This window comes from Vigna unguiculata, chromosome 4 (genome assembly GCF_004118075.2).
Source record: "Vigna unguiculata cultivar IT97K-499-35 chromosome 4, ASM411807v1, whole genome shotgun sequence".
Taxonomy (NCBI): domain Eukaryota; kingdom Viridiplantae; phylum Streptophyta; class Magnoliopsida; order Fabales; family Fabaceae; genus Vigna; species Vigna unguiculata.
Genome location: NC_040282.1, coordinates 6,425,875 through 6,477,951, shown reverse-complemented (window position 1 = coordinate 6,477,951; position 52,077 = coordinate 6,425,875). Strand labels below are relative to the sequence as shown.

Below are 52,077 nucleotides of genomic sequence, written 5' to 3'. Positions count from 1 at the left end.
TGTATTTGGGGTCCCTTTTTACTCGAATTTGTAAAAAAGGATCCCTCAATTTTTTTTTTGCGAAACTAGGTTAAGTCGCTAGGATGGAGGACGACTTTGAGGGTGAAGTCATCCTCCATCATGACGATTTCATTTGTTTTTTTTTTTTAAAAAAAACAAAGTCGTCAGGTAGGAGGCTAGTTTCTGGTGTTGTGCTGGTGAAGTCGTCTTTGCAAATGACGACTTCATTTTAAGTTTTTTTTTGAACAATAAGTGATAATAAATTGAAATAAAAATAAAAATAAACATTAATATATTTTTAAATTGCTTAAAAAATAAAATACAATAATTTAGTTACTTGAAAATAATAAAACAGTTATCTATGTCCTCTAGTTCCACATGTTGGTCTTCTTCTGGGTCTGTTGGGACGTCTTTGTGGTTGTTGTTGTTGTGGTTCATCATCATCATCATCATCATCTTCATCTTCATCTTGATGACTTTGGACATTTTGCGGAATTTATGGTGATTGGGAAGACATTGGCGGAGGATAGAATGGCATTGATGATGAAGATCCTAGATAATAGGCAGATGGTGGTGTCATGGTTGTGGTGCCAAACATATGTGATGGACCAGCACCATAACTTGACTGATGCGGGAAGAAACCATATGAGGAAGGGATGTGTTGGAATAAGTTTTTTGATGGGTTGCCAAATTGAGGATGTGAATGTCCAAACATTTGACCCTGACCCATAGACGACTGTCCGAAAAAGGGTTGGGGATGATGTATGAAATCTGGAGAAGACCCAACATGACCAGTGTAGGGTTGTGAAGCAAGTTGGGAAGGTTCTTGTGACATATCGTACTGTAAAATAAATAACATGGTTATTGCCATGAATAAGTATGTATGATAAACAGATGTACAACATTGTAGTATAAATAACCTCATCGTCGAAAGATTCTGTTGATGAAGATATATAGCGGATAGTGTGGTTTATGTACCAATGCATATACGGTGTTTCATCATGCAAATGGTCGTTTCTGTTGAACGGTGTACCTTGAATGATCCAATTTTGTCGATCATTCCAAATTGCAATCCACTGGTGATGATGTGCTACCCAATCTTTGTCGTTTCTCCCCCTCAAGTCATCCCTGTGAACTTGATCCAGGTTAATCGGCTCAAGCGGAATGTTTTATCTTAAACCAAATTGATGCATCACCCTATCCGCTTGATGGATTTCTACTGTCGTGAAGCAAATTATTGGGATTGTTGCTCTGGACATCGAAGGGATGTCAACCACAATCAATCGACTAACTCTGTGTTGAATGTAAGGCCTCCACAAGAACTGAAACAAAATGGTAGACATTAGTTTGAAATGTAAAAAAACAAAAAGCTTTGAATTACCTTAAGTATTACCTATCTTGTACGTATTTGATCAAATCTCAATAGAAATTCAGTAACTGAAATTGAAGCTGGATTTATCCGATGCGTTACATTCATCCACCTAAAAAAAATGTAGCAATTTCAAGTTAGTTAAATGACAAGAAATAAAAATAATTTAAAACTTAGCTTTTTACCTTCTACAGATAGGGAAACCATCCCCATCAGCCACCTCTTGATCACTTAAAGGTTGAAGTTGTGGGGCTATAGAAGTAATCCTCTCCCAAGCCCAACATTGTAAAAGGATCATGCATCCACCAATATTTTATTGGTGTAGGTGAATGCCATGATCTAGGCAACGATATAAGCAAGCCAAAATTGCAGACCCCCAACTATAATTCCTGACTACATTCAAGTCAGCTAGCCTAAGTAGATACATGACATGTACCCTAGCTGCAGACGTGTCTGGCATTAAAATACTTCCAATCAATGTGAGAATGTACACTCTTGCATATTAAGCAATAACCTCATTGTTTGCATTCGGTGGAAGTTGTTGGAAAGTAGTGTTTAACCAAGATACTCTAATTGAGTTCCCTCTTATCACCGTCGGTGGTGGAATGACACCTAGATGTTCATGGAAGGTTGAGAATATGTCTTGAACCGTAGTGGGGCCAATGACCACATCTCCGTCTATTGGTAGGCCAAGGAGGACGGCTACATCCTCTAGTGTCACAGTGGTCTCTCTATGGGGGAAGTGAAATGTGTGAGTTTCTGATCTCCACCTTTCTAATAAAGAATTGATGAGGAAGTGGTTGACATCCATGTTTGGGATATACAAGGTGTGTCTGAATCCAGCCCGTTGCATTAAATTTATGACATGGGGATCAAGTATGTCTTGGTTTTTTAGTATCCAAACTCCAGCTCTTCTCGGTCTAAGAACTCTTTCTCGTTTTTCCCATAAGTCGTGAGTGATATGCTCGTGTTGAAGTCGGAGTAGTGACATATCTCGAGGTAGGCGTCCATTTTGTAATGCTAAACATGTTTAGAAATGGTAAATGAACTCTGTAAAGGAAAATCCTTGCATACCTATCAAAAGTTTGGTAGCTAAAGGTTAAAAATCGTTTTGGATATTCAGTTTCATATGACAAAGCTTGGAATGGTAAGCAAAACGCGCTTGCTAAGGAGTTTGGAGATTGGGAAGAGTCTTACAATGAACTTCCTAGGTGGTATCAAGCTGTACAAGAAAGCAATCCCGGCATAATAATTCAATGCACTGGACCTTCTGTACAAGTAAGTGCCCAACCTGACTCTTCTTGCTATATTATGGAACGTGTATTTTGGTCTTTTGGACCATGCATCCAAGGGTTTAACTATTGCAAGCCAGTTGTCCAAGTAGATGACACATTTCTGACAGGAAGATATCAAGGGACATTGCTAATAGCACTAGCTCAAGATGGGTCACGTAATATATTCCCTTTGGCCTTCACGATAATGGAAGGAGAAACAAATGAGGCCTTAATATGGTTTTTTCAACTCTTAAGGGAGCACGTTACACCACAATCAAACCTCTACTTGATAACAGACAGGGGGAAAGGCATATTGGCAGCCCTACAATCTGAAGAAGTACAATGGGAAGCAGATGGATTGCAATCAGTATACTGCATACGTCATATGGTTTCAAATTTCAACAAAAAATTCAAGAATCACGAATTGAAAAACCGGTTAAATAATATGGGTAATAAAATTTTTCTTTCATTCACCATATTCAATAATTAAACTAACTAATATAATTGCATTTTTACAGCTTACGAGGTGAAACAACCCATATTGGATGCTAAATTAGCGGCTTTGAGATCCCATTCACCAGAAGTGGCATCTTGGATTGACAGGATACCACTACAAAAATGGACTCAGGCCTACGATGGGGGTAGTAGATTTGGGCACATGACAACAAACCTGGTAGAATGTATGAATTCTGTTTTAAAAAGAGCTCGTTCATTACCAATTTGTGCTCTAATTAAGGCAACATTTGAAAGGATCGCAACATGGTTTGTTGAGAGAGGGGTTAAGGCAGACTCCATGTTATGAGCAGGCCACCAATATCCCGAGGAAATTAATTATATTATTAGAAAAAATCAACAACAAGCGGGAATGTGTCAAGTTCGTCGATATTCAAGAGAAAATAATGAATTTCAAGTTCAAGAGATGTTTTCTCCCCATGATTACCGCCTACCAATGTCTTTTACAGTTAAATTAAATGATTGGTGGTGTGATTGTGGTCATTTTCAAGTTCTTCGACTGCCTTGTCATCACATAATAGATGTTTGCTCTTTCTTGCATATAGACCTAACCTCATACATCCATCCAGTTTATAGCCTCTACAACATCAACAAAACATATGAAATACAATATCATCCGGTTAGGAATAAAGAATATTGGTCAATATACACCGGACCAAATTTCATTCCACACCCAAACATGCGCCGTAGGATAAGGGGAAGACCACCAACTAATAGAATCCATAATGAGATGGATGAACCAAATCCAAACAGACGAAGCAAATGTTCATATTGTAGAAATGAAGGACATCATAGGGACAACTGTCCCTATCGTTAGTAATTTATTGCTTTATCCAATTTTGTAGTTCATTTTTATTATGTAATTTTTATTGTGTTATTTTTATTATGTATTTTTAGTATGTGAATTTTAATTATGTTATTTCTATTAAGTAATGTATTTTTTAAAACTAATTTATTGTACCAATAAAAAAATTAATTCCCAACAAATTAAATATAATAACGACTCTTAAGAAAAATTTGTGTAAAATAAATTTATCAAAGGTTAAAAAAAATGAAAACTGAAAATTTTTAAAAGATAAAAAAAAACTGAAATCGGCCTTTTGTCTAACGACTTCAGAAATCGGCCTCCTGCCTAGCGACTTCTATTTTTTTTTTTAAAGTAAAAGAAAAAGGAAACTGGCTTTGGAGATAACGACTTCACCTTTAATATCGTCCTCCTCTGACGATATGACCTAGTTTTACAAATAAATTTTCAACCGACCCATATTTACAAATTCTTGGTCAAAATGACCCAGAATTAAAAAAAAAACATATAATTATTGCTTGTTTTCAGGTATATCATGTTAATAATTTTTTGTCTGATATGTTTTTAGTGGATCAATCTAATATAATACTTATATTATTTTATTTTCTAAAACTTTTTTTTAAAAAAAATATATTTGATCTCTATTTTTATTTATTTATATCAATTTAGTTATAATATTTTTTTTATTCAATTATATATTAATTTTTGTTAATTTTATTCAATTGTGTGATTAAAAGAATTGTGCTAAAAGCTAACTCCTCTAGTGTGATTTGAGCTCCTAATCACTCTTCCCCTTTTAACAAGTTACTCATGTTCAACCAAATATTCTTTAACAAACCGGTCTTAGATTAACTTAAATATACTTTCACCTCTCAACCACTCCTTTAAATATAACTAACCTAACAAAATATGCAGAAGAGTTTATGCATAATTATTTTGCATTTATATGCATCTTTATTAAAAAAAAATCCAAATATATATAAAAATATCACCCATGTTGTAATGTGGGCGTTGAATATAAACTCTCTGATAGGTCTTACTCGCAAGCCTTTGACAAAGGCGTACACAAAATTATCTCGTTTGAATATGTCACTTGAACAGTTACATCATATAATCATTTAAGGTAATCTTTCAAAGATTTTGACCACTACTGTTTTCAACTCATCCACCATTCGCATAATATGATACAAAGTTGAGGAGTCTCACTCATTGGGATGTGAAAATCTCAGTATTTCTATTAATTAACTCTTACATTTTTCTTTATCAAATACAATAAGGTTAAATCATTTTATATTTTAAACAAAAAATATTAAGCTACTAGTGTTAAATGGATATTTACTACAAATTGAATGTATAAGCACATTAGACAAGGTGTTCATATATGAAGATTGAGAGTTGTTACTTTACTCATCGCAACTTTCTTTCAAGTTTCGCTCTCAAATACAACGAACATTCATGTCTTCTTCGCTGCTTCGTATTGACTACTACAAGCTTGTATTGTAGTCAACGAGAACATTCACACTACGACTTCACCCACGCGTAATCTCTCAGGTTCACGGTAGTTAACAATGAGGTTCAGCAGTATCACTCCCATAAAATTCTTCTTCCTCTACCTCCAAGCGTGCACCCCTGTGAACAATTTCACAAACACTTGCTGCACCGCTGGAGCATCCTACAACAGTGAAAGAACATGGACAGGGTACTCGTCTCGGTCTCGTGTGCTGGTTTCGTCCTTCCTCAGTGGGCAAGATCCAAGTTCAATCCACGCTCACAAAACCTGTCAATCAACACGCTTATCTGTCAGCGATTTTCCATCGCCGAGATCAAATCCGCCACAAACAACTTCGACGACGCTTCCGTCGTCGGCGTCGGGGGATTCGGCAATGTTTACAGGGGCTTAATCCGCAGAATTTTCATCCCGGGATCTCAGAAACACTTCAATCCAGGTTCGAATGGCGCTAAAAAGTTCCCGGGCAAGATGGAGGTGGCTATCAAGCGCCACAAACCGGGTTCAAAGCAGGGCGCTGAAGAGTTTCTGAACGAGATCGAAATGCTCTCGCAGCTCCGGCATCGCAATCTCGTTCTACTCATTGGTTACTGCAACAGCAAGAAGGAGATGATCCTGGTCTATAATTTCATGGCGCGTGGCAACCTCCGTGACCATCTCTACAACAGCAACAAACCTTCCATGCCATGGAAGCGACGCTTGCAAATCTGTATAGACGTTGCTCACGCGCTTCATTATCTTCACAGTTGCGCCAATAAATACACGATAATCCACAGTGATGTGAAAACCACGAACATCTTGTTGGACGAGGAGTGGGTGGCCAAGGTATCAGACTTCGGGCTTTCAAGAATTGGGCCCAGGGAATCCAAGGCCCATGTCTGCGTCACCGCTATGAAGGGTAGCTTCGGGTATATAGATCCAGAATATTATAAACGACAACATTTGACGGAAAAGTCTGACGTGTACTCTTTTGGAATTGTTTTATTTGAGGTACTGTGCGCTCGCCCGCCTCTGATTCACACCACAGATCCGAGACAAGAGTCGCTCGGTAATTGGGTTAGGTACTGTTACCAAAATGGAACCATGGCAGAAATAATGGACCCCACGTTGAATGGGAAGATTGCGCCTAAATGCTTTAGAATGTTTTGCGAGATTGGGGTGAGTTGTTTATCAGAAATTGGGACGCAGAGACCGTCTATGCACGACGTCGTTTGGGTGCTAGGGAACGCCCTGCAACTACAAGAAAAGGCAGAAATTAGTGTGGCGCATTCTAGTAGCAAACATTTATTGTCTAGTTAGGCAAATTGAATTATTGAAGGGTTGAATATGCATTATTGAATTTATTGAATTGAATTACTTCATTTCTAGGATCAACTGTTCATGGGTCGTTTCAAAGGACTCGTTTGGGGTGCAAATAAAAATCTTGCATATGGGGTCCATAATGTGAATAGAAGGGCTGGAGTATCATCTTGTTTTGTGGGTTATCTTATTTTTCTATGGAAAAGGCGTGTACAAATATATTAAAATGCCTTCTAATAGGATTTGCATCCCTAACAAGTTCAAGTATGATATACGTTACTTATGCTTAAAGCAGTAAAAGTATCTTTTTTTAATTCACTTTCAAGTGTAAAAGACTACTAAATTGTATAAATAATTTGAAAATAAATGGAATATTTAGTTATCAAATTAAAGTGAGAAAAAAACTTTTATGCAAGAATTTTGTATCGTCATGGGGTCCTGCCTAATTCTTATAATAGGATTCAAAGAAAGAATAATGCACCTATGGTTTGATGTGAAACTTGAAGTAAGGTATAACACCCAAAAATTAATTTAAAGTTTATTGTTTCATAAATTGGATCTAAGTTAATCTTTTGACTAGTTTTGATTTAATTAACATATTTTATAGTATAGGAGATATTTAGAAGAACTTAAGGGGTTTATATTTTGTTATTCTCTTTGTATTTTGTAACTGGCATATTATTTCTTGTTTGGAAGATAAATGATTTGTCACCATTTTATTTATGAATAGAAAGACACACAAGGCGAATGTATTGTGATTTTCTGACATGAAACATTAATTTTGTGTTAGATTGTTCAATCTCTATACTTGTCTCTGATTTAGGGCATTCAATATTTTATATGAACAATTTGGCATCCACCGTAAGTATCAATAAAACTTGATTGAACCCCACTTATCGTTAATATGACCAAATGGAGAAATTCATCATAACATTGAGATTAAAAAAAAAAAAAAGCTTATTTAACCTAAATGAAAATGTTCCAGTAAAGGAATAGAATTTCTAGACCAAAAGCAAAAAAGAAAAAAAAGTATTTCAACCTCAACAAATAACACACTTTAAGTCAAAATAGTTTTACCCCTTGATCGTGGGAGTTGTTGTTTTATTTATAGTCAAATCAGTTACAATTTAAAAATCTAATCATCTTTCGGTATATCTTTTAAAATATATCTTTCCAGAATACCTTCTAAAATAATAACCACCAAGAAATAATAATTACTCTAAGAAATAATAACTCTCATAACGACTTATAATAATTACCGAATTTGGGTTACAATAACAATTGAATATCGTAAACAATCAATCTGACCCACATCTAACCATCCGCTTTACTCTTTCATAGGTCGACCCATCGGAGATCTCACAAAAGATTACAAAGATAATAACTACATATAAGATCTATTTTTTGATAATAAAATTTAAACTAAATATAAGACGAATTTAGACTTAATTCCTGGGCCCGGCTTTTGGACGTTTAATATTCATCTTTGAGTATCAGGTTGGGCCCTAATCGACTGGGACAATACACAACCCTCCAACCTTGAGTCCTCATCTTGTTGGGATGATCAAGGTTGTCATAAACCATCCACTATCTTCTAGTATAGGGTTGAGCCTTTACATTTTCTCACACCATCTTTAGGTAAGTTTCTCCGTTTTTGTTAAATTTAGCATTCGTCTCTACTTGCCTCATAATTTTATGGTTGATTAAATTTAAAATTTATGGTTGATTTACTTTACCTGAAAACAACAACATTTTGGTTTTGTCTTAGCTAACCAATAACAACCCCTAGTCATGTCGAGTTAGTTGCTTTAAACGAGTGTTCCTACCCCCCAGTCAAGCTGGGAATTTCTTTTGTCTTGTGCGTCAAATTGGTAATTCATTTGGAAATTATCTTGCAACCCAATAACAACAATTACAACTTTCAAAAGTGTAAGGGGAAACAAAATTCTCTCCCTGACAAATACCACAACTTATTTACTAAGAACATGTGAATCTCACATAGAAACACATCATGTTCATACCTACAAAGGTCATAACTTAGTCAAATAATACGACTTTTAAACTTCCTTCTAACATATAAAGAGTTCTAACAATTAAACATTTCAAAAAAGTTTCCAACTAACTAAGCAACTTCCTCCTACCATAACTCGCAAATGGAGTTCGAATAGCACGACTTTTGTAGTGTCTGCATGATTGATGCTTCATTCGCGCATATATATATATATATATATATATATATATATATATATATATATATATAGCTTTCCTCCAATTGCTCACTGTCTTCATTTCTTTTTCGACCTTCTTCATCTTCATGAATGAAATAGACACCGAAATGATATGAATTACTAATTGTCTGCATACAAATGCCTAATGTTTAGTCACAATGGTATACCATTTATATATTTCAATTTTAGCCCGTACTTATTAAGCAAATATAGTGGGTTTCTATGACGTACCTCATGTTAATATTCTTATTATTGAATCTCGCCTACCTAATGTGCAGGATGCCAATCTTTTTTAGATTTCAAGCGATTAGTAAATGATGGAGTACTTAATACTTTAGATTTTGTTGATTTTGAAACTTGTGTAGATTGCATTAAGTGTAATTAAAATAGCAAGTCCAAAATAGAAGCTAAAAGGAGTTCAAATTTACAAGAAATTATTCATACAGATATTTGTTCAGATATGGATGCGAGTAATCTGAGATAATTCATCACCTTTACAGATGATTACTCACGATACATGTACCTTTACTTACTTCGTTCTAAGGATGAAACTTTAGATGCCTTTAAAGTTTTTAAGGCTGAAGTAGAGTTACAATGCAGAAAACAAATTAAGATTGTGAGATCAAACAGAGGTGGAGAGTACTATGGTAGATACACTATGAGTGGAAATTATTTGGATTTTGTTTAACTCTTAAAAACGACCTATGAAAGGACGAGTTAACAAAGGGGGGAAATTTTTTACACTGTTTCTATAGTTACTTGATTACTACTATAGAATTGCGTAGTTTATATTGAGTTCTATGATTGAAGCCTTGACTTCCCATTGAAAGGCTGAATAGAAGCGAACTTGCCTTTTTTCGCTAATGGCTTGAAAGGATGCAGGTGATGAGGTTTCTATGAACATGGAATTGGGTATGAAGAAAATTGATAGATTAGTAGAAAGTCAATGAACAATGGAACAGGTGAAGATAATCAAAGGGTTAAGGAGTTCCGTTGAGCTTTTAAGTGTAGTTGCTACTTTGAATTCTAAAAATTCCACAAATGCTTCAACTTATGGTGTGCCAAATTCACATCTCTTAGTTTGTGCTCAACTATACCTGGCAGTAGCTTACAAACTGCAGAAAAATGACAAGGTTTCCTCCAAGCATTTACTGCAAGTGTGTTTGTGACTCTCTGAGGTTTTGTGATTGCTTTGATGCAATTTGGTAAGCCAGTAAATTATATCAAATGATGAATTACATATGGCTTTGTATTTGTCCTATGATGCACCGATACTTCAACTTGGTTCACGTATCCGTGTCTGACACGTGTTTGTATCTGATACTTTAAAATACTTTATCGATATTTATCAATGAAATATCTAATTTATAAAGTCGTAGTACAATACAAGAAAATCTTTGAATAATGATCAATTTTAGTGACAAAAAATAATTAGTCATTATATAGTGACCAATTTAAAAACTAAAAATTATTGGCAACTAAAATAGTTCCAAAAATTTATAATTGGTCTCTAAATTGATAATTAAAATTGTTTTCATTATGAATTGGTTTCTAAATTGGTCACCAACATTAACTACCAAGGTTTTGACTACCAAAATAATTTGTCTCTAATTAGGAAATTGGTCTCTAACATATATTTTGTTACTGAAATTGGTCATTATTTGAGAGTTTTGTTATAGTAGTACTTTTACCATGACAACAATTTATATATATTTTTATGTTGACAACTTTAGTACATATAGTTTTAATTTGGATTCACATAATAACAATCATATATTTTATTATGTTTTTAAGAATTAATGTACAATTTCCAATATTCATATATCGTGTATCTATCACGTATCATATCCTATTATTTTCAAAATAAATGTATCAACGTGTCAGATACGTGTCGTATTCGATACACGTATCATATTCGTGCATCACAGGTGTTGTATGATAAATCATGAATTGGTATGATTTGGTATCATAGAGAATGCTATAAGGTTTAGAGTAGCAAAAAATGATTAGATTACTTAGTAGTCATAGTTGCTAGTATAACTTCTAATTTATTCTTTTATAGTTTCTTGAACTGCATCAATTATTGAGGGGCAACATTAATTGAAGGTATTAGGAGAAGGATACTAAGCCTAACAATTTTAGAATTTAATGACACACTAGCAATAAAAAATTAGATTCAACATAACTATTATCATGAAAATCTAAAAAAAGTAAGTAAAAAGTGAACTAAAACTACCTAAGCAAGTGTAAAAAGGTATAAGGACTCTAAAAATCTATTTACTTCTCAAAATTGAACCTTAAAACAGAATTTCACTACCTAGACCAAGACTAATAACTAAAACAGCTAGGCTAAGTAAAAATCTAAACTATACTAACCTACTATCGTTGCAATCTGAATTATCGATGAAACTAAACTTGGTTCTTTTCAAAATAGTTAATACATTAGAAAACTTCATTCTCCAAACCAACTTTGAAGAAGGTGAACGAGAAATGATAGAGGCCGAGATAATTAACCTGATTTAGGATCCGAACTCGACGTCGTTGAAACCGCTTCAAGTTCTCTTCCAAGCTTCTCGACACTGTCTCCACGCTGAAATGAAAACCCTAATGTTCGCACTTCTTCACTGTACAAACTTTGACAGCCTTCGATGCCTTCAGTGCGAGCTTCTCGTGCTTGCTAGTCTATGACTGTTCAACCAAAAGGCGAAGTGATTCGAAGGCAAAGGGTTTTATTCAAACTTAGAAGGTGTTCGAACAATAACAGGAATGCCTCTGACAACCGTTTAAAGTTTCATAGAATTAGGATTAAGTTTTAAGTTTTATGCTTTTAATTTGTTGACTTTCATTTTATATTTTGTATAATTTTCTTTTATTTATAGTATTTATATATATATATATATATATATATATATATATATATATTTATATATATATATATATATATAAAATTATATACTAATATCAATGATTATTTAAAAAAAATTCTTTTAATATCAATATTTAAATATTAAATGAATTTTAAGTGTTTAATTAAATTAAGTTAAATATTTATATTTTATAAATAAAATACATACATACAATTTATTTTTATTTGTAATGTATCATAAATAATTTATTTCATATTTAAAATTTTAAAAAATAAAACAAATTGTACCATAAATATAATAATATATAATAATATCTAACAATATAAATTAATTAACAATATTTATAATTCTTTTATTTGAATAAATTAATATAAAATATAAAAAATAGGGTAAAAGATAATAAATAATTATCAAAATAACTAATCATTTCATTTTGATTTAATTAGTCGGATGGTATCCACTTTCGTTCATTTGTGTCAATTTGGTACCCACTTTAAAAAATGTGTCAATTTCACTACTACATAAACTCATATTTCCTACCAATTTTGTTTTGAAATTTTTTTCGTAAGAAATACTTACAAATTTTGTTGAGAAAAAAAATTTGCAAGAAATTGCTACGAATTTTCTTGCAAAATATTTTGTATAAAACACTTTTCGCAACAAATTTTGCAGGAAATACTTGCAAATTTTATAATTTTGTAGGAAATAATTACCTATGAAGGAATTACTTGCCAATTAAAATTCTTAGAAGAAATGGTAGAAAAAAGTCTTTTCTTGCAACATAATTTACAAATAAGGGATTAATTTATATAATAATAAAATATATTTTTGATAATATGTTAATACATTGATAGTTTTTAAAAGTTTCTTTAATAAATTCATTTTTATAGAATAATTTGTATATTATTTTTTTAATTAGAAATTCTATTTATTAGGTTTGGATTAGCAACAAAATCATTTTATAGTTAAAACCATAATTAATTAGCTTCAACTTAACTATCATATTATGTTGTATCTAATTCCTAACTAATTAGCTACAAGTTAACTACCATATTATGTTGTGTCTAATCCCTAACTAATTATCTTTAAATTAGCTACCATATTATGTTGTATCTAATTCCTAACTAATTAGTTACAACTTAGCTACAATATTTATGTCGTGTATAATTTCTAACTAATTAGCTACAACTTAGCTACTATATTTATGTTGTGTTTAAACCTTAACTAATTAGCTACAACTTAGTTACCATATTTATGTTGTATTTAATCCCTAACTAATTAGCTACAACTTAGTTACCATATCTATGTTATGTCTAATCCCTAACTAATTAGCTACAACTTAGCTACCATATTTATGTTGTGTTTAATCCCTAACTAATTAGCTACAACTTAGCTACCATATTATGTTGTGTCTAGTCCCTCACTAATCAGCTACAACATATACGCCTTTGGGAATGTCCATCTGAATTGACATTTTAGAACCCACAAGAGAAGAAACTAGTCAGTATTTCATTGGATATGCTGAAAAAGTCCAAAGGTAGTTATAATGTTTTATTGTCCATCTCCTAACACTACAATCGTGGAATCAAGAAATGTAAAGTTTTCTGTAAATGACTTCATTAGATATTTAATTCAAAATAATCATAATAAAGTTCAACCCTCTAAATCAAATGATAAACTGGTAGTCATTCATGTTCCTTTGGTTCAATAGCGTATTAGACAACTAGTTATTCGATTTCCACAAACTGTTGGAGTCAAGTTGCTGAGGAACCAGTTGAACAATAAGTTTCTCATCAAGGTAATAAAGCAACATTAAGAAGATTTACAAAGATCAAAAGATCAATCAACAATTTCTAGTGATTATAAAGTGTATTTACAATAATCAGATTATAACATTGAAGTCAAAAATGAAGTCAAAAATGATCTTGAACGAGAACATATGAAAAATGTTTCATATGCTTCAGTTGTTGAAAGTTTAATGTATGCTTAAGTTCGTACCAAACCAAACATTTCACAGTTAGAGTTTTGAGAGATATCAGAGTAATCCAGGTGTTGACCACTAGAAAGTTGCAAAGAAGGTAAACAAATATCTTCAAGGATAAAAATATTTCATGCTCATACACAGACAAACTGATAGTTTGGAGGTGGTAGGCTACTTCTATTTAGATTTTTTTGGTTGCATTAATACTAGAAAATCAACTTTTGGTTATATTTTTATTCTAACTAGTGGAGCTATATTTTGGAGCAGCAAAAAGCATACTTTGACTACTACTTCTACTATTGAGGTTGAGTTTGTTTCAAATTTTAAAGCTACCTCAGATGGTGTATGGTTGAAGAGTTTTTATATATGGGTTTAGAGTTATGAATTCAATTACTGGCTAGGTCATTAACATTAAATATCTAGCTATAAGAGAATGTGTTAAGTGGTCATTGAACATGTTAGCACTGAGTTGATGATTGTCGATCCTTTGACTAAAGGCATGCCATTAAAGAATTTTAAGGTTCATTTAGTGCAAATGGGACTTGGTTCAGCATTGTGACAATCATTAATTTTACTTTGATAAAACTCTTATTCATTTTTTTCTCATTTTGGCTTGCACATATTTGTTTATTTTGAGAAATTTCGTTTGACCCAAAATAAACATATGGTTTATTCATTAGTTAAGAGCTTTTGATAAGAGACTTGATATATTGTGCTACATGGGAGATAATACTCATTTTGAAGGATCAATCACCATGATCCTTGTATTTAGTTTCTTGTATTGTTGTATTGATTTATAATTAGATAAATGTGGAGAATGTTGGAAATTTTCCATACATGTGATATGTGGATAATATGAGATACTCACATGGTCAATTATTTTCATAGATGTAGTCCATTTGTCAATTAATTTTATAAGTGTTGCAAAAGTTTTGATATAGTAATCTTATATAATTGACAATAATTTATTATGACAATTTTTATGTGATGGACAATGAGCTCTGTAAATTTTACAATCTACTATGTGATTTGGGTCATCAAATATGCTATTTTCTACTGTATACTATATTATCAAAGTTTAGGAAGTGAGGGTAACATTAAATGATTTTCGTGACAATTGCAATGGCTAAAATTGGTCCTTATTCCTTTTTACGCATTAATTTCACAAATCTGAGTTGAGTTTCATAATGTGTATGAAGTGTTCAGGATTGTGTTGCGAAAGTGATCATGATTAAGATACTTTTAAAAGTGTTCTTATGGAACCGAGGTCTGTAGTCCACAAATCAGTCAAGGGTCTCGAACGTCTTGCTTCGGGTCGGTCTTCTTTTACTTCAAAGGGGGGCCTGAGGGCGGTGCATGGGACCTGCAAAAGACACTCTGAATTCTAAGTCAGCACTGGTGATGTCAGGGTTTCAGAGAATAATTTAATGCGTAATCAATGCATATAATAGTGTGCTATTTATACTTTTGTACCTGTGGGTCCTACCTGTAATGGGCCTTTGGGCCCAATATCTCTTTTCTAGCTTATTTTACGATCCAGTGTTAAGGGTGGAATTTACCAAGGGGTCCTTCGAATATTGGCGGTACCCGGTACTCAGTACTCGGCCATGAGATGCGTCGAGGGTGGTTTTTCCTTTGGAAGGGTGCCTTTCGCAGGGTAGGCGGCCACGGGGTTCTGGTTGTAGGCCGTGTTGTTTAGAAGGAGCGTCTTCGTGAAGGGGTGTGTAAGGCTAGGTGGGGGCCGTGTTCTCCATGTGGAGGTGTTCCTGCGTGGTAGGCGGCCATCGTGCTCTTTGGGGGCCGTGTAGTTCTGTGCGAAGGGGTCTTTGCGTGGTATGCAACCGTTGTGCTCTTTGGGGGTCGTGTACTCGGGTACGGTTGGGACATCAATATGTGGCCATTGTGCTTTTTGGGGGCCGTGTACTCGGGTACAGTTGGGACAAAAAGGTTTTCTATATTAGTTTGATCCTTAATACTTTCACCAATCCACTTACAAAATTACACCTAGTTTTGAGTTTCATAATATGTATGAAGTGTTCAGGATTGTGTTGCGAAAGTGATCATGGTTAAGATACTTTTAAAAGGTTTTTTATATTAGTTTGATCCCTAATACTTTCACCAATCCACTTATGAAATTACACCTAGTTGAAGAGGTATGTGATTGATCACCTCTATAAGGCTCTCAATGTGAAATTGAATTGGCTTTTTCTCCAAAAATAATAGTGAATGTTGGATACATGATGATGTTTTTTGTTCTTGAAACATAATCTTATATTTTTCATTTTGTCTCTATTCTAGAGATCATTTTTCTCTAAATTTATTTTGCCATAATATCTTTAATTTCATGTGAATTTTAGTTTGTGAACCTGACTTTTATGAGCTATATATCTTCATTATTCAAACCATCATTCTCAATAAAATTTGTGCGATCAAATTTTAAGCCACATGTAAAATAAGAATGTTAAACTAGTGTTATGCTAAAAGTGACTTAATTATTATAATATTAATAGTATTTCCTTGTCTCATTTTCTTATTTCGTAAAGTGAATGGTAAAGGTTAAATATGTTCCAATTGTGTAGGTTGAAACTAATTTTCCCTTCACTTAAAACAAAAACCAGTACTTTATTTTTTAAATGAAGAAAAATTTTAATGGTTAACCTAGTTTAGGTGAGAAACAAAAAACTGAACCAAGTTTCAATAACATGAATGCAACAATCTATATTATAAGGTGAAACACGTTAACTACATCACGCATGCTTCACTAAGAAATTAGTGTTTATAAATATATCCAGAAATAATCAACCGGAGCTATGTACTCTTCTGTGTCCACGAAAGAGTTTGATGCTCTCATAGGTTATGCCCACAAAGACAACTCAGCACACTTTTAAAAATGTAAGCAACTACAGTTTGAAGACATCAACCAACACATCATCTGAGTGCACTTCTTCCTTAACATAGCAATCCAAGACCCAGATACAAATAAATCCTTAAAACTATAAAATTGTGTACATCAAATAATAGGGACCGGAAACAGGGGTTGCCAAAAACGGTTACAAAAACCCAAATCTAAAAACCACTTAACACGACTTTGAAAATAAAAAAAATGCAAGAAAAACGAAAGTTGACCATTTGATGTAAAAGTGAGGACGAAAACTCGAGATAGAGAACAATGCACCAGACCCTAAAAATAGAAGCAATACGTGAGAGGCTGAGACATAGTGAAAGAAAGCCCGAGAAGAAGCAACGATGCAATGAAACAGATGAAGGAAAGCACGAGAGACTAAAAATGGAGAAGGACCGAGATAGACGTAGAAAGAAGGAAGAGCGCGAGACACAAAGAAAGGAGAAAAAGCACGAAAGGAAAAATAATTGAAAACCGGAATAGCTCTCTCTTTGAAGTCAACATGGAAAATTTTATGAAAATTAAAAAATAAAAGTAAAAAATGAAACATAGGAACCAACTCAGTCAAACGTTTGTCAAAATTTATGTTTTAATATATATCTTGGATAAAAAAATATATAAAAGTATACCACGTTAAGTTCGTTAAAAAATAACTTTGTCAAAAGATAGTTTTAAAGTAGTCTACTAAACAAAATATTTCAAACTCGCCTTTGCTTTTAAATAATAAACAAGACACATTGTCAAATGAACGTTTTTGTTTTGGAAAATGATAAAGTGACTCCATATTTTGACTCCATATTTTGACTCCATACTTGACTCCATGAGGTGGCCTGCACATGTGGATTTTAATGCTTAAATTAAAATTAATTTTATTAAAGCATCTTACTTGAGACGTGGCACATTTTGGAGAGTGGGTGTGGACGTGAAAATTGAGAGGGTCAGAAACACGTTTTGGAGAGTGGGTTTGGGCGTGAAAATTGAAAGGGTGGGAAATTAGGTTTTCTTTGAAGAGTGGGTTGCGTAGAGAAAGCAAAAACGAAAAAAGGGAAAAGAAAGAAAGAAAGGGAAAACCCACTCGAAAGGAGAAAGGAAGAAAGGAGAATACGTGTGTCGTAGTGACTCGAAGAAGACGAAGGGAGAAGACTAAGGGAGAAGACGAAGAGAGAAGACGAAGGGAGAAGACGAAGAGAGAAGACGAAGGGAGAAGACGATCCTCCCAGGGTTAGGATTTTTGTTCGTCTCCATTGTTGGATTCAGCATCGTGGTTCGTAGGTATGTTTTCTTTTTTTTTTTGTGTTTCTCCACTACGCCAACAAGTTTGTGGTATTTTTTTTCGAAGTTGTCGTTGTGGGTTTTTTGGTTAAGGAACTGAGATTTTGTTTTGGTTTTCACCTGCATAATCGAGTGAGTTATTCTTTAAAGGCAAATTTAACATCTATCTTGTACAAGTGAATGACCACAACACTGTAATCGAACACAAAGCTTACGAAGTTAGGGTTTTTGGTGCTTTCAGTTGTTCGATTCAGTCGGTGGTTGGTAAGTTTGTGTTATTTTTCCGTTTTTATGATTTTGGTGCTTTGATAGGTGCATGAATACTAGTTTTCTAACTAGGTTGATGAAATCTGTCTTATTTTACTGTGATGACCTGTTTGCTCACAAGTGATGACCTGTGCTGCATTTTGTGCAATAATGTGGTTTGACTCAATTTTTTGAACTCATACCAGTCAATAGTTGATTATGGGGTGATTAAGTATGGGTAATATGCGTTCATTTGTAATAATATCTTTGATGTGGTTTCAAACCCAAGTGCATTAAAGTTGTATGATTTATTGATGATGACTTGTGTGCATCCAAGTGATGACTTGTGCTGCATTTTTTGCAATCAGGTGGTTTGACTCAATCTTTTTAACTTCCATATTATTTTATTCCATAATTGATTATTGTGTGATTCTGTTTGGATAATGTGAGTTAATTTGTAATTATCTCTTTGATGTGGTTTCATAGCCAACTTGATTACACTTGTGTTATGTATGAGTGATGACTTGTTTGGTCACAAGTGATGATTTGTGTTGAATTTTTTGGAAGCGTGTGGTATGACTGAATTTTTTTGATCTTTCATGTGATAGCACTCAATAGTTGATTATGGGGTGATTAAGTATGGATACTGTGATTTCATTTGAAATTATCTCTTTGATGTGGTTTCAAACCCAAATGGATTAAAGTTGTATGATTTATTGATGATGACTTGTGTGCATCCAAGTGATGACTTGTGCTGCATTTTTTGCAATCAGGTGGTTTGACTCAATCTTTTTAACTTCCATATTATTTTATTCCATAATTGATTATTGGGTGATTTTGTTTGGATAATGTGAGTTAATTTGTAATTATATCTCTGATGTGGTTTCATAGCCAACTTGATTACACTTGTGTGATGTATGAGTGATGACCTGTTTGGTCACAAGTGATGATCTGTGTTGAATTTTTTGGAAGCGTGTGGTATGACTGAATTTTTTTTATCTTTCATGTGATAGCACTCAATAGTTGATTATGGGGTGATTAAGTATGGATACTATGATTTCATTTGAAATTATCTCTTTGATGTGGTTTCAAACCCAAGTGGATTAAAGTTGTATGATTTATTGATGATGACCTGTTTGCTCATAAGTGATGACCTGTGTTGAATTATTTGGAAGCATGTGCTATGAATCAATTTTTTCATGTTTCATGTCATACTAGTCAATAGTTGATTATGGGGTGATTACCTGGGGTTATGTATTCAGGTCATAAATATGGCTGCAGTCAGTGAGGGAAGTGAATTCAATGTTGACCACAAGGTATGATAAATTTTGGAATTCAATTTATTTTGAAATTTGTTATGATAAAAATGACATAACTAAATTTTTTTTATTGTTCCATATTTGTTTTAGGCATTCATGCCGGACAAAATTGATTGGTAGTTTGAATAAGAAGTTAACAGATGAGCAAAAGTCATTTATCCGAGGAACACCATTTGGATGGATGGTTGAGTTGAAAGAGTCTGTTAAAATATCTAGGAATCTTTTGAGTCCGTTAATTAGTAGGTGGGTGGAAAGGTTGGGGGGGTTTCACATGAGTACAGAAGTTGTTGGATTTACCTATTTAGATGTATGTCTTGGTCTAGGTTTGAGGGTGGTTGGTGAGAACATTAATTTAAACCAGGAAGGGTTAAATAGTGATTCAAGGAATTTATTTGGAGCTTCCAAAGTTGTTGATATCGAAATGGTATATGATTAAATCTTAAAACATATTAAAGTGCTTTGTTTAGAGGATTTTGGTAAGCTTTACCTTTTGTTAGCAATTTCTGAGTTTTTGTTGCCCAATCGTAGTGGAATAGTTTTTTCTATTTTGTTCAACATTGTTGATGACCTTGGTAGTATTGGGAAATTTAATTGGGGTCGAGTGGTGTATGAGTTTTTGGTTGGCAGTATATGTGAAGCTAAATTGTTCTTGAAGGAGAAACAAAGTACCAAACACTTCCATGTAGCTGGATGTGTTTATTTGTTACAGGTACTGTATGTTAAATTAATTTCAAACTTGTTTGATTAGTTTAAAATATTTGGTTATGAGTTTTGACTGATTTTGATTACAATTGTGGCAGTTATGGTCTTTTGACCATTTCTTGATTTCGAATTTAAAGGATTGTCAGCGTACGACAAAGTTTCCCAGAATCTTGCATTGGATGGAAATGAAAGCAGGGGACAATGTAATTAAAAGGAGTTTGACAAATAACACTGTAAGTTGGGTATTTTGCTGTTTGATTTTTTTCCTAAATCTGTTATCTATATTGATTGAAGTTTGTTGTGAATTGTTTCAGGTTGTTGCAGATGTTGCTGCCTCTGTAGAAGAGCTGACCAATTCCTTCGTTAAAGAAGGTTTTGAGGTATATGGACGTCAAACTAAGGGTACTAAAATAGTTGACTTAATTAAAGCTGTTGAACATCAAGAAAGTGTGCTAGGAGAATTGCAAAAAGAACTTGTAGACTTGAATGCAATGATGATTGAGAGGAAGAACCAGCGCCAGCATCAGCAGGGCAAAATGAAGTTTTCTGAGTTTGGTGAACCAAGTGTTGGTCATTCGCAAATACGGGTTCTTAAAACAATAATTACCTGAACAACTACAACAGATCCGGCTAAGTTAAGGCTACGAGTATTTATCTTTTCTCGTACAACCTTACATCTACGATTGAGTGTAGAGATCAAAAAACTATGCATTGAATCTGCCCAGTTATAGTCACTTAAGTTGTCAAGGTTGTCTAAGACTTTGAAAGGCATATTGGTCACTGTCCTAGAGGTCCTAGGAAAATAAAATACAGTAAAACAAAATAACAGATACAACCTACAAGCATTGTCTGCATCATCATCACTAACCACTAAGTTCTTAATCTTGTTAATTATGTCTCGCAAGGTGATTGGTTTCTTATCAAAAAGTGAACCTACTACCCCACTTACATCAACATCAAATTCAACACATTTACCAACCATACTAAGACCTAGGCATATACAAACATCATAAACCGATAACCCCACCAAATGCTGACCTACACGAGTGTATCCCCCTTGTGGAACCCATCTACGCAACACTTCCCTCAACAAAGGACAATTTATTTCCAATGCATTGTCCACCTCCAAACACCATCTAAATGGTGTTGCCTAAATCCGCTTACGGTGGGTGTCTTTTAGTACATTGTTTACTTCAACAATGTACTTGCTTTCGCACCTATGCACAATTCGCACCTAAAGCACCATGAAAAAAAATATTAATTATAAATAAATAAAAAGTTAAATCACTTAAAGATTCCAATTATACCTGATTAACATTTTTTACCACCTTCTTCTTCTTCCCTTTATTGCTTGCTTCCGGAATACATTTGCGTTGACGTTTACTAGACATCTTACTTGAAATTCCTAAGTAACATACCAAGTTCATTGAAATTCATCAAACATATATCTACAAAGGACCAAATATAACTGAAAATTTATCACATGCAATAAAGTAAATAACCTCATAAACAATTATTGACTGTTATAACAAAATAGATAAAAAAAGTTGATTAATAAACTGATTGCAAAAAATGTATCACAGGTCATCACTTGGGTGCACAAAAGTCATCACCAACAAATCAGACATCTTTAACCCCACTTATTACAAATCACATCTTATTAACCAACGTCATTCACCCCAAAAACACGAATTGACTACTATAGTATGAGTTCAAAAAATTGAGTAAAACCACATTGTTGCAAGAAATGCTGCATAGGTCATCACTTAGTTTCACACAGGTCATCACACACAAAATGTGACAGATTTAATATACCTATTCACAAAACTAGTACTTGGTTGAACAATGAACAATCAACCTACAAATTGTTAGTAAAAAAATTAAAAATTGAAACAAAATTAAAATATAGGAATCAAACAACACATGTTGTAACAAAATTAAAATATAGGAATCAAACACCAGATGCTCTGATCCATGGTCATGGTGAAGGTAAGAACTGGAAACTTGCTTATCATTTGCTGATTGAAATGTTGGGTTTGGGATTGCTTCCAAATATAGACACTTCAAATTTAGTGGAGAGTCTTTTGAAAGAACATGGTAGGTTGGGTCTGTGTGTTAAATTGGATACAAAATTAGAGAATCAGAAGTTGCAAAAGTTGTGTAGAGGAGGTGAACTAAATGCTGCTTATAAGAAAGTGATACTAAACTGTGCAAAATGTTCTTAAGGTGATACTAAACTATATTGTAGACTTATGCTCAGTGTTGTTGATTCATGTATTCATAAGCTTTAATTTATTTGCAGTCTAACAAAGCACACATTTTTGGGGACTTTTATGTCTTGAGCAGCAACTTTATAAAGGTGTGTTCTTGTATTTCATGTAGTCTTGTAGAAGTCAACTTAATTATTTAATTTTACAAACCACGTTGTCTATTTAGTTAGGCAAACATGCACTACTGCTAGTGTGCAGTTTGAAGATTGGTTTAACAGATTTATTATTGCAATGAGAACAAAAGTTTAGGTGATAGACGTTTGTTATGAAATTGTCTTACAAGAGGTTCAGGACTGCCATCAATAAACAGTTCAGCAAATTACTACTCAGGTCTCCATACACGGCTATCAATGGGAATCCTAAAAAATGTTGTGATATAAACTGCCTGCATTCTCATCTACTGTTGAGAACTGAATTAGACGATAGGTTATACATTCGACCCTATTTTAAATGAACATATGTATGACCCTTTTGGGCTTTATATTCCTTTCTATGATTAATTTCCTTCACAATATGCAGATTTTGTTTTGGTTCTTCTCCTTCCTTGATTAAGACCTGAGAATCAAGTGTAGAAGTTATTGCTGAATAAAAATATCTATCTCCAACTATTTTTTATCAATGGTTTCCTCATGTTTGTATATTTTTCTCCATCATCTACTAGGACATCTGTGATCATGTTGTGAAAGAGTTTGAGACGTTAGATGTTTCAAGGTCTGTTGGCTCTACCATGCCTGATAATGTTAAAGTACCCAATGAAGCTAAAGTAGGACGTCAGTCGAGCAGGTTAAATGAGTCCAATGACATGGCAAGTGATGGTGGTGCCAACAGGCAAGCTGATAAAGGATCAAAGAAGAAAAAGGGGAAAGCCACAACAAATGCAGTAGTAAATCTATCTGAAAGTGGGGCAGATAACCAGGAACACACTTCGACAAAATCTAAGAGAGGCAAGAAAAGAGGTAAGGACACATCTGCACAAACATTCGATTCGAAGGCAGGTTCTAAGAAAGAATTGCTTAAAATAAAAGAGGAAGATCTCAGTCCCTCAGAAGAATGGATCATGCAGAAAATTACAGCATTAGTTTCTGATTTTGAAGAACAAGGTCTGTAGGCTTAGCTATCAATTTTGTTCTTTCTTGCATATATATTTTCCCCATTTTTCTCAAATTTAGATATAAATTGATAGGTATAGATGACCCTGAAATAGTTCTTAGGCCTTTGGCTAACCAATTAAGGCCTACAATAATCAGTTCTTGGATGGAGAAAAAGAAGGCACTGCTTACAAACAATGCAGAAAAAATGAAACATTTGCTTGATAATTTGCAGAAGAAACTTGACGAGGTTTGACTGCTAAAATTGCATCGTTTTTTTTTACTGCATTCACTATTGTTTTGTCTTTATGTAGCTTTCTTTCCTTCTTTCATTTGGGAATACTCTTCTAGACATGTAAAATTAGTGTGTACAGCTCCCTATGTTGATTGTGTATTTTTCTGGCAGTAATTTTCAACAAGGTGTGTCTTGCATGATAGTTTATATCTTGGCAATTTGGAAGGTGATATGCACCGAAGCCAGAAAGAGAAAAACAACAGTAAATCTTTACAAAAAAATTGTTCATATCCTGATGGCTGGTCAATCCATGAAGAACAATCAGGACATCTAAGAATTATCTTGACGCAACAAAACAAACCCTAAGACAACAAATAGAAAAAAAATCGTCATACCTACAATCTGCTACAAACCCGGTCCTTCGTAGAACTGCGACCTTTGAAAACAATGGTTGAACAATGGAGGAGATGCTTCGTCAGAACTCCCTTTCACTCCAAAAGCCGCTGCCGTTGCCGGTGACAATAGAACCTACAACTGCGACTACAAAAGGGGGTGAAATGAGAACTCATACCAATTAGCGCGGGGGAGAAACGAAAGAATGATCAAATTTTCGACCAAAAAACCATTCGCCATCTAGACTGCACACCTTGCCGGTGGGAAGAAAAACGGCGACTGTGCGGAGAGAAGAGGGTTTTCGACTGAGTGCGCGGGAGAAGGAGAAAAGACAAACGGTTGAACTCCTCCACAGCAAACGCCCTCCCTGTCCGCAAACCCTAACCCTTTCAAGGTTTAGTCGCCACAGAGATTCCGCAAACCCACACTGTGCTATCTTCTGCTATCTTCCTTCGCCAGAAGAACCACTCCAGAAACCGTTGGTGTTGCTGGTCACAAGAGAACCTACAACTGCGACCACAAAAGGGGGTGAAGTCAGAACTCATACCAGTGAGCGCGGGGGAGAAAGGAAAGAATATTAAAATTTTTTACCAATAAACCCTTCGCCATCTACAATGCACACCCTGCCGGTGAGAAGAGAGTTTTCGTGCGGCGACTGTGCGGAGACAACAGAGTTTTCGACTGAGTGCGCGGGAGAAGGAGAAAAGAGAAACGGTTCAACTCGTCCGCTACAAGCCACGTCTGACGAAAAATGCTTCAAAAAAATTAATTTTAATTTAAAAAATAAAATCCACCAATCAAGTATGGAATCAAAATATGGAGTCAGGATATCATTTTCTTTTTGTTTTTACGTGTCAAACAAACGTTGCTCTATGAAGATTGAGTTGCAACTTTCTTTCAGGTTTGGCTCTCAGTCCAACGAACCTTCCTGTCTCCTCTGTGCTTCTCAGCAACCACTACAAGCTTATAGTAAATCAGAACATTAAGCCTTCACAATACGACTTCACCCTTATAATGAGGTTCAACAGTGTCACCATCTTCAAATTCTTCCTCCACCTCTCTACACTCTTTACGCACCTCCAAGCTTACACCACAGTCAACAATGTCACAATCAGTTGCGGCACCACTGGAACATCCTACGACGGTGAAAGAACATGGACAGGGGACACAGGTTCAATGTTCTTCTCTAATCAAGACAACACCGTTTCCTCCAACCCAACAACACCACAACCTAATTCCACCCTTAAGGTACCCTACAACACAGCACGTGTGTCTCGTTCCCAATTCAATTATTCCTTCCCCGTAACCCCAGGCTCCTATTTCCTTCGCCTCTTCTTCTACCCAGCTTCTTACCCTTCCTTTCCCCGTACACAAGCATCTTTCACCGTTCATTGCAACCAATTCACACTCTTCTACGGTTTCAACGTCAACGCGGAAGACACGGAATTCATCTTCAGAGAGTACGTGGTCAACGTTCACAACGGTGAGACACTCAACCTCAGCTTCACTCCCTCACAACCTAACTCCCACGCTCTCATCAACGGAATCGAGGTATTTTCTATCCAAAGCGATCTCAATTACACCACACCACATGGTGCGGACTTCAAGCTCGTCGGAACCGATGCCTCGTACAGCGTTACAACCGACACTGTTCTGCAGACAGAGTATAGGATCAAAGTAGGAGGTCAAGGAATTTGGCTGCCAAAAGACATCGGTTTGTTCAGAAACTGGACCGACAAAGACGAACATTATTTAATTGAAGAAGAAAATTGTAGCAGTAATGATCTCGCTGGCGACGTGTATGGTAAGATGAACATAACCTTGAACCATGGTTACGTGCCATCCAAGGAACTGTACAGAACAGCGTGTATCACGGAGAGATCTAAGTTGACTTGGGACTTCCCCGTTGACTCTGGCTTCTACTACTTGGTCAGGCTCCATTTTTGTAAACTTGACCAGAACATTACTGACATCGCTGACAGGTTGTTCTGCATTTACATAGGTAGCGACCTGGCTGAGGATCACGCTGATGTTATGAGATGGAGCAACCAACATAAAGGTTTACCCGTGCAGAGAAATTTTGTCGTTTTGATTCCCAAAATGGATACTCAGAAAATGGTTAGTCTCTCGCTCCAATTGCATCCTTGTTTGAATTCGAGCATTCCGTGCTTGAGCGGTCTCGAGATCTTCAAAATCAGCGACTCCAACAACCTCGCCAGACCTAACGTGCAGAACGATCTTGCAGTCGGAAAGAGAAGGAACGTCTTATCAATCGGAAAAAGCACGAATTACATCACAAAACATAAAATTATCATAGCAGGGGTGGTATTCGTCTTGGTCTCGTTTCTTGGTTTCGCCGTCGTTTGGTGTGTAATATCCAAGTTCAATTTATGCTCGTTCTCAACCAAAGTACACCACCAACTGTCAACCAATTCACACGAACTGTCAACCAACACGCTCATCTGCCGGCGCTTCTCCCTCGTGGAGATCAAAGCCGCCACCAACAACTTCGACGACGCTGCCGTCGCCGGCGTCGGGGGATTTGGCCACGTGTACAGGGGCATCATCCGCAGAATTTTCATGCCGGTGGCTCTCAAGCACTTCAGACCGGGTTCAAATGGCCCTGCAAAGTTCCTGAACGAGATGGAGGTGGCTATCAAGCGCCACAAACCGGGTTCAAAGCAGGGCGCTGAAGAGTTTCTAAACGAGATCGAGTTGCTCTCGCAGCTCCGCCATCGCAATCTTGTTCCTCTCATCGGTTACTGCAACAGCAAGGAGGAGATGATTCTGGTCTATAGTTTCATGGCACGTGGCAACCTCCGGGACCATCTATATAACAGCGACAAGCCTCAGTTGCCATGGAAGCGACGCTTGCAGATTTGTATCGACGCAGCGCAGGCGCTTCACTACCTCCATAGTGGCGCCAAAGCATACACGATCATCCACAGCGACGTGAAAACCACGAACATCTTGTTGGATGAGGAGTGGGTGGCCAAGGTTTCGGATTTTGGGCTTTCCAGAATTGGGCCCATGGTTGAGTCCAAGGCCCATGTCGGCGACACCGCCATGAAGGGAAGCTTTGGGTATATAGATCCAGAGTATTATAAACGGCAATATTTGACGGAAAAGTCTGACGTGTACTCTTTCGGGGTAGTGCTGTTTGAGGTACTGTGCGCTCGTCCGCCACTGATCCGCACCGCGGATCCGATGCAAGAGTCGCTTTGTCATTGGGTTAGGTATTGTTACCAAAATGGGACAATGGCTCAGATATTGGACCCCACGTTGAATGGGAAGATCGCGCCCAAATGCTTTAGAATGTTTTGCAAGATTGGGGTGAGTTGTTTGTCGGAAATTGGGACGCAGAGACCGTCCATGAATGACGTGGTTGGGAAGCTTAAGTATGCTCTGCAACTACAAGAAATTGCAGATATTAGCGAGGCGCATTCTAATACTAAAATCCCATTGTCTGTTTAGGCGAATTGAATTACTTCATTTCTAGGATCAACGATTTTGATGAGGCTGGTTTAATACGATTGTTCTAACAAATGCATATATTTTATGGTTGTTTCAGGAATGTTGAGGTTTTACAACCATTTTTTTACGGTTGATTTCTTTATGTTGTTTTACCAAGGTTGAACTTTTACAATCCTTTGCATTTAAGGACACTCTTCTTAAAACACTTTCCAATCTGCATACAATATGTATCTTCACCTTGAAACATCCAAGGTTTCCTACAAATGTCACTTCCACCTTAAAAGATATTCTGGTAACTACTATTACACATTTGTAGTTGTGAATCAAACATGTAATCTGGTAAAACTGTTTGCATAAAAAGATTCTAAATCTAGACATTTCAGGAATCTTGTGGCTATGCTTTCTTTGCTGAGCAAGCTTGTGAAGCAGATCCAGGCTGAAAACGAAAAGAATCATAATTCAATTGTTGGACAGTTATGCAATAACTTCATGATTGTTTCAAGAAAGTAAAGAGTGAATTCTTTACCACACAGGCATGAACATCATTACAACCGCACAAGAGCTTCCCATTGAGAGTATCCACAGCTTTAAAGGAACCTCCTCCTTCACTTCTCTGCACAATGATCCCCAAATTATAACTGATATTAGCATGAATGAATAAAAAAGTTTCTGCTGCAAACAACAAAAAATAGTAGTGAAAACAAAAAATATGGCAAAGTTCTACCTTGTAATAATCAACAGCAACATAATTTGCCCACCTGTTGCCAGCAGCAACATAACAGGTCTGTAGCATGTCAATGAGACCTCCAGAGTTATCTTCACATGTGATTGCCTTAAGTGGAGCAGACCGAAAATAGTTTACCAAAACCAAGGATTTGCTCTTGTCATTGAGAGCAGAAGATTCTGCTCTACTTGGACAGCTTCCTGCTTTTCTTCCACCATCCCCATCTGATGAATTTAAGATCATCAAAAATGAAAATTGACAATGTAAGGAAGAATAAATGTATAACATATTCTCGTATTTTCCTTTAATTTAACCAGTGTCTATTAAAGAACAGAGAAGCCTTAGAAATTTAGAAGTTGGTATTATCTTACACTGATTTTCAACCATGTAATTCCACTGGTATGCAATGCCTTCACTTTGTTCTTTAGACCTGACAGATGTGAACACTAGTAATCTTTGATTTTTTGCAACCATATCACTCACTAGAGGCCAGTCTCCTCCTTTCTTTGGCATTCTACTCACAGGAAACCAAAACTTCATCAAACCAGCGTCCGTGAAGACTTTTGTCAATCCTTTTGGGGTTTTAACATAATCTTCCAATATGAGCGTGACAATTTCTGTTGGATTGGCTGATAGAAAAGCTGCAATTTCCTTCAGTGTATCTATAGCTGGTTCCTACTTGTTGATTATAAAGTTAGCGTCTTTGTGTAGAGGAACTTGTTGGTCATTCATTAGTGTTTGTAAAGAAACAGAAGTGGGAAGATGATTTTTACATACAAAAGCTGTGAAGTCATAGCACTGGCCTTGAAATGAATGACACAGCCACACTTTTCCATTAAAATCATATGTATCTAGCATTAGTGCTCTAACTCCATTCTACAAATGAAACATTGATGGAAGAAGACAGTGACATTAAACACTTGCACGAGACAGAACATCAGAAATATTAGCAGAAACTAATAATGAATGAAATAATACCTTTAGCTGTTGGGTTACACTGTCTTCTTGGTTAGTGATGGTAACTCGAGGCACACCTGTGTGTGATGGTTCTCCATCAATGGCAAATGCGTTGTGCGTTGTCAAAAATGCATATTTGTTGAACGGTAGAGAGTTATTCTAAACAGAAAAAACAATCAATAAACAACAGATTAAGATGAAACAACTCTAAAGACTGAATTTAAAGATTCCGAAACAAAAGAATAGAGAATATGCACCGACAACTAGTATCCAAACTAAAAAAATACAATTTACTGAATTTTTTTTACATTTTTCCCGAAGAGGCAGTTAATGTTCAGACAATATAAAATTCACCAGAATCTGAATCACCCCAATTGTCTCTGAATTTTTATCACTTGATAGCATGTTAAGAACTCTGACATTTAAGAAATAATATCTTACAATGAGTTTGAATTGATCTGTGATGGATGATCTCACACACCTAGAGCCTAAATACCCAAGTGGGCAAGAGAAGCAGTAGAGTCCGGCTTCACAATCGCCATTAGAAGAGCACTCATCATCTAGCTGATCAAAGATTCGAAAAGAATGTGATAAAAAAGTTGAAAACAGAGAAATTAAAGGCATAATTCAAAAGCAGATGGTGTAGGGTACACAAACCTTGCATTTTCCATTAGAGCAAGCAGCATCAACACGATAACAAAGCGGAAGCATAACAACCACAAGCAAGAACACACGAAAACCCATTTGTACAATGACTTGTGGGATTCGTGAAAGGACTTGAAATGGGTGAATGAGAAAAGATAATCACAAAAAGGTGTCAAATTTATAGTGAAAAAAAATGCAATGATGGATTTTCTGTTCTGGGTGAGGAAGAAAAAGGAACTCCAAGATTGAAAGGGAAAGAAGGTATGCTGCTTTCATTAATAATTGGAGACAAATCAATTCAAAACATTAGATGTAGTGGTGGACTAATGAGAGTGTGAAAGGTTTGTTAACTTTTCAGTTTTCATAACCTATCGCCGAACTATAAAGAACAACAGCAACGGTTGAAGTGCTGTTTTTGGATTTTTAATAATTAATTTGGACTTTGGAGGACAGAAAATATAAGATATTTTGGTAAGCAAAGAGCACTTCTCTAGGTTGGTGGTTGAATGCATTAATTTAAGCATTGGTTTTCTCGAATATAAGGTTGTGGTTACTGGTTCTTCCACCATTATGGATGCTGGAATAATTAATACAGTGGACAACTACATAACTACATAAAGAAGGAAAAAATATAAATTTAACCATCACTGTATATATATTGAGTAGCTTATGGACAAAAGATAACTAATAATAATTAAATAAACATTTTGTCTTTTTTATTGGTTGGAGTTCCACTCTCTTTTTCTTTTCTCTTTTTTTTTTTTCAGTTCGGACTTTAATTATACGACAATCATATTCATAGCCATCAATTCTGAGATTTATGGATGATCCATACGTGTACAAAGAAAAATAAAAGTGATCCATGACTAAAAAGCAGAGGATATTCTTGGCATTTGTGTTTATTCCTAGAGGCTATTGTTACGAAGGGAGATAATCCTCTTTTTATTGAACAAGTTTATTAAATCAATTTAGTGATATTGAATTAATTCCACTATTTTAATATAAATGGTATCCTAACAATTTTACATCTATTAAAGATTTAAAGATAGAGTAATGTTACCCTTTCATTAGCGTCAGCTTATGTCTAGTGTCTAGGGATGTCAACAAGGCGGGTAGGGTACGGGTAGTAGCTCCCCATACCCTACTCGCTGGATAAATATTCGCCCCGTACTCATACTCATATTCGTCGAGTATCCGTTATGCAGGTACTCGTCTATTTTTTTCATATCCGCGGATATCCGTGAGTATTTACAAAATTATTTAAAAAATAAATATTTAATCATAAATTCAAATAAAATAAAATAAAATACATTACTATCATAAATTTTAAATAAAGTTCAAACAAACTCAAGTCCATACAAGTCCAAATAATCATAAAATAAATATAAAATGACGTTCAACACAATGAAAATTCTTTAATTAGTGCTTTAATTAACCAGCCCACTTTTTCCGATTGATTCATGAGACAAAGTTAGGTCAGAATGTTTTCTACTAATATATATTTATATATATATATATATATATATATATATATATATATATATATATATATATATAAGATTGTGAGTTAAAGTTTAGCGGGTACGGGTATCCACAGGTACGGATATTATGATACTCCTACCCGCCCCATTAGCATGCGGGTATAAAAAATACTCGTACCCGCGGGTAGCGGGTATCCATTTTTAATATTTGTTTCCTACCCATTGCAGATTTTATCTGCGAATACCCGCGGGTACGAATATTTTTTACATCTCTACTAGTGTCCATTTTGGGTAGACGCTATTTTTTAACTTTCTTGTAGTCACAATTACAAAAAAAAAAAAAATTGCATGATTGATACTATCATTCATAGAGCCTTATTATATGTATTAGGATTATGTTTAGAATTTGTTTACAACATTAAAAATAGAAAAGTTCAAATTATATTTTCTTAGATTTTAAATTTTAAATCTGACATATAAATTAATTTTAGTTTATAGAAAATTTTATTTTACTGTTTTCTTTCTTAACATTTTATAGAAAAAGAAAATATGTAATAAGCAATTCACATAACTGGATCGAATTCATGTGGACAACAATTTTGATAGAAAGAAATAAGTGGTTGGAATTCATGTGGACAAGATTTCAACAATGGTAGCTAGGATGTGAAAATAGTTTATATCACCCACCTAAATATATCTTTTTCAAACATATATTAAATATTCATTCAAAAATTAAAAAAGTTTTTTTTAATAAATAAAAATACAAAAACTAATTTGTAAAAGTTATTATATAATTTATTTAAAGCTTATTTGTAACTTAATTTTGTAAAGATTTTTTTTTCATATTTCTTTTAAAAAAAAAGAAAGAAAACTTTACAAACATTTTCTTAAAATAATCCTTATTTATATGAGAAAAGTAATTCAAACCAATATGTGTAATAAACATATCATGCATATAGGATTCATCCTATTTGTATAGGGTACAATTTATAAGTTATCTCCACTTATTAATATATATACCTATTGGAAACCTTTTTAAAATTAAATACAAAACTTTAATTTCTTTTATTCCACTAATTTCTTAGACTAATCCAACTCATTCAAGATATTAATAGAACATGAGAAAAAAAATACCATAAAAACAAGCCACAAATGCATCCACATTCTGAAATAGACAATTAATTAGATATAATGTATCATCCTTCTCAACTTTCGGCTATGCATAAATTAGGGTTCAAGACACGTGGCAACCATGCATAACATTTGCATACTCTTGTTATATTCAACAAATACACGAAAACCAATAATGAAAGAATTATTTACCCAAGTACACTTGGTGCTTTTCAAAACAACGAATATTTTTCGTTAATGATTCATTTTTCATTTAACGGTATTCATTTCCTAAAAATAACGAATAAAATGTTTTTTTCTAATTAAAAAGATACTTTTTTCAAAAGTAATGTGAAGCCTTTTGGATTTTCATAATAGATACAAATATTTTAACCTTTTTCTTATTTATTTGTAATACACCACTTCAATCATTTTTAGATTATCACATCATATTATTAAAAAAAATTAAAATAAATAATTGAATGACAATTAAAATAACGAGTTAAGAGTAGATAAAAAAATATATTATTATCCTTTTGTAATTTTGTCAAACCAACAATGACAACTTGGGCTCGTGGTGAAAATTTACTGAGTTTAAAATATGTTTGGAAAAAAAAAAGTCTAGATGCTTTTAATAGAAGAAAATATAAGAAATATAATAAAAAACTGAAATTAGTTTATTGAACTTCCTTCCTAATAATTTATATAAAACCTTTTTTTACTTTTTATATAATGTTAGCTTTTAAGAAAATGTGATTTCACTTTATATTCTTAGTTTTTTTTCCTACAGTAGTATTACAAATTTGCATCGTTAATGAAAGGCGGAATTTTAGTTTTATTTCTTTTTATTGTATTTAATTTATGTTTTACTTTCTATATTGATGATGTAACATAAATATTGCATGCAAATTAGAACTAGTTTGGTGTATATTATGATAAAAAAGTGGATAAGGATAATCGTAACAATCATAATAAATATGATGACAATAATAATAATAATAATAATAATAATAATAATAATAATAATAATAATGAAAGAAGTAGTTATAATGCAAATCACAATCATTATTATGACAACAATAATTGCATCTTAACACTAATAATAATGACAATTGTTAAAATAGTTACGATAAGGATATGATAATAATGGTGACAAAATGATGATAATAATGATAAGAGTGATGTGAAAACGGTGGGAAAATTTTTGGGAACAAGTGGTGATTGCGGTTCCTACAGTAACAATAACAATGGTGATGTAATAAAAAATCTAATACAAGGGACAATTAAAACAACGACAATATAGTATTAACAAAAGTAACGATAACATCCGATGATAAACAATAATTCTCTTCCATTCAACAAATATGCCTTTTTCACAACACACAATCCATTCTTTTACTAGTTAAAGGGTTCTTCAACGTAACTTTTGGATCAGTGTACACTTCCACAAGAGTTGACTTTGTGCGTGATAATTCTCCCAAGGGTAGATGACAAATTGTAGCAATCAATGGCAATCACATTAAAGATCACAACTTTTCAAGTCAAGTCCACAAATTTGACCACAGAGTTTGAATCAAGCCATCCATTCATAGCAGCAAGAACAATGCATCTTCCATTCCACCCCAAAATGGCTCCTTTTCCCTGTCTTCCATTTTTCACCACCACAAAATCCAAAACCACAAGCAACTCTAATCCAATAGAACAGCTCTGTCACCGCTTCTCTTTTTCTGAGCTTCAAGCAGCCACAAATGGGTTCATGCCGAGTTTAATTGTCAGTGGAGAAGGTCAATGCAAGGTCTACAAAGCCCACCTCAAAGGCCATGGAGACGTAGCCATCAAACACTTCGAGATTAAAAGCCCAGATCGTGATATAGAATTCAGGGTCGAAGTCGAGATTCTGTGTCAACTACACCACCCAAATGTTGTTCCTTTGGTTGGTTTCTGTGAGCACAAAAATGACAAGTTTGTTGTGTATGATTATGTCTCCAATGGAAGCCTCCATGATTGTTTGCATGGCACCAACAAAAACAGTGCTGTTCCCTTGTCGTGGATACAAAGACTTAACATCTGCATCGGGGTGGCTCGTGGACTGCACTACATTTACTTTGAAACCAAGATACCCATCATGCACCGTGCTGTGAAATCAAGCAACGTTCTTTTGGACCGTAATCTGGTGCCTAAAGTGGCGGATTTTGGACTTTGCAAGAAGCACCCGCAAGAGGAGTCAAGGCCAAAGCCACCAAGAGTTGAGTTGAGGGAGAACTTGGAGGTTAGTTTGGAATACATGGAGCCTGAGTATTTTATGACTGGAAGGTTATCAAAGAAATTTGATGTGTACTCTTTTGGGGTGGTAATGTTAGAGATTGTGTGTAGGAAGGAAGCATGTTTTTTAACCCCAGGTGGAGATTGTGAGTACCTTGTTAAGTGGGCTTTTGATGATGAAAGGAAGGGGGTTCTTGAGAAGATTGTTGATCCATCTCTTATTGGAAAAATAGCACCTTCTTGTTGGGAAGTGTTCATTGAGATTGTTCAGAGATGTTTGGCTTCAGTTGAAGAGAGGCCAACGATGGGTGAAGTGGTTATGATTCTTGAAAATGCATTTTTGTTGCAAGAGAGAGCACATGTGTGAAAGAGTGTGATGAGCCAAAGGCCATTAGGAAGAGAAATATAAGCAAAAATAATACAGTTGTTGTATTTTTCATGTTTCTGTTCAATTTTTGTGATTTCACAGTTCTTGTAAAGCTTTTTCTTTTTCCATATTTAAGCGCTTCCGGTGGTATATCACAGTAGAGCTATGATGCATCGATACTTCAACTTGGGTCACGTATCAATGTCCAATATAAATCGTGTCTGATACTTGAACGATACTTATAAAGTATTTAATTTATAAAATCGTAATACACTACAATAAAATCTTTGAATAATAACCAATTTTAGTGACTAAAAATAATTAGTCATTATATAATGACCAAATTGATAACTAAAATAGTTTCAAAAAAGTATAATTGGTCTTTAAATTGATAATTAAAATAGTTTCAATTATGAATTGATTTTTAAATTGGTCACTAACATTAGTTACTAGGTTTTGGCTACCAAAATATTTGGTCTCTAATTAGGAAATTTGGATTCACACATTAACAATCATATATTTATTATATTTGTAAGAATTATTGTACATTTTTCAATATTCATATATCATATATTTATCACGTATCGTATCCTATTATTTTGAAAATAAACGTATCGACATATTGAATATATGTCATATCTAATACACACATCGTATCTGTACATCGTAGCAGCAGAGTTATACAAAGCTATGGATAAATTTTTTTAGACTTGAAGACTCTCGGATTATGATAAACCATGCTAGATTTGTCTCCACACATACTACACCCAAACAACGTCTATTATTAAATATACAAAAATATTATTAAACACAATTTTTCTGTCAAAATTTGCAATTTTTTTCACTACACATGACTACACAGTTTCATATAGACCCAAGAGACCAAGTTACAATTCTCAAATCATCTCTTTACTTAAACAATAGTTTTCTACTTTTTTTTTCTTCTTCACTTCTTCACACATGCTTACTTAGGATCAATAAATATTTTTCGTGACGCAAGTTAGTTTCCTGCTTTTTTCTCTTCTAAATATTAGTCCAAAGTTGTCTTGAAAACAACACAATATGCATGTACATTTTATTTATGAGTTTACTTGATTAAAAAAAAAAAGTAATCTTTCCTGCGTTTGTTTGTAACTTACATATACAGGAAAAAGTTATATATTTTGTTCTACCATAGTAGCATCAACAATAGTTGTTGAACCGGAATCTTGTATCGTCAACACCAGGATCTAACACTCAAATAAAAATCCAAAACAGCCCTTCAACTGTTGGTGTCGTTCTTTAAAGTAGAAGATAGCTGGGACACTTTCAGATTCACGTTAGTGAAATACTATTTTGAGTTGCCTTTATTTCCAATAATTAATGCAGCATAAATACATAACCTCTTACCCTTCTGTTGCTCATAAGAATTGAGAATGCCATGAGTCCCTTCCATCTTTTCATTTTTAACATATAATAGAGCTTTTGTGATTACCTTTTCCTTATCACTTCCTTTCAGACATTCCAACTTTGTCACAGAACAAATGAGTTCTCTTCCGTGCTTGCTTTTGGCCATTATTCTTCCCTTGTGTTACTGTGTTGATGCTGCTTGCTCTAATGGAATATGCAAGGTTTGTATACCCTACCACCTCTTATTTGAATCATGCCTTTTACTTTTCAGTTTCAAAATTGGTATTATATTTGTTTTCAATCTTTGATCAGCTAAATGATGAGTGCTCGTCTAATGGTGATTGTGGAACTGGACTCTATTGTTTCTCATGTCCACTTGGGTTTTCAGGCTCTAGGTGTGTGAGATCTTCTGTCACAGATCAATTCAAGCTCATAGTAAGATTCTGACTTCTCCTTGGTCTTTGCCTTATTTCACAAGAAACTGTCACAACACAGGTCTAAAGATTTTTTAAATGCCAACACTTGTCAGGGTTTTGGTTCTGGTGGTGTAGGCTAGAAACTAGTTCCATCATTTTACATGAAATGAATATTAACTGCTATTATTTGAAAAAATCATGAAAAATTTTCAGGACTTTGTATTATTATATTTACTTTTGGATACCAAAAGAGAAACCTAAGCTATAGTATGAGATATGTCATTGTCTATAGAGTGAAAAGGAAATTTAGGAGTGTTTCTTCTTAATCAATTTTTTAACTGTTTGTTTTCTTTCGGTATAGAATAATTCTCTTCCATTCAACAAATATGCCTTTTTGACAACACACAATTCTTTTGCTATTGATGGAGAACCATCTAACACAGGAGTGCCTCGAGCCACCATCACTAATCAAGAAGACAGTGTAACGCAGCAGCTAAAAGTATGTTATTCGTTACTACTAGGCTTATATTCTGTTAACTTCTATGATGTTCTGTTTCTACTACTCGCAAGGATGTTCAAGGTTCATTATTTCTGCCATCTGTGTTTCATCTGTAGAATGGAGTTCGGGGACTAATGCTAGATACGTATGATTTTGATGGAGATGTGTGGTTATGTCATTCATTTCGAGGCCACTGCCATGATTTCACAGCTTTTGTATGTAGAATTCATCTTCCCAGTAATGTTTTCTTTTTGGCCTCTACAAAAATACAAACATTTATGCTAACATTAGTTCAGCTACACAAAGATGCTAACTTTGTATTCTACAAGTAGGAACCAGCTATAGATACACTTAAGGAAGTTGCAGCTTTTCTATCTACCAACCCAGAGGAAATTGTCACACTCATACTGGACGATTATGTTAAAACACCCAAAGGGTTGACAAGAGTCTTTACAGAAGCTGGTTTGATGAAGTTTTGGTTTCCTGTGACGAGAATGCCAGAAAAAGGAGGAGACTGGCCTCTTGTGAGTGATATGGTTGCTAAAAATCAAAGATTACTTGTGTTCACTTCAAGAAAGTCTAAAGAACAAAGTGAAGGCATTGCATACCAGTGGAATTACATGGTTGAAAATCAGTGTAAGATATCACCAACCATTAAATCTTGTGCTTCACAAAAACATTTTTATTCCTTTGTTAGTTTTCCATTTTGGTATGTGATCTTAATTTTCGTCAGATGGAGATGGAGGAAGAAAAGCAGGAAGGTGTCCAAATAGAAAAGAATCTTCTCCTCTTGATGACAAGAGCAAGTCCTTAGTGTTGATAAACTATTTTCGCACTTTTCCACTTAAGCCAATTACATGTGAAGATAACTCTGGAGGTCTCACTGACATGCTGAAAACCTGTCATGGTGCTGCTGGCAACAGGTGGGCTAATTATGTTGCTGTTGACTATTACAAGGTAGAACTTTGGCACATTTTCTCTTTTGCTACTAATTTTGTTGCTGAAGCATAAACTTTTGGTTCATTCATGCTAATATTTGTTATAATTTGGGGATCTGCAGAGAAGTGAAGGAGGAGGACCTTTTAAAGCTGTGGATACTCTCAATGGGAAGCTCTTGTGTGGTTGTGATGATGTCCATGCCTGTGTGGTGAGGAAATTTTCACACTTTCTTTCTTGAGCACAAAGTTAGGAAATAACTCCACGACATTTGATTCTTTTCAATTTTCAGTCAGGGTCTACTTCACAAGCTTGCTCAGCCCAGAAAGCATAGCAAGTAGCAACAAGCTTCTTGTAATGTTTGAGTGTTTGAGTCTGTTTAAGTGTAATATCTTGCCTTCATTACCACGTTTTCCTGGTTCGATATAATCATACAAGTACTACTGTATGCCAGTGCTACCGGATTATGAGTTTGTATAAATTTGTAATGACATTATATAAAACTATCAATGTTTTAAGATAATGGTACTTCTTCTAAGCAAATGGGAAAATCTTTTAAGATTTGCACTGAGCCATGCGTTACTCTATATTCTAACCTCCACTCATAATGATAGAAGTTCTATTCTGTTGCCATAATCCTACTAATTTTTGAGCAATTTGTGAGGAATTCAAATATGGAATTGAGAATCTCACATAGAATAGAGATGAGTAAGATGAACATGCCAAAAAAATAAAATAAAAAACTCACAAACCTATTGTTTTATGGGCTTTTTATAAGAGGTGCCTATGATATCTCATGTATGTTGACTAATGATTCAGAACTCATCATATTCAAATTTTTTGGTTACAAACCAACTCTCCCCAATTCCAATCGTAACTATATGGTTTAACTTTTCCAATATTAGTTTTGTGTTGGATTTTAACCCGACTAACGTAATGAAATATCAAGAAATGTTGATAGATGAATTAGAAATTTCATTTCGAACTCTTATTTTGGAAAGCATATATTGGACAACCGATAATGGGGCATATAAAAACAATTGGAAAGACAAATAGTTTTCTCATGACAACACAGCTCAAATTTCTATTATCCTTATTAACGCAAAACACTTTCTCAAAGTTAGGGTTGTGGATGCTTGGGATGGGTCTATTCCTACCTTTCTGCAACAAGTACCGAGAGTGTAGAATCTATAACATCTGATTTTAACTTGTGCTTATTTTTATCCTTCCTCGCATCCATGTTCTTGGAGTAAGAGTATTCGGTTGCATAATCCCTCCAACTAAAACTCTGATTCTTAGGAAACTCTTAATAGACTCCCTTCTGATAGCCATGCGACACAACTCTTTTCATGTAGTAAGCAAGAACACAACTCTTCTCATGTTTTTCTTTTATGTTCTACCGCTAGAAGTCTCTGGACTTTGGCTTCAAGGAATTTTTTTCTGGTTTTAATTCATGTCTAACCATGATATTTTGAGTCTGCTATGTAGTGCAGGTAGTCCCTTGTCAAGGAGATTCATTTAGTCATTATAACCTAATTTATACATATTGTCAGGGTAAACAAAATTTATACGCCAATCAATATAAAATCTTCATAAGTATGATTCTAAAGATAGTTATTTTAAAAATCACCTCACTTATCATACAAGGGAGTCTGCGAATGAATGACGCTGTAAAAACTCTTTACACCCAGTGCATACACTATTAATTTCTAATCGAGTGGAAATTATCAGATCTTTTCTAAAAAGCTTGCATCTGTACCTATAAAAGATACAACCAGAGAACTTCTACAACATCTTAGGTTACTGTTCATGCCTCATCGGTAGTTCACACAATGAATTGCTAAGTTATGGCTTGGAGGTTTGAAGAAAACAATCAAACACTGCACAATTGACAACCTAACAATCTTTTTTCATTCATATTGGGCATAATACCGGAAATGTTCATCTGACACAGCACAACTAAAAAGACGAAATGAAAACAGATTTTGCCGTTTCTTAAACCAAAGGACAAGTATATCATGTAAGTTATGAATTTGCTAAAAGGGAATAGGGAATGAAATCACATTATATCGAAGGACAACAACACAATAACCAAAGGTTGCCAATCAAACTGACTCTCATGACATAATGGCGCAAAATTGCAGATTATGCGAACACAAAATTTCAACTTTCAAAAATCTAAGTTGGGTGTTAAAAAGATGAGCATGTGGAAGACCTACTTCTTAGAAGGCTTCCCTTTCTTTTGAGAACCTTTCCCCTTTGTGTTATCCATTGAAGAATCCATGTTATTGTCCTTTACATTAATGGCACCCTGGCTGAACTCCGGAGACAGTATCTTAGCAATCTCAGGAAAACCAACGGTGTTTCTTCCACGCAACAAAGTTTGCAAATTCTGCTCCCAAATCTTGTCCTTTTTAATACCAGGACTCTGCAGACCAAACATATCATATTAGTAATACCCTAAATTTAACCTCACGAACTAGGAAGCACAGTTATATAATCAAGTGTAAAATAAGATTGGAAATGATGAGTGAGGTAAGGTGAGAGAACCCGGAAATTGTAGAGTTTGATAAACTTCGAGAGAATGAGAGCAACTTCGGAACGAGAGTGGCGAGGGATGCCGAGGAAGGTGCAGAGTTCACTAGAAGACTTGCGGATTTTGGTGTTGCCGGTGCCGGTGATTTCTGCCACCGCTTTCGCCACCGTGGACATGCTCCTCCGACCCAACGAACCCATTTTCGCGATGTGTTATGACTGCTACAACTGTGAGTTCTTCAACAAATCAACACCAGTAAATGAATACTATCAAAAACAAAGAGTGCAGACACAGTTTTGTTAAGTGATGTATTTAATTGAACTTTTTTAAAAGTTACTTTTTTATATAAGATCATCATATAAATTCTAAAAGATTTGTCATAATGTTAATTCTTATATCTATATATATAATAAATAAATAAAAGAAAAAAATTGTTTATTCAAAGTCATAGTCATAAAGCATACATAAACACTCAACTCAACCAATACATTTTAGTCTGTTACTAAAAATATGGATGTGTAGTGTATGTACAGTATTCCTTTTTTCTAATTTACTTACACTTTTTTGTTTAGTTTTTTTTATAAAAGCAATTGCTTTGAATCACTTGTATAAAGGGGTGGATGTTGACTAATATTTTAGGAAAATCAAAATAATATAATAAAAATTCATATATTTAATTATTGTCACTAAGATAAAGATAACGAATACATAATTTAGTAAAATCATAACTATATAAACAAATAATAATTATTGTCATTTATTCTTTTATATTCTTGAACTCATCAATAATTGGACCATAACTAAAATTTTCAACTATTTCTTTTTTGATGTAAATAAACAAATTGTCAGCAAAAAATCCATCTTTCATCTTTATTCAGCAATCTTATTTTGATAATCTTCGTTACAAAAAACATTTTTTCTATTATAGTAATAGCTCACCAGTAATTCTTTAAACTTTAAGAAAAAAAAATTATAATTGGACAATTGAGTCAGTAGTATCATGGTTTAGAATATATGTGAAAAAGTTAAATTTGTCTTGTTTTCATCTTCACACACAGTTTTCCTTTTTATCATTTTTAAAATATGAATTTGTTCTTTTATTTTTCACCAATATATTTTTTTAAGATTAAGACTAAAGAATAATTTGTCATAATCTAATCAAAAATTGAGACGTAAATGCTAAAATAAAATTTCATAATAATCAAGTTACAATTAAAAGTCAATTATGAAAAAACACATAGCACAATATTTTTTCTTTCTATATTCCTAAAATAATCAAGTAAGACAAAAAAAAATTTCAAGAATGGAAGAGAACATATAAAAGATAAGAGTAGAGACAACAATTATTTTTCTCTTTAAAGAAAATAAGTAAAATTAAAATATGAGAATAATATGTAAAAAATTCATGAAACAAATACAAAATATCTTAATAATTTTTTTTATTCTTTATTATATTTGATTCAAATTTTATTATCAATTAATATTAAATATTATGATTTATAAATCAAATAAAAAAATTTATTTTATTTTTCTTTGATTCTTAATATACTATACATAATTTAAAAAAGTTTATGGACATTACATTATTTAAAAAATTTCAAAATTTTTAATTACATAAATTATAAAAAAAATTAAATTTTTTGGGCATACATAATTTTAAAAATGTTAAGAATTTTAATTACATAAATTAAAAAAAAAATCAAAATTTTTGGGAGACATGACCATATCTCTTATTATCGTCCGCCACTGCTTGTAAAATATTTTCACATATTATTTTTCAAAAGTGATTTAATTAAAATATATGAGAAGTAATTTCCCAACTAAGTATATATTTAAGAACCCGGAAAGTCGAGCATAAGTTTTTTTTTTTAATCTCATCAACGTGTTCTCTTATTGAATAAAAACTTTTAAGATTAAAAGTAATTAAAAATAATAATATATATATTCATCAATAACCATGTTTTTCAATAGCACTGATAGTTTTTTTTGTTTGAAAAATTTTGTTAACAGAAATACCAAATTTCGTAAAATAAAAACTATATTGATAAAATATTAGGTTTAATTACTATTTTAGTATTTATATTTTGAATTTTGATTTATTTTGATCACAATTTTTCTTTTTATTGAATCAATTCGCATTACGTAGTATTTTTTTGTCTTTTATGTATATTTTTTTTTGATTCAATTGATTCTTTGTAGTTTTTTATACAGAGTTGTTTTTTATCATTAATATCTTCCTCTAGTCTTGAAAATGTATTTAAAAGTCACAACTAGGTTTATGTATCTATTTATGATGATATAGTAGAGAAAAACGAAGATTATAGAGTTGTGATCTTAGTTCTAAAGGAGTCTATCTTGGATTTGAAGAAAACGGTTTTTGTGAAATTGTGTAACAAAAAAGAAAAAAGAAAAGAGGGTTTGGACTCACATGTAATCATCTTTGAACAATTTTAATGTTGAATTCACGAAAGAAATCACATTGTTTTTGTTTAAAGAGTATGGGGACTTTTGAGTCCAAAAAAAAAATATAGTGACCAAAGGAATAACTAAACATATTATTAAATAGATATATGATTACCTTCCAACCAAGGATAATGGCAATTTCACATAATGAATGGCATTAAATGGGTTTAAAGAGTTGTCAATTTGGCCTTGTCCATAGGATTTAGCCTTGACCCACGTGGATTATAGTCCAAAAAGCCTTCAATTTAAAAAGCCTACATGACCAAAAACCCACAAAAATTCTATGGGTCAAGGTCAACCCATGGGCTTCCCTTTTAAACATGTGTTAAACATGAAAAACATATTAATTTTTTAAATATATTATTAAAATTTCAGTTTAGGTCGGCCACTCTCGACAATTGGCCTTGGACCATCCATTTCGTCAATCAACCCAACCCGACAAATATCGGTTGTTAGGATGGCCTACCTTGGGCGTTGGCCTAAGCCGACCCGTCTTTGTTGAAACATCATGATCAGATATTACTAATTTAAATAAAATAAAAACAATGATAGTAATAATTGTGCATTTATTAAAATTTCTTTCTCAAAACGTGGGAAAAAATCATACTTTATTAAATACATCGGGTTCAAAACCATAAATTCAATTCAATTGACTGATAATAAATCACTATTTATAAAATATTAAATATAATTCATATAAAGGTTCCCATGCTGCCCCGCTCCGACCTCTAAACCTCACCAACTCCACATGTAATAGCATATGCTCATGTATTATACGATCATCGCCAAACACAAGCGGATAGGGTGAGCTAGCAACATAAACAATTATTAACCAAAAATAAAGTGTGCACACACTCTCGTTGGGGAACCTCCATCCCCTGATTCCAGAAAACATGGCCACCACCATGTTCGTCCACGTTCTACATTCTGAGATGATGACCTTAAGATATCTTTTGCTGCAACAAGCCACAACTCGTGGTTCCACCTCCACAAACCACAACTTGTAGATACACATGCGGGATTATCCTGTTACGAACCACTATCCGTGACGCCAGGTGGAGTTTCCAATACGAACCACTATTTGTATTCTCAACACAAGATTCGCAAGATCACCGACCACAACTCGTGATTGCCTATTCAAGTGGAGCCAACCTAACGAGCCACAACTCGCATATATCCCATACTCTTCTATTGTTTCCACCGTCTACATTGACCTTGTTCACAAATAATACAAAGGGAATGCTTCGGGATCACTCATATCAGCTTGAGATCAAAGACCACACTAGATTAGTTGGGTTTCACATGGTGAAGCAGCAACTTGAAACCTGTGAACTACATTATGCATACTAAACTTAAAACCAAAACATTTCACTCCTTTAGCGTGATTGAAACCCTAGTTGTTCTACAAGTTTTGGGAATAGTAAGCATTTTGTCATCCTTATCATGATAAATAATGCAATTTCAAAGGGAAGAAAATCAAAATCAAGAAATAAACTTTAATCCCAAACAAACGAAACCCCAAAACTAAGAAAATGTCATATCTCCACCCAAATCATATAAAGCAACTAAATTATCCAACATAATGACAAAAAGTTGTAAGAGCAAAAGTTGTAAAACGAAAGTACTGTAAATTTTTTGTTTATGAAAAATATTACTAGCTAACAAACTAGAGATGAGATGTATGAAGATTCAATGGTGTACTTCTAAAACAATGAATCAAAGCATGAAAAGGTTATGTCAGCCTCGACGATGAGCAATGACGCTAACTATGACCTTGAACGATAACAATGTGCCCAATTGCAGGTCTTGGTGTTGGTGTTGTTTGGCCTCGTGCGAAGAACGACAAGGAGGTGGGAGACGCTATGACTCCAATAACGACCTTTGTGACGACCTTCGTGATGAATCGTACCAATGATGGTAACTCCAATCGACTGGAGGCAAGCGACAATGAGACCCAAGGTTTGTCGTTCACCATCAACATCAAAACCCTAGATTGCCACCACCATCCATCGAAGGAGTAATAACCATTTGGTCGTGATGGAGGATTCAATTTGTGAAAAGGATGATGCAAGTCATGGTTGGGTTTTTTGTGTTCTGTTTGGGTGAATGCAAAGAAGGGAGAAGTTGATTGCAAAAGAGAAGCATAAAAACATGTCTTCTCTGTCTTGATTTGGGGGACGAGAAAGAATAAAACCTAGCGCCTTCTTAAATTCAACAAAAAACGTCCATTCTTAATTTTATTTCCTTAATGCTAGCGTGGAAAAAAATATGATAAAAAATATCCTAAGTCACAGCCATGTCATGGAGTAAGAGAAGTTGTAAAAAATGAGTAGTCATTATATCATTTTTCAAGAGAAATTTGTATTGAGCTCGAAGAAAAAGATGTGCTTTGACTTGATAATAACAACTATAGAGTCTTCTTTGTAACGATTGTTCAAATGTACATAAACCTTATAAGACCAATTAATCTCTTCTTCTGAGACATTATTTGATAAGAATGCACAAACAATGTAGCATTCTCTATGGCTTTTTAACATGTTGATTATAACTACATCCAAAAGGGTTGGGGGAGAGGTTCTTGATTCCACAAATGTCTAACAACAAGAAACATAAACACGTTGAAAAGAAAATATGCCAAATTTTGAAATTCTAATTAAGTCATACATTTTGACTTTTTTTTCTAGTAAGTAGAATAAGTTTTTATTACTCTTTCTAGCCACTTTTAAGTAGTTTGTTATTTTGGTGGAAAGGTCAATCCTATAAACCTTAGAAGTTAAAAGTTCATAAAATTTATAATAATACCTAGCCTATCTATTAAGGCTTGTCCTTCCTGAGCGGAAGGAAAAGACTATTTGACAAACTCTATAGAAGGCTAGTCCTTCTTCTAGTCGCAATATTAGGTTAAACCATTTGCTATTAAAGTCAAGCAATTTAGCAGCTTTCAGTAAGGTGTAGTAGAACAATATTGAAAAAAAGAATGAAGAGAGAACCATTGATAATAAACAAACAGGTTGGCAAACTCCCAAAAAGAAGAGGAACTTGATCCAAAAGACAAGAGAAAGTTTTCGCAAAGAAAATGTGTCAATGCTTACATAGTTTAAGTTTACATGTGAAAAACATGAGTGAGAATTAAATGATAAATCGGTTAATAAAAACTAAATACAAGTTATTAATATTTAATGTGAGATTCCTAGTGATCTAACATGATAACTTTTTGGAGATTATTTATCACGTGGAAAACTATAATTATTATAAAATATGTAATAAGTGATAAGAAAGAGAAGAATGACAATGGACATAAAGAGTCTCAAAAGAGTGATAAAACAAGTATTTATATCAAAAGAATCTTTATTTTCTACTAAGTTTTCAAAAGTTAACGAATTCTACTTAGTGGATATATTGAGAAAGAGGAGTAAGGTTGAGTTAAATAAAGTCACAAAAAGAATAAAAGAAGTTATTTCTAAAGAGATGGAGAGATAGAAGTTGCATACTAGTTATACTACAACAAAAGTGAAGGTCACAAATGTGGAAGTTATGCAATAAAGACTTATCTTTGCACATAGAACAAGTGGACTGATGACAAGGTAGTATAAATGTCAATATAATTGGACTACAGAAATCAAGATAGGGGTCATGTGTTGGTGTGACATGAGGAGGGTTATGGTGTGGAAATCATCAGACATTTTGAAAAGAGGAATAGACAGAGCTACAATGATGAGCTCTCATACCATAAAAGAAAACCGCAAAGACAATGTAAGACTTATAGCCAAAAACCTCTACCATAAATGGATAACAGATGACTAAAAGGAATAACAAAAAAGTTACACCAGAATTAATTCTAATAATAAATTGCAACAATAAGACAAAAAAAGAAAATAAAAAACAAGTATTGTATATTTGTATAATGAATAAGGATGAATGTAGAATCATGTTTGTTGATCCCAGATAATGATACTTTATTTTGAATAACTGTGTTCTTCCCCTTCTTTTATATACATGTTAGAATCACTTTACAAATAAACATTTTTTACAGTTCACAATCCTTAATGCATTAAGAAATGTTTAATCTCCCTTTCTTAAAGCAGAATCTAACTAGTATATATAGAAAGCTTCGCAACAAGCTTCTTGAAATGTTGAATCTTTTTTAAATGTAACTGCTTGCTTTTGTCCCATGCTTCCTGGTTACAATATGATCATACAAATACTATTTTATGCAGACACAGTATTACCATTACGTTCGATTCGTGTTTCATAACTAAAAACTGCTTAGGTATAGTTTAAAGGTGCAGGTGAAATTATGATACTTGTTTCTGTCAGATCAGAAACATTTTCCTACTCAACAAAACTACAGAAAGATAACGAAATTGGGTGCAACATGACTCCAACCCCATAAAATTATCCGTAATTTTCAGCAATTCATGGTGCGCAGTTCCAAATTACGCATTCAAATCTTTTTATACCCGTCGTCATCATTCGAAAAAATATCATCCCAAACCAAAAAATAAAACACACTAGCTACAAAAACCAGCGAACAAACTACATTATAGTACCAAAAAGCCATGGAGTCATGTTTTACTTCATTTTTTACTTAACAGGCTGATAACAAAAATGTTGAAATTAACATAAATCATCGGAGAGAAAAATTGTTACAATAATTAAACACGTAATCTTGAAATTGGCTTACTTTGCAACCTGTCTTCATTCACAAGAGATAGGAGCAACTTGATTCTGTACAGAGACACCGCAACATCAGAAATATGAAACTAAACACATTAATTTTGAGCTTTAGCAGCAGTAGTAGAAGGTGTTCTCATCTACTCGATTCCCTCAACGTGGTTTTGGGTCAACAATTTCAGAGAAAACCGTCCCAGACATTAATCTATCACTCTCTTTATAGCTGCTACTAAGCTCCTCGCTGCTGGTACTCACACTCACCACACTCGTTCCACTACTCTTGTTAAAATCCGAAACCTGACCCACACTTGTTCCACTACTAAACAAATCTTCGTTACCTTCCTCTCTTCGTTCATTACCCGGCTCACCACCAACCACGTTATCATTATCGCGCTGTTCCGCGCTCTCTTGCAACTGCAACGCAAACTCCAGCATCCAAACGACGTCGTTCATCGACGGCCTCTGCGTTCCATCGTCCAACAAACAACTCACCCCAATCTCGCAGAACTTCCTCAAGCACTCTGGTGCGATCCGACCCTTCAACGTGGGGTCCACAATCTGCGCAATGGTCCCGTTTTGGTAACAGTATCTCGCCCAATCAGCCAGTGACACCTGTTTCTTCTCCGCGGTGCGGATCAGAGGCGGACGAGCGCAGAGTAACTCAAACAACACCACGCCGAACGAGTACACGTCAGACTTTTCCGTCAATTGCTGTCGTTTGTAATACTCTGGGTCTAGATACCCAATGCTGCCCTTCACCACGGTGCTCACATGGGCCTTTGACATGCCCGTGGGCCCAATTCGGGAAAGCCCGAAGTCTGAAACCTTGGCCACCCACTTATCATCCAACAAGATGTTCGTGGTTTTCACGTCGCGGTGGATGATCGTGTGCTTCGCGCCGGTGTGGAGATAGTGCAGCCCACGCGCGGCGCCGATGCAGATCTTCAGGCGCTCCTTCCACGGGATAGCGGGGTTGTCCGTGTTGTAGAGATGGTCGCGTAGGGTGCCACGTGCCATGAAGTCGTAGATGAGGATCATCTCGTTCATCTCGTTGCAGTATCCGATTAGGGACACGAGATGAAGATGGCGGAGCTGCGAGAGCATCTCGATCTCGTTCATGAACTCGTGCGCGCCCTGCTGTGAACCAGGTTTGAGGCGCTTGATGGCCACCGGGGTGGAACCGCCGTCGATGTAGCCCTTGTACACATGGCCAAATCCCCCGGCGCCGACGATGAAGACGTTGTCGAAGTTGTTGGTGGCGGCTTTGATCTCCACCAGGGAGAAGTGGCGGCAGAGATCGGACGGTAGAGAGGAGTTCGTGGTAGTTGACTTGGTCGTTGTAAAGGAGAGTGGACCCCACTTGGAAGTCGCGGAAGACTTTGACTTGTTGTAGTCTTTTGGCTTTGTGGTTCTCTTGTGTCTGAAAAACACGACAAGGAAAACGATTATCAAGATCAAAACGATGCCAGACACCACCCCTGCTATGGCGCCAATAATCGTCGTTGAGCTTCCGCTGCTGGTCTTTCTGTTTTGACCGGGAATCTGTGGAGTCTGAACCGGGTCAGGGTTGGGTCCGGCTAGGTTGTTTGAGTCAGCTTGACTGATTTTGAAGATCTCGAGACCGTTCAGGATGGCGTCGCTGTATTTCGTATCCACACCTTTTTCGTAAGGATGCATTTGAAGCGAGAGATTAAACTTTTTCTGACCACCATTCCCAGGAATCAAAACGGCGTAGTTTCTGTGCACAGCTAAACCTTTTTGTTTCTGACTCCATTTCATTACATCTGCACGTGTTTCTGCCAACTGTCTCGCTATGTAAATGTAGAACTGCCTGTCACCGATGTCATTAATATTGGGATCAAGCTCGCAAAAGTGGAGCCTGAGAACGTAAGTGAAGCCAGCATCAACGGGGAACTCCCAAGTGAGGTTGCTCATTTTGTTCAGAGTGGCGTTTGTGCCCATGCTACGCGCTGTTCTGAACAGTTCCTTTGGTGCCAAGTAATCGGGATTCACTGTTATGTTCATTTTCCCATCCATGTCACCTGGTAGATCATTATTCTTTGGATTGTATTTAACAAAATAGCCTTGTTCGTCAGCCCAATCCCTGAACAAACTGGTGTCGTTTTGTGGCGGGATTTCTTGTCCTCCGGCTTTGATTCTATACTCAGTCTGAAGAGCAAAGCTGGTTCCAACGCTGTACAGCGTGCTACTGTTGATGAACTTGAAGCCTGTGTCATTTACTGTGTAATATAAATCGGTTGGCATGGAAAGCACCTCGATTCCATTGATGAAAGCGTATGAGTTTGGATGCGAGGGAGTGAAGGTGAGGATAAGCCTCTCACCGTCGTTGACGTTGACCACGTATTCTTTGAAAATAGTGTCGGTGGCTTGAGCGTCGGCGTTGAGAGAGGCGTTGAAATCGTTGAGGAGAGTAAATTGGTTGGATTTAACGGTGAAGGATGATTGGGTGCGGGGAAAGGAAGGGTAGTCTGCAGGGTAGAAAAAGAGGCGAACGAATTTGGTGCCTGCGGAGACTGGGAAGGAGTAGTTGAATTGGGAACGGGACAAGCGTGCGGTGGAGAAGGGTATTTGATTGATGGAAGGAGACTGTGTTGTAGCCTTGTCTGAAACGGTGGCATGTTGGGAAGATAAGTACTTAGTGTCTGCGTCGCCGGTCCACGTTCTTTGACCGTCGGAGGAGTTTCCGGTGGTGCCGCAATTGATGGTGAAAACTTCCTCTGGGTTGTAGGCTTGGAGGTGTGTGGAGATTTGTAGAAGGAGGAAGAAGAAGAGTGATAAGATGAAGGTGAAAGTGAAGATGGTCATGGTTTGCAGTGAGAAAAGAAAACTGAACAAAAAGTCAGTGAAACTATGAAGACTTAGTACTTATTATGGTGATTGATGATGGCTCGGGGTAGTTGCTAGGAAGCACGGGAGATAGTGTTGGTAGTGGAAGACGATTGCGACGACTACTGTGTGGCGAAATATGATTCTTGCTTTCGTTGCAGTTATCTCTTTTTGACCACTTCAACTTTGATACACAAAGTTCCACGGTTTTGGTTATACAAGATTGAAAATGTTTTACAACCTTACTTGAAAGAGAGGGAAAACAAAACAAATATTAGGGTACGATAATTTCAGCTTAGTGCTTTGTCTTGTCTATACAATTACTAAATTTTGTTCACATGCTTAAAGAATAATCCTTTCTTTCTAGAATTTCTTTTGGATCTTTGCTAGTCAGTTTCATTAGAAAATTAAAAATATCATTGAAAATTATCAAAACGAAAATTAAAAAAAATCATAAATATTGATTATTTTATTAATTACGTGAAAGTGAAGTTGTTATTTGTTACAAGGCCTCCTGAATTAAAGATAAATTCCAACCTCAAACATGTATTAGTCAAATTATCTCTTCCTTTTTTTTTGTTTTTATAATTTTCTAATCATATAAAATATTGTTTAAAAGAACAGTAACATGTTACGTTCCTTTCATGCAGATGTTTTTTTTTACATCACTCATGCATGGAGATGTGATTCATAATCATTCTAAACAATAGCGCAATTTGTCCATTTGATTAATTATATCCTGTTATTTTTTGTCAAAAACATTACATTAGGTTGATGGTAAGTGATGCGTTTTAACAAAATTTATCATTAAGAATTTAATACTATGAGATATTATTTTTAGATTGTAAATAATAGTGTGGTAACATCTATACCATCATCCTTTTGTCTTCTAATATTACTTATCTTGTGATGCCTAAGTGAAGGGTGGATATCATTTGGACAGTGTTGTACTCTAGTGATATTGGCACTAATAAAAAACATTACAATAATTGAATGTTCTATTCAAATATGGACTTTACCCACTTGT

At 34.7% G+C, this 52,077-nt stretch overlaps 9 protein-coding genes across 10 annotated transcripts; 6 read left to right on the top strand and 3 right to left on the bottom strand.

The window, feature by feature from the left end:
- Positions 1–2,178: 2,178 nt before the first annotated feature.
- Positions 2,179–3,445, top strand: LOC114180427. Its single transcript, XM_028066747.1, has 3 exons — positions 2,179–2,245; positions 2,493–3,092; positions 3,162–3,445. Exons 1-3 carry the CDS (start codon positions 2,179–2,181, stop codon positions 3,443–3,445), a joined length of 951 nt encoding a protein of 316 aa, XP_027922548.1.
- A 1,732-nt stretch (positions 3,446–5,177) lies between these two features.
- On the top strand, positions 5,178–7,081 carry LOC114181146 (receptor-like protein kinase FERONIA). Its single transcript, XM_028067505.1, has one exon. It carries the CDS (start codon positions 5,652–5,654, stop codon positions 6,765–6,767), a length of 1,116 nt encoding a protein of 371 aa, XP_027923306.1. The 5' UTR covers positions 5,178–5,651; the 3' UTR covers positions 6,768–7,081.
- Positions 7,082–22,731: 15,650 nt separating this feature from the next.
- LOC114181148 (E3 UFM1-protein ligase 1 homolog) lies at positions 22,732–23,930 on the top strand. The gene is made up of 2 exons (XM_028067508.1): positions 22,732–23,654; positions 23,738–23,930. The coding sequence occupies exons 1-2, from the start codon at positions 23,282–23,284 to the stop codon at positions 23,896–23,898; spliced, it is 534 nt and encodes a 177-aa protein (XP_027923309.1). The 5' UTR covers positions 22,732–23,281; the 3' UTR covers positions 23,899–23,930.
- Positions 23,931–24,335: 405 nt separating this feature from the next.
- Positions 24,336–27,844, top strand: LOC114180426 (receptor-like protein kinase FERONIA). Its single transcript, XM_028066746.1, has 2 exons — positions 24,336–24,429; positions 25,172–27,844. The coding sequence occupies exons 1-2, from the start codon at positions 24,336–24,338 to the stop codon at positions 27,742–27,744; spliced, it is 2,667 nt and encodes an 888-aa protein (XP_027922547.1). The 3' UTR covers positions 27,745–27,844.
- A 64-nt stretch (positions 27,845–27,908) lies between these two features.
- On the bottom strand, positions 27,909–30,568 carry LOC114181147 (PI-PLC X domain-containing protein At5g67130-like). The gene is made up of 8 exons (XM_028067507.1): positions 30,083–30,568; positions 29,867–29,989; positions 29,447–29,584; positions 29,246–29,344; positions 28,840–29,143; positions 28,469–28,692; positions 28,271–28,357; positions 27,909–28,180 (listed from the first exon to the last, which is right to left on the bottom strand). Exons 1-8 carry the CDS (start codon positions 30,167–30,169, stop codon positions 28,139–28,141), a joined length of 1,104 nt encoding a protein of 367 aa, XP_027923308.1. The 5' UTR covers positions 30,170–30,568; the 3' UTR covers positions 27,909–28,138.
- Positions 30,569–33,917: 3,349 nt separating this feature from the next.
- On the top strand, positions 33,918–35,475 carry LOC114182620 (probable receptor-like protein kinase At5g59700). Its single transcript, XM_028069519.1, has one exon. The coding sequence runs from the start codon at positions 34,169–34,171 to the stop codon at positions 35,288–35,290; it is 1,122 nt and encodes a 373-aa protein (XP_027925320.1). The 5' UTR covers positions 33,918–34,168; the 3' UTR covers positions 35,291–35,475.
- An 893-nt stretch (positions 35,476–36,368) lies between these two features.
- On the top strand, positions 36,369–40,321 carry LOC114181310 (PI-PLC X domain-containing protein At5g67130-like). 2 transcript variants are annotated; one of them, XM_028067730.1, is made up of 8 exons: positions 36,369–36,900; positions 36,992–37,114; positions 37,457–37,594; positions 37,711–37,809; positions 37,927–38,230; positions 38,328–38,551; positions 38,655–38,741; positions 38,823–40,321. In XM_028067730.1, exons 1-8 carry the CDS (start codon positions 36,814–36,816, stop codon positions 38,862–38,864), a joined length of 1,104 nt encoding a protein of 367 aa, XP_027923531.1. In that variant the 5' UTR covers positions 36,369–36,813; the 3' UTR covers positions 38,865–40,321. The 2 variants fall into 2 exon arrangements, with proteins under 2 accessions (XP_027923531.1, XP_027923530.1); XM_028067729.1 differs by having other exon boundaries at positions 36,369–37,114.
- Positions 40,322–40,418: 97 nt separating this feature from the next.
- Positions 40,419–41,366, bottom strand: LOC114181311. Its single transcript, XM_028067732.1, has 2 exons — positions 41,081–41,366; positions 40,419–40,958 (listed from the first exon to the last, which is right to left on the bottom strand). The coding sequence occupies exons 1-2, from the start codon at positions 41,264–41,266 to the stop codon at positions 40,746–40,748; spliced, it is 399 nt and encodes a 132-aa protein (XP_027923533.1). The 5' UTR covers positions 41,267–41,366; the 3' UTR covers positions 40,419–40,745.
- Positions 41,367–48,062: 6,696 nt separating this feature from the next.
- On the bottom strand, positions 48,063–51,338 carry LOC114181678 (receptor-like protein kinase FERONIA). The gene has a single exon (XM_028068202.1). It carries the CDS (start codon positions 51,027–51,029, stop codon positions 48,357–48,359), a length of 2,673 nt encoding a protein of 890 aa, XP_027924003.1. The 5' UTR covers positions 51,030–51,338; the 3' UTR covers positions 48,063–48,356.
- Positions 51,339–52,077: the final 739 nt, after the last annotated feature.

What these genes read in the sequence shown, in the direction of transcription:
- LOC114182620 (XM_028069519.1), top strand. Translation starts at nt 34,169, where the DNA reads ATGGCAATCACATTAAAGATCACAACTTTTCAAGTCAAGTCCACAAAT.
- LOC114181146 (XM_028067505.1), top strand. Translation starts at nt 5,652, where the DNA reads ATGGACAGGGTACTCGTCTCGGTCTCGTGTGCTGGTTTCGTCCTTCCT.
- LOC114181310 (XM_028067729.1), top strand. Translation starts at nt 36,872, where the DNA reads ATGCTGCTTGCTCTAATGGAATATGCAAGGTTTGTATACCCTACCACC. An exon ending in CAGATCAATTCAAGCTCATA is followed by an intron (nt 37,115 to 37,456) that starts GTAAGATTCTGA and finishes CTTTCGGTATAG; the next exon opens with AATAATTCTCTTCCATTCAA. An exon ending in GTGTAACGCAGCAGCTAAAA is followed by an intron (nt 37,595 to 37,710) that starts GTATGTTATTCG and finishes TTTCATCTGTAG; the next exon opens with AATGGAGTTCGGGGACTAAT.
- LOC114180426 (XM_028066746.1), top strand. Translation starts at nt 24,336, where the DNA reads ATGGAGGAGATGCTTCGTCAGAACTCCCTTTCACTCCAAAAGCCGCTG. An exon ending in AACTGCGACTACAAAAGGGG is followed by an intron (nt 24,430 to 25,171) that starts GTGAAATGAGAA and finishes ACTTTCTTTCAG; the next exon opens with GTTTGGCTCTCAGTCCAACG.
- LOC114180427 (XM_028066747.1), top strand. Translation starts at nt 2,179, where the DNA reads ATGTTTGGGATATACAAGGTGTGTCTGAATCCAGCCCGTTGCATTAAA. An exon ending in ATTTATGACATGGGGATCAA is followed by an intron (nt 2,246 to 2,492) that starts GTATGTCTTGGT and finishes TTGGATATTCAG; the next exon opens with TTTCATATGACAAAGCTTGG. An exon ending in AAACCGGTTAAATAATATGG is followed by an intron (nt 3,093 to 3,161) that starts GTAATAAAATTT and finishes GCATTTTTACAG; the next exon opens with CTTACGAGGTGAAACAACCC.
- LOC114181147 (XM_028067507.1), bottom strand. Translation starts at nt 30,169, where the DNA reads ATGGGTTTTCGTGTGTTCTTGCTTGTGGTTGTTATGCTTCCGCTTTGT. An exon ending in TTACATGGTTGAAAATCAGT is followed by an intron (nt 28,693 to 28,839) that starts GTAAGATAATAC and finishes TAAATTCATCAG; the next exon opens with ATGGGGATGGTGGAAGAAAA. An exon ending in ATGATGTTCATGCCTGTGTG is followed by an intron (nt 28,181 to 28,270) that starts GTAAAGAATTCA and finishes TTTCGTTTTCAG; the next exon opens with CCTGGATCTGCTTCACAAGC.
- LOC114181311 (XM_028067732.1), bottom strand. Translation starts at nt 41,266, where the DNA reads ATGGGTTCGTTGGGTCGGAGGAGCATGTCCACGGTGGCGAAAGCGGTG. An exon ending in TCAAACTCTACAATTTCCGG is followed by an intron (nt 40,959 to 41,080) that starts GTTCTCTCACCT and finishes TTTGGTCTGCAG; the next exon opens with AGTCCTGGTATTAAAAAGGA.
- LOC114181678 (XM_028068202.1), bottom strand. Translation starts at nt 51,029, where the DNA reads ATGACCATCTTCACTTTCACCTTCATCTTATCACTCTTCTTCTTCCTC.
- LOC114181148 (XM_028067508.1), top strand. Translation starts at nt 23,282, where the DNA reads ATGCCTGATAATGTTAAAGTACCCAATGAAGCTAAAGTAGGACGTCAG. An exon ending in TTCTGATTTTGAAGAACAAG is followed by an intron (nt 23,655 to 23,737) that starts GTCTGTAGGCTT and finishes ATAAATTGATAG; the next exon opens with GTATAGATGACCCTGAAATA.